Here is a 72089-nt window from a genome sequence, read left to right as displayed (position 1 = left end):
TCGGATGCAATTTCTGTGCTTCATCGTCAATAAGAAGGACCAAGGTTTACAGTAAACCTGAAGTGAGGCATCGGAATCTAAAACTGGACTCACAGGAGAGGTTGAAACCATAGAAAGTAGGAGTGTCGGTCCTCTTGTACTTAAGACGGCATTGTGCCTCTTGTATTAAATTCGGATACAATTTCTGTGTTTCATCGTCAATAAGAAGGTTAAAGGGATACAGTAAACCTGAAGTGAGGCATCGGAATCTAAAACTGGACTCACAGGAGAGGTTCAAATCATAGAAAGTTAGAGTGTCAGTCCTGTTGTACTTAAGTCGGCATTGTGCCTTTTGTATTAAATTCGGATGCAATTTCTGATTTTCATCGTCAATAAGAAGGTCCAAGGGATACAGTAAACCTGAAGTGAAGCATCGGAATCTAAAACTGGACTCACAGGAGAGGTTCAAATCATAAAAAGTTAGAGTGTCAGTTCTCTTGTTCATAAGTCGGCATTGTGCCTTTTGTATTAAATTGGGCTGCAATTTCTGTGTTTCATCGTCAATTAGAAGCTCCAAGGGATACAGTAAACCTGAAGTGAAGCATCGGAATCTAAAACGGGACTCACACGAGAGGTTCAAATGATAGAAAGTTAGAGTGTCTGTCTTCTTGTAATTAAGTCGGTATTGTGCATTTTGTATTAAATTCGGATGCAAAATCTGTGCTTCATCGTCTATAAGAAGGTCCAAGGGATACAGTAAACCTGAAGTGAGGCATCGGAATCTAAAACTGGACTCACAGGAGAGGTTCAAATCATAGAAAGTTAGAGTGTCAGTCCTCTTGTACTTAAGTCGGCATTGTGCCTTTTGTATTAAATTGGGCTGCAATTTCTGTGTTTCATCGTCAATTAGAAGCTCCAAGGGATACAGTAAACCTGAAGTGAAGCATCGGAATCTAAAACGGGACTCACAGGAGAGGTTCAAATCATAGAAAGTTAGAGTGTCAGTCTTCTTGTACTTAAGACGGCATTGTGCCTTTTGTATTAAATTCGGATCAATTTCCGTGTTTCGTCGTCAATTAGAGATTCCAAGGGATACAGTAAAACTGAAGTGAAGCATCGGAATCTTAAACTGGACTCACAGGAGAGGTTCATATCACAGAAATTTAGAGTGTCAGTCCTCTTGTACTTAAGTCAGCATTGTGCCCTTTGTATTATATTCGGATGCAATTTCTGTGCTTCATCGTCAATAAGAAGATCCAAGAGATACAGTAAACCTGAAGTCAAGCAACGAAATCTAAAACTGGACTCACAGGAGAGGTTCAAATCATAGAAAGTGGGTGTGTCAGTCCTCTTGTACATTAGTCGGCATTGTGCCTATTGTATTAAATTCAGATGCAATTTCTGTGTTTCATTGTCAATAAGAGGGTCCAAGGGATACAGTAAACCAGAAGAGAAGCATCGGAATCTAAAACTGGACCTACTAGAGAGGTTTAAATAATTGAAAGTCAGAGTGTCAGTAATCTTGTACTTAAGTCGGCATTTTGAATTTTGTATTAAATTCGGATGCAAAATCTGTGCTTCACCGTCAATAAGAGGGTCCAAGGGATACAGTAATCCTGAAGAGAAGCATCGGAATCTAAAACTGGACTCACAGGAGAGGTTCAAATCATAGAAAGTTCGAGTAACAGTCCTCTTGTACTTAAGTCGGCATTGTGCTTTTTGTATTAAATTCGGATGCAGTTTTTGTAATTTCATCGTCAATAAGAAGGTCGAAGGGTTACAGTAAATCTGAAGTGAAGCATCGGAATATAAAACTGGACTCACAGAAGAGGTTCAAATAATAGAAAGTAGGAGTGTCAGTCCTCTTGTGCTTAAGTCGGCACTGTGCCTTTTGTATTAAATTCGGATGCAATTTCCGTGTTTCATTGTCAATAAGAGGGTCCAAGGGATACAGTAAACCTGAAGAGAAGCATCGGAATCTAAAACTGGACTCACAGGAGAGGTTCAAATCATACAAAGTTAGAGTGTCAGTCCTCTTGTACTTATGTCGGCATTGTGCCATTTGTATTAAATTCGGATGCAATTTCTGTGCTTCATCGTCAATAAGAACTACCAAGGTATACAGTAAACCTGAAGTGTAGCATCGGAATCTAAACCTGGACTCACAGGGGAGGTTCAAATCATAGAAAGTAAGAGTGTGAGTCCTCTTGTACTTAAGACGGCATTGTGCCTCTTGTATTAAATTCGGATGAAGTTTCTGTGTTTCATCGTCAATTAGAAGCTCCAAGGGATACAGTGAACCAGAATTAAGCATCGGAATCTAAAACTGGACTCACAGGAGAGGTTCAAATCATAGAAAGTTCGAGTAACAGTCCTCGTGTACTTAAGTCGGCAATGTGCTTTTTGTATTAAATTCGGATGCAGTTTTTGTAATTTCATCGTCAATAAGAATGTCCAAGAGTTACAGTAAATCTGAAGTGAAGCATCGGAATCTAAAACTGGACTCACAGGAGAGGTTCTAATCATAGGAAGTAGGAGTGTCAGTCCTCTTGTACTTTAGTCGGCACTGCGCCTTTTGTATTAAATTCGGATGCAATTTCCGTGTTTCATCGTCAATAAGAGGGTCCAAGGGATACAGTAAACCTAAAGAGAAGCATCGGAATCTAAAACTGGACTCACAGGGGAGGTTCAAATCATAGAAAGTTAGAGTGTCAGTCCTCTTGTACTTAAGTCGGCATTGTGCCTTTTGTATTAAATTGGGATGCAATTTCTGTGTTTCATCGTCAATTAGAAGCTCAAGGGATACAGTAAACCTGAAGTGAAGCATCGGAATCTAAAACGGGAAACACAAGGAGAGGTTCAAATCATAGAAAGTTAGAGTGTCAGTCTTCTTGTACTTAAGTCGGTATTGTGCATTTTGTATTAAATTCGGACGCAAAATCTGTGCTTCATCGTCTATAAGAAGGTCCAAGGGATACAGTAAACCTGAAGTGAGGCATCGGAATCTAAAACTGGACTTACAGAAGAGGTTCAAATCATAGAAAGTTAGAGTGTCAGTCCTCTTGTACTTAAGTCGGCATTGTGCCTTTTGTATTAAATTCGGATGCAATTCTTGCGTTTCATCGTCAATAAGAAGGTCCATGGGATACAGTTAACCGGAAGTGAAGCATCGGAATCTAAAACTGGACTCACAGGAGAGGTTCAAATCATAGAAAGTAGGTGTGTCAGTCCTCTTGTACTTAAGACGGCATTGTGCCTTTTGTATTAAATTCGGATCAATTTCCGTGTTTCGTCGTCAATTAGAGGGTCCAAGGGATACAGTAAACCTGAAGTGAAGTATCGGAATCTTAAACTGGACTCACAGGAGAGGGTCAAATCATAGAAAGTTAGAGTGTCAGACCTCTTGTACTTAAGTCAGCATTGTGCCTTTTGTATTAAATTCGGATGTAATTTCTGTGCTTCATCGTCAATAAGAAGGACCAAGGTATACAGTAAACCTGAAGTGTAGCACCGGAATCTAAAACTGGACTCACAGGAGAGGTGCAAATCATAGAAAGTTAGAGTGTGAGTCCTCTTGTACTTAAGACGGCATTGTGCATTTTGTATTAAATTCGGATGCAATTCTTGCGTTTCATCGTCAATAAGAAGGTCCATGGGATACAGTTAACCGGAAGTGAAGCATCGGAATCTAAAACTGGACTCACAGGAGAGGTTCAAATCATAGAAAGTAGGTGTGTCAGTCCTCTTGTACTTATGACGGAATTGTGCCTTTTGTATTAAATTCGGATCAATTTCCGTGTTTCGTCGTCAATTAGAGGGTCCAAGGGATACAGTAAACCTGAAGTGAAGTATCGGAATCTTAAACTGGACTCACAGGAGAGGGTCAAATCATAGAAAGTTAGAGTGTCAGACCTCTTGTACTTAAGTCAGCATTGTGCCTTTTGTATTAAATTCGGATGTAATTTCTGTGCTTCATCGTCAATAAGAAGGACCAAGGTATACAGTAAACCTGAAGTGTAGCACCGGAATCTAAAACTGGACTCACAGGAGAGGTTCAAATCATAGAAAGTTAGAGTGTGAGTCCTCTTGTACTTAAGACGGCATTGTGCATTTTGTATTAAATTCAGATGCAATTTCTGTGTTTCATCGTCAATAAGAAGGTAAAAGGGATACAGTAAACCTGAAGTGAAGCTTTGGAATCTAAAACTGGACCCACAGGTGAGGATCAAATCGTAGGAAGTTAGAGTGTCAGTCCTCTTGTACTTAAGTCGGCATTGTGCGTTTTGTATTAAATTCGGATGCAATTTCCGTGTTTCATTGTCAATAAGAGGGTCCAAGGGATACAGTAAACCTGAAGAGAAGCATCGGAATCTAAAACTGGACTCACAGGAGAGGTTCAAATCATACAAAGTTAGAGTGTCAGTCCTCTTGTACTTATGTCGGCATTGTGCCATTTGTATTAAATTCGGATGCAATTTCTGTGCTTCATCGTCAATAAGAACTACCAAGGTATACAGTAAACCTGAAGTGTAGCATCGGAATCTAAACCTGGACTCACAGGGGAGGTTCAAATCATAGAAAGTAAGAGTGTGAGTCCTCTTGTACTTAAGACGGCATTGTGCCTCTTGTATTAAATTCGGATGAAGTTTCTGTGTTTCATCGTCAATTAGAAGCTCCAAGGGATACAGTGAACCAGAATTAAGCATCGGAATCTAAAACTGGACTCACAGGAGAGGTTCAAATCATAGAAAGTTCGAGTAACAGTCCTCGTGTACTTAAGTCGGCAATGTGCTTTTTGTATTAAATTCGGATGCAGTTTTTGTAATTTCATCGTCAATAAGAATGTCCAAGAGTTACAGTAAATCTGAAGTGAAGCATCGGAATCTAAAACTGGACTCACAGGAGAGGTTCTAATCATAGGAAGTAGGAGTGTCAGTCCTCTTGTACTTTAGTCGGCACTGCGCCTTTTGTATTAAATTCGGATGCAATTTCCGTGTTTCATCGTCAATAAGAGGGTCCAAGGGATACAGTAAACCTAAAGAGAAGCATCGGAATCTAAAACTGGACTCACAGGGGAGGTTCAAATCATAGAAAGTTAGAGTGTCAGTCCTCTTGTACTTAAGTCGGCATTGTGCCTTTTGTATTAAATTGGGATGCAATTTCTGTGTTTCATCGTCAATTAGAAGCTCAAGGGATACAGTAAACCTGAAGTGAAGCATCGGAATCTAAAACGGGAAACACAAGGAGAGGTTCAAATCATAGAAAGTTAGAGTGTCAGTCTTCTTGTACTTAAGTCGGTATTGTGCATTTTGTATTAAATTCGGACGCAAAATCTGTGCTTCATCGTCTATAAGAAGGTCCAAGGGATACAGTAAACCTGAAGTGAGGCATCGGAATCTAAAACTGGACTTACAGAAGAGGTTCAAATCATAGAAAGTTAGAGTGTCAGTCCTCTTGTACTTAAGTCGGCATTGTGCCTTTTGTATTAAATTCGGATGCAATTCTTGCGTTTCATCGTCAATAAGAAGGTCCATGGGATACAGTTAACCGGAAGTGAAGCATCGGAATCTAAAACTGGACTCACAGGAGAGGTTCAAATCATAGAAAGTAGGTGTGTCAGTCCTCTTGTACTTAAGACGGCATTGTGCCTTTTGTATTAAATTCGGATCAATTTCCGTGTTTCGTCGTCAATTAGAGGGTCCAAGGGATACAGTAAACCTGAAGTGAAGTATCGGAATCTTAAACTGGACTCACAGGAGAGGGTCAAATCATAGAAAGTTAGAGTGTCAGACCTCTTGTACTTAAGTCAGCATTGTGCCTTTTGTATTAAATTCGGATGTAATTTCTGTGCTTCATCGTCAATAAGAAGGACCAAGGTATACAGTAAACCTGAAGTGTAGCACCGGAATCTAAAACTGGACTCACAGGAGAGGTTCAAATCATAGAAAGTTAGAGTGTGAGTCCTCTTGTACTTAAGACGGCATTGTGCATTTTGTATTAAATTCAGATGCAATTTCTGTGTTTCATCGTCAATAAGAAGGTAAAAGGGATAGAGTAAACCTGAAGTGAAGCTTTGGAATCTAAAACTGGACCCACAGGTGAGGATCAAATCGTAGGAAGTTAGAGTGTCAGTCCTCTTGTACTTAAGTCGGCATTGTGCGTTTTGTATTAAATTCGGATGCAATTTCTGTGTTTCATCGTCAATAAGAAGGTCCAAGGGATACAGTGAACCTGAAGTGAAGCATCGGAATCTAAAACTGGACCCACAGGATTGGTTTAAATCATTGAAAGTTAGAGTGTCAGTAATCTTGTACTTAAGTCGGCATTTTGAATTTTGTATTAAATGCGGATGCAAAATCTGTGCTTCACCGTCAATAAGAAGGTCCAAGGGATACAGTAAACCTGACGTGAAGCATCGGAATCTAAAACTGGACTCACAGGAGGAGTTCAAATCATAGGAAGTAGGAGTGTCAGTCCTCTTGTACTTATGTCGGCATTGTGCCATTTGTATTAAATTCGGATGCAATTTCTGTGCTTCATCGTCAATAAGAAGGACCAAGGTATACAGTAAACCTGAAGTGTAGCACCGGAATCTAAATCTGGACTCACAGGAGAGGTTCAAATCATAGAAAGTTAGAGTGTGAGTCCTCTTGTACTTAAGACGGCATTGTGCCTCTTGTATTAAATTCGGATGCAATTTCTGTGTTTCATCGTCAATAAGAAGGTTAAAGGGATACAGTAAACCTGAAGTGAGGCATCGGAATCTAAAACGGGACTCACAGGAGAGGTTCAAATCATACAAAGTTAGAGTGTCAGTCCTCTTGTACTTATGTCGGCATTGTGCCATTTGTATTAAATTCGGATGCAGTTTTTGTAATTTCATCGTCAATAAGAAGGTCCTAGGGTTACAGTAAATCTGAAGTGAAGCATCGGAATCTAAAACGGGACTCACAGGAGGGGTTCAAATCATACAAAGTTAGAGTGTCAGTCCTCTTGTACTTAAGACGGCATTGTGCCTCTTGTATTAAATTCGGAAGCAATTTCTGTGTTTCATCGTCAATTAGAAGCTCCAAGGGATACAGTAAACCTGAATTAAGCATCGGAATCTAAAACTGGATTCACATTAGAGGTTCAAATCATAGAAAGTTTGAGTGTCAGTCTTCTTGTACTTAAGTCGATATTGTGCATTTTGTATTAAATTCGGATTCAAAATCTGTGCTTCATCGTCAATAAGAAGGTCCAAACCGTAAACCTGAAGTGAGGCATCGGAATCTAAAACTGGACTCACAGGGGAGGTTCAAACCATAGAAAGTAGGAGTGTCAGTCCTCTTGTACTTAAGTCGGCACTGTGCCTTTAGTATTAAATTCGGATACAATTTCCGTGTTTTATCGTCAATAAGAGGGTCCAAGGGATACAGTAAACCTGAAGAGAAGCATCGGAATCTAAAACTGGACTCACAGGAGAGGCTCAAATCATACAAATTTAAAGTGTCACTCCTCTTGTACTTATGTCGGCATTATGCCATTTGTATTAAATTCGGATGCAATTTCTGTGCTTCATCGTCAATAAGAAGGACCAAGGTTTACAGTAAACCAGAAGTGTAGCATCGGAATCTAAAACTGGACTCACAGGAGAGGTTCAAATCATAGAAAGTTAGAGTGTGAGTCCTCTTGTACTTAAGACGGCATTGTGCCTTTTGTATTAAATTCGGATCAATTTCCGTGTTTCGTCGTCAATTAGAGATTCCAAGGGATACAGTAAACCTGAAGTGAAGCATCGGAATCTTAAACTGGACTCGCAGGAGAGGTTCATATCATGGAAATTTAGAGTGTCAGTCCTCTTGTACTTAAGTCAGCATTGTGCCTTTTGTATTAAATTCGGATGCAATTTCTGTGCTTCATCGTCAATAAGAAGATCCAAGAGATACAGTAAACCTGAAGTCAAGCAACGAAATCTAAAACTGGACTCACAGGAGAGGTTCAATCCATAGAAAGTTAGAGAGTGAGTCTTCTTGTACTTAAGTCGGCATTGTGCCTTTTGTATTAAATTCGTATGCAATTTCTGTGTTTCATCGTCAATAACTAGGTCCAAGGGATACAGTAAACCTGAAGTGAAGCATCGGAATCTAAAACTGGACCCACAGGAGAGGTTTAAATAATTGAAAGTCAGAGTGTCAGTAATCTTGTACTTAAGTCGGCATTTTGAATTTTGTATTAAATTCGGATGCAAAATCTGTGCTTCACCGTCAATAAGAAGGTCCAAGAGATACAGTAAACCTGAAGAGAAACATCGGAATCTAAAATTGGACTCACAGGAGAGGTTCAAATCATAGAAAGTTCGAGTAACAGTCCTCTTGTACTTAAGTCGGCATTGTGTTATTTGTATTAAATTCGGATGCAGTTTTTGTTATTTCATCGTCAATAAGAAGGTCCAAGGGCTACAGTAAATCTGAAGTGAAGCATCGGAATCTAAAACTGGACTCACAGAAGAGTTTCAAATAATAGAAAGTAGGAGTGTAAGTCCTCTTGTGCTTAAGTCGGCACTGTGCCTTTTGTATTAAATTCGGATGCAATTTCCGTGTTTCATTGTCAATAAGAGGGTCCAAGGGATACAGTAAACCTGAAGAGAAGCATCGGAATCTAAAACTGGACTCACAGGAGAGGTTCAAATCATACAAAGTTAGAGTGTCAGTCCTCTTGTACTTATGTCGGCATTGTGCCATTTGTATTAAATTCGGATGGAATTTCTGTGCTTCATCGTCAATAGGAACTACCAAGGTATACAGTAAACCTGAAGTGTAGGATCGGAATCTAAAACTGGACTCACAGGGGAGGTTCAAATCATAGAAAGTTAGAGTGTGAGTCTTCTTGTACTTAAGTCAGCATTGTACCTTTTGTATTAAATTCGGATGAAGTTTCTGTGTTTCATCGTCAATTAGAAGCTCCAAGGGATACAGTAAACCAGAATTAAGCATCGGAATCTAAAACTGGACTCACAGGAGAGGTTCAAATCGTAGAAAGTTTGAGTGTCAGTCCTCTTGTACTTAAGTCGGTATTGTGCATTTTGTAATAAATTCGGATTCAAAATCTGTGCTTCATCGTCAATAAGAAGGTCCGAGGGATACCGTAAACCTGAAGTGAGGCATCGGAATCTAAAATTGGACTCACAGGAAAGATTCAAATCATAGAAAGTTAGAGTGTCAGTCCTCTTGTACTAAAGTCGTCATTGTGCCTTTTGTATTAAATTCGGATGCAATTTCCGAGTTTCGTCGTCAATAAGAGGGTCCAAGGGATACAGTAAACCTGAAGTGAAGCATCGGAATCTAAGACTGGACTCACAGGAGAGGTTCAAATCATAGAAAGTTAGAGTGTCAGTCCTCTTGTACTTAAGTCAGCATTGTGCCTTTTGTATTAAATTCGGATGCAATTTCTGTGCTTCATCGTCAATACGAAGGTGCAAGGGATAGAGTAAACCTGAAGTAAAGCATCGGAATCTAAAACTGGACTCACAGGAGAGGTTCAATTCATAGAAAGTTAGAGTGTGAGTCTTCTTGTACTTAAGTCAGCATTGTACCATTTGTATTAAATTCAGATGCAATTTCTGTGTTCCATCGTCAATAAGAAGGTCCAAGGGATACAGCAATTCTGAAGTGAAGCATCGGAATCTAAAACTGGACTCACTGGAGAGGTTCAAATCATAGAAAGTTCTATTGTCAGTGCTCTTGTACTTAAGTCAGCATTGTGCCTTTTGTATTAAATTCGGATGCAATTTCTGTTTTTCTCGTCAATAAGAAGGTCCACGGGATACAGTAAACCTGAAGTGAAGCATCGGAATATAAAACTGGACCCACAGGAGAGGATCAAATCTTATGAAGTTAGAGTGTCAGTCCTCTTGTACTTAAGTCGGCATTGTGCGTTTTGTATTAAATTCGGATGTAATTTCTGTGTTTCATCGTCATTAAGAAGGTCCAAGGGATACAGTAAACCTGAAGTGAAGCATCGGAATATAAAACTGGACGCACAGGAGAGGTTTAAATCATAGAATGCTTGAGTGTCAGTCCTCTTGTACTTAAGTCGGCATTTTGAATTATGTATTAAATTCGGATGCAAAATCTGTGCTTCACCGTCAATAAGAAGGTCAAAGGGATACAGTAAAGCTGAAGTGAAGCATCGGAATCTAAAACTGGACTAACAGGAGAGGTTCAAATCATAGAAAGTTAGAGTAACAGTCCTCTTGTACTTAAGTCGGCATTGTGCCTTTTGTATTAAATTCGGATGCAGTTTTTGTAATTTCATCTTCAATAAGAAGGTCCAAAGGTTACACTAAATCTGAAGTGAAGCATCGGAATCTAAAACTGGACTCACAGGAGAGGTTCAAATCATAGAAAGTTAGAGTGTCAGTCCGCTTGTACTTAAGTCGGCATTGTGCGTTTTGTATTAAATTCGGATACAATTTCTGTGTTTCATCGTCAATAAGAAGGTCCAAGGTATACTGTAAACCTGAAGTGAAGCATCGGAATCTGAAACTGGACTCACCGGAGAGGTTCGAATCATAGAAAGATAGAGTGTCAGTCCTCTTGTACTTAAGTCGGCATTGTGCCTATTGTATTACATTCGGATGCAATTTCGGTGTTTCATCGTCAATAAGAAGGTCCAAGGGATACAGTAAACCTAAAGTGAAGCATCGGAATCAAAAACTGGACTCAAAGGAGTGGTTCAAATCATAGAAAGTGGGAGTGTCAATCCTCTTATACTTAAGACGGCATTGTGCCTTTTGAATTGAATGCGAATGCAATTTCTGTGTTTCACCGTCAATAAGTTGGTCCAAGGGATACAGTGAGCCTGAAGTGAAGCATCGGAATCTAAAACTGGACTCACAGGAAAGGTTCAAATCGTAGAAAGTTAGAGTGTCAGTCCTCTTGTACTTAAGTCAGCATTGTGAATTTTGTATTAAATTCGGATGCAATTACTGTGTTTCATCGTCAATAAGAAGGCCCAAGGGATACAGTAAACCTGAAGTGAAGCATCGGAATCTAAAACTGGACCCACAGGAAAGGTTCAAATCATAGAAAGTTAGAGTGTCAGTCCTCTTGTACTTAAGTCGGCATTGTGCCTTTTGTATTAAATTCGGATGCAATTTCTGTGTTTCATCGTCAATAAGAAGGTTAAAGGGATACAATAAACCTGAAGTGAGGCATCGGAATCTAAAAATGGACTCACAGGAGCGGTTCAAATCATAGAAAGTTAGAGTGTCAGTCCTGTTGTACTTAAGTCGGCATTGTACCTTTTGTATTAAATTCGGATGCAATTTCTGATTTTCATCGTCAATAAGAAGGTCCAAGGGATACAGTTAACCAGAAGTAAAGCATCGGAATCTAAAACTGGACCCACAGGAGAGGTTCAAATCATAGAATGTAGGTGTGTCAGTCCTCTTGTACTTAAGACGGCATTGTGCCTTTTGTATTAAATTCGGATCAATTTCCGTGTTTCGTTGTCAATTAGAGGGTCCAAGGGATACAGTAAACCTGAAGTGAAGCATCGGAATGTTAAACTGGACTCACAGGAGAGGTTCAAATCATAGAAAGTTAGAGTGTCAGTCCTCTTGTACTTAAGTCAGCATTGTGCCTTTTGTATTAAATTCGGATGCAATTTCTGTGCTTCATCGTCAATAAGAAGGTATAAGGGATACAGTAAACCTGAAGTCAAGCAACGAAATCTAAAACTGGACTCACAGGAGAGTTTCAATCCATAGAAAGTTAGAGAGTGAGTCTTCTTGTACTTATGTCGGCATTGTGCCTTTTGTATTAAATTCGGATGCAATTTCTGTGTTTCATCGTCAATAAGGATGTAAAAGGGATACAGTAAACCTAAAGTGAAGCATCGGAATCTAAAACTGGACTCACAGGAGAGGTTCAAATCATAGAAAGTGGGGGTGTCAGTCCTCTTGTACATTAGTCGGCATTGTGCCTTTTGTATTAAATTCGGATGCAATTTCTGTGTTTCATCGTCAATAACAAGGTCCAAGGGATACAGTAAACCTGAAGTGAAGCATCGGAATCTAAAACTGGACCCACAGGAGAGGATTAAATCATTGAAAGTTAGAGTGTCAGTAATCTTGTACTTAAGTCGGTATTTTGAATTTTGTATTAAATTCGGATGCAAAATCTGTGACTCACCGTCAATAAGAAGGTACAAGGGATACAGTAAACCTGAAGAGAAGCACCGGAATCTAAAACTGGACTCACAGGGGAGGTTCAAATCATAGAAAATTAGAGTGTGAGTCCTCTTGTACTTAAGACGGCATTGTGCCTCTTGTATTAAATTTGGATGAAGTTTCTGTGTTTCATCGTCAATTAGAAGCTCCAAGGGATACAGTAAACCTGAATTAAGCATCGGAATCTAAAACTGGACTCACAGGAGAGGTTCAAATCATAGAATGTTTGAGTGTCAGTCCTCTTGTACTTAAGTCGGTATTGTGCATTTTGTATTAAATTCGGATTCAAAATCTGTGCTTCATCGTCAATAAGAAGGTCCAAGGGATACCGTAAACCTGAAGTGAGGCATCGGAATCTAAAACTGGACTCGCAGGAAAGATTCAAATCATAGAAAGTTAGAGTGCCAGTCCTCTTGTACTTAAGTCAGCATTGTGCCTTTTGTATTAAATTCGGATGCAATTTCTGTGCTTCATCGTCATTAAGAAGGTCCAAGGGATACAGTAAACCTGAAGTGAAGCATCGGAATATAAAACTGGACGCACAGGAGAGGTTTAAATCATAGAAAGCTTGAGTGTGAGTCCTCTTGTACTTAAGTCGGCATTTTGAATTTTGTATTAAATTCGGATGCAAAATCTGTGCTGCACCGTCAATAAGAAGGTCAAAGGGATACAGTAAAGCTGAAGTGAAGCATCGGAATCTAAAACTGGACTAACAGGAAAGGTTCAAATCATAGAAAGTTAGAGTAACAGTCCTCTTGTACTTAAGTCGGCATTGTGCCTTTTGTATTAAATTCGGATGCAGTTTTTGTAATTTCATCGTCAATAAGAAGGTCCAAGGGTTACACTAAATCTGAAGTGAAGCATCGGTATCTAAAACTGGACTCACAGGAGAGGTTCAAATCATAGGAAGTTAGAGTGAGAGTACTCTTGTGCTTATGTCGGCATTGTGCCTCTTGTACTAAATGCGGATGCAATTTCTGTGTTTCATTGTCAATAAGATGGTCCAAAGGATACAGTAAGCCTGAAGTGATGCATCGGAATCTAAGACTGGACTCACAGGAGAGGTTCAAATCATAGAAAGTTAGAGTGTCAGTCCTCTTGTACTTAAGTCGGCATTGTGCCTTTTGTATTAAATTCGGATGCAATTTCTGTGTTTCATCGTCAATAAGAAGGTCCAAGGTATACAGAAACCTGAAGTGAAGCATCGGAATCTAAAACTGGACTCACAGGAGAGGTTCGAATCATAGAAAGGTAGAGTGTCAGTCCTCTTGTACTTAAGTCGGCATTGTGACTTTTGTATTACATTCGGATGCAATTTCGGTGTTTCATCGTCAATAAGAAGTTCCAAGGTATACAGTAAACCTAAAGTGAAGCATCGGAATCTAAAACTGGACTCACAGGAGAGGTTCAAATCATAGAAAGTGGGAGTGTCAATCCTCTTATACTTAAAACGGCATTGTGCCTTTTGTATTGAATGCGAATGCAATTTCTGTGTTTCATCGTAAATAAGTTGGTCCAAGGGATACAGTAAGCCTGAAGTGAGGCATCGGAATCTAAAACTGGACTCACAGGAAAGGTTCAAATCATAGAAAGTTAGAGTGTCAGTCCTCTTGTACTTAAGTCGGCACTGTGCCTTTTGTATTAAATTCGGATGCAATTGCTGTGTTTCATCGTCAATAAGAAGGTCCAAGGGATACAGTAAACCTTAAGTGAAGCATCGGAATCTAAAACTGGACCCACAGGAGAGGTTCAAATCATAGAAAGTTAGAGTGTCAGTCCTCTTGTACTTAAGTCGGCATTGTGCCTTTTGTATTAAATTCGGATGCAATTTCTGTGTTTCATCGTCAATAAGAAGGTCCAAGGGATACAGTAAACCTGAAGTGAAGCATCGGAATCTAAAACTGGACTCACAGGAGAGATTCAAATCACAGAAAGTAGGAGTGTCAATCCTCTTGTACTTAAGTCGGCATTGTGCCTTTTGTATTAAATTCGGATGCAATTTCCGTGTTTGGTCGTCAATAAGAGGATCCAAGGGATACAGTAAACCTGACGTGAAGCATCGGAATCTAAGACTGGACTCACAGGATAGGTTCAAATCATAGAAAGTTAGAGTGTCAGTCCTCTTGTACTTAAGTCAGCATTGTGCCTTTTGTATTAAATTCGGATGCAATTTCTGTGCTTCATCGTCAATACGAAGGTCCAAGGGATACAGTAAACCTGAAGTGAAGCATCGGAATCTAAGACTGGACTCACAGGATAGGTTCAAATCATAGAATGTGGGAGTGTCAGTCCTCTTGTACTTAAGTCGGCATTTTGAATTTTGTATTAAATTCGGATGCAAAATCTGTGCTTCACCATCAATAAGAAGGTCAAAGGGATACAGTAAACCTGATGTGAAGCATCGGAATCTAAAACTGGACTAACAGGAGAGGTTCAAATCATAGACAGTTAGAGTAACAGTCCTCTTGTACTTAAGTGGGCATTGAGCCTTTTGTATTAAATTCGGATGCAGTTTTTGTAATTTCATCGTCAATAAGAAGGTCCAAGGGTTACACTAAATCTGAAGTGAAGCATCGAAATCTAAGACTGGACTCACAGGAGAGGTTCAAATAATAGAAAGTTAGAGTGTGAGTCATCTTGCACTTAAGTCGGCATTGTGCCTCTTGTATTAAATTCGGATGCAAAATCTGTGCTTCATCATCAATAAGAGGGTCCAAGGGATACAGTAAACCTAAAGTGAAGCATCGGAATCTAAAACGGGACTCACAGGAGAGGTTCAAATCATAGAAAGTGGGAGTGTCAGTCCTCTTATACTTAAGTCCTCCCTGTGCCTTTTGTTATGAATGCGAATGCAATTTCTGTGTTTCATCGTCAATAACTTGGTCCAAGGGATACAGTAAACCTGAAGTGAAGCATCGGAATCCAAAGCTGGACTCACAGGAGAGGTTCAAATCTTAGAAAGTTAGAGTAACAGTACTCTTGTACTTAAGTCGGCATTGTGCCTTTTGTATTAAATTCGCATGCAGTTTTTGTGATTTCATCGTCAATAAGAAGGTCCTAGGGTTACAGTAAATCTAAAGTGAAGCATCGGAATCTAAAACTGGACTCACAGGAGAGGTTCAAATCATAGATTGTAGGAGTGTCAGTCCTCTTGTACTTAAGTCGGCACTGTGCCTTTTGTATTAAATTCGGATGCAATTTCCGTGTTTCATCGTCAATAAGAGGGTCCAAGGGATACAGTAAACCTGAAGTGAAGCATCGGAATCTAAAACTGGACTCACAGGAGAGGTTCAAATCATAGAAAGTTAGAGTGTCAGTCCTCTTGTACTTAAGTCGGAATTTTGAATTTTGTAATACATTCGGATGCAAAATCTGTGCTTCACCGTCAATAAGAAGGTCCAAGGGATACAGTAAACCTGAAGTGAAGCATCGGAATCTAAAACTGGACTTACAGGAGAGGTTCAAATCATAGAAATTTACAGTAACAGTCCTCTTGTACTTAATTCGCATTGTGCCTTTTGTATTAAATTCGGATGCAGTTTTTCTAATTTCATCGTCAATAAGAAGGTCCAAGGGTTACACTAAATCTGAAGTGAAGCATCGGAATCTAAAACTGGACTCACAGGAGAGGTTCAAATCATAGAAAGTTAGAGTGTGAGTCCTCTTGTACTTAAGTCGGCATTGTGCCTCCTGTATTAAAATCGGATGCAAAATCTGTGCTTCATCGTCAATAAGAAGGTCCAAGGGATACAGTTAACCTGAAGTGAAGCATGGGAATCTAAAACTGGACTCACAATAGAGGTTCAAATCATAGAAAGTTAGAGTGTCAGTCCTCTTGTAATTAAGCCGTCATTGTGCCTTTTGTATTACATTCGGATGCAATTTCATTGTTTCATCGTCAATAAGAAGGTCCAAGGTATACAGTAAACCTGAAGTGAAGCATCGGAATCTAAAACTGGACTCACAGGAGAGGTTCGAATCATAGAAAGGTAGAGTGTCAGTCCTCTTGTACTTAAGTCGGCATTGTGCCTTTTGTATTAAATCCGGATGCAATTTCTGTGCTTCATCGTCAATAAGAAGGTCCAAGGGAATCACTAAACCTGAAGTGAAGCATCGGAATCTAAAACTGGACTCACAGGAGAGGTTAAAATCTTAGAAAGTTAGAGTGTCAATCCTCTTGTACTTAAGTCGGCATTGTGCCTTTTGTATTAAATTCGGATGCCAATTTTGAGTTTCATCGTCAATAAGAAGGTCCATGGGATACAGTAAACCAGAAGTGAAGCATCAGAATCTAAAACTGAACTCACAGGAGAGGTTCAAATCACAGAAAGTTAGAGTGTCAGTCCTCTTGTACTTAAGTCGGCATTGTGCCTTTTGTATTAAATTGGGGTGCAATTTCTGTGTTTCATCGTCAATAAGAAAGTCCAAGGGATACAGTAAACCTGAAGTGAAGCATCGGAATCTAAAACTGGACTCACAGGAGAGGTTCAGATCATAGAAAGTTAGAGTGTCAGTCCTCTTGTACTTAAGTCGGCATTGTGCATTTTGTATTATATTGGGATGCAATTTCTGTGTTTCATCGTCAATAAGAAGCTCCAAGGGATACAGTAAACCTGAAGTCAAGCATCGGAATCTAAAACTGGACTCACAGGAGACGATCAAATCATAGAAAGTTAGAGTGTGAGTCCTCTAGTACTTACGTCGGCATTGTGCATTTGGTATTACATTCGGATGCAAAATCTGTGCTTAATCGTCAATAAGAAGGTCCAAGGGATACAGTAAACCTGAAGTGAAGCATCGGAATCTAAAACTGGACTTACAGGAGAGGTTCAAATCATAGACAGTTAGAGTGTCAGTCCCCTTGTACTTAAGTCGGCATTGTACCTTTTTTAATAAATTCGGACGCAATTTCTGTGTTTCATCGTCATTAAGAAGGTCCAAGGGATACAGTTAACCTGAAGTGAAGCATCGGAATATAAAACTGGACTCACAGGAGAGGTTGAAATCATAGAAAGTTAGAGTGTCAGTCCTCTTGTACTTAAGTCGGCATTTTGAATTTTGTATTAAATTCGGATGCAAAATCTGTGCTTCACCGTCAATAAGAAGGTCCAAGGGATACAGTAAACCTGAAGTGAAGCATCGGAATCTAAAACTGGACTCACAGGAGAGGTTCAAATCATAGAAAGTTAGAGTAACAGTCCTCTCGTACTTAAGTCGGTATTGTGCCTTTTGTATTAATTTCGGATGCAGTTTTTGTAATTTCATCGTCAATAAGAAGGTCCAAGAGTTACACTAAATCTGAAGTGAAGCATCGGAATTTAAAACTGGACTCACAGGAGAGGTTCAAATCATAGAGAGTTAGAGTGTGAGTTCTCTTGTACTTAAGTCGGCATTGTGCCTCTTGTATTAATTTCGGATGCAAAATCTGTGCTTCATCGTCAATAAGATGGTCCAAGGGATACAGTTAACCTGAAGTGAAGCATGGGAATCTAAAACTGGACTCACAATAGTTGTTAAAATCATAGAAAGTTAGAGTGTCAGTCCTCTTGTAATTATGCCGTCATTGTGCCTTTTGTATTAAATTCGGATGCAATTTCTGTGTTTCATCGTCAATAAGAAGGTCCAAGGTATACAGTAAACCTGTAGGGAAGCATCGGAATCTAAAACTGGACTCACAGGAGAGGTTCGAATCATAGAAAGGTAGAGTGTCAGTCCTCTTGTACTTAAGTCGGCATTGAGCCTATTGTATTAAATCCGGATGCAATTTCTGTGCTTCATCGTCAATAAGAAGGTCCAAGGGAATCAGTAAACCTGAAGTGAAGCATCGGAATCTAAAACTGGACTCACAGGAGAGGTTCTAATCTTAGAAAGTTAGAGTGTCAATCCCCTTGTACTTATGTCGGCATTGTGCCTTTCGTATTAAATTCGGATGCCATTTTTGAGTTTCATCGTCAATAAGAAGGTCCATGGGATACAGTAAACCAGAAGTGAAGCATCGGAATCTAAAACTGAACTCACAGGAGAGGTTCAAATCACAGAAAATTAGAGTGTCAGTCCTTTTGTACTTAAGTCGGCATTGTGCCTTTTGTATTAAATTGGGATGCAATTTCTGTGTTTCATCGTCAATAAGAAAGTCCAAGGGATACAGTAAACCTGAAGTGAAGCATCGGAATCCAAAACTGGACTCACAGGAGAGGTTCAAATCATAGAAAGTTAGGGTGTCAGTCCTCTTGTACTTAAGTCGGCATTGTGCCTTTTGTATTAAATTCGGATGCAATTTCTGTGTTTCATCGTCAATAAGAAGGTCCAAGGGATACAGTAAACCTGAAGTGAAGTATCGGAATCTAAAACTGGACTCACACGAGAGGTTCAAATCGTAGAAAGTTAGAGTGTCAGTTCTCTTGTACTTGAGTCGGCATTGAGCTTTTGTATTAAATTCGGATGCAATTTCTGAGTTTATTCATCAATAAGAGGGTCCAAGGGATACAGTTAACCTGAAGTGAATCATCGGAATCTAAAACTGGACTCAAAGGAGAGGTTCAAATCAAAGAAAGTTAGAGTGTCAGTCCTCTTGTACTTAAGTCGGCATTGTGCCTTTTGTATTACATTCGGATGCAATTTCTGTGTTTCATCGTCAATAAGAAGGTCCAAGGGATACAGTAAACCCGAAGTGAAGCATCGGAGTCTAAAACTGGACTCACAGGAGAGGTTCAAATCATAGAAAGTAGGAGTGTCAGTCCTCTTGTACTTAAGTCGGCTTTGTGCCTTTTGTATTAAATTCGGATGCAATTTTTGTGCTTCATCGTCAATAAGAAGGTCCAAGGTATACAGTAAACCTGAAGTGAAGCATCGGAATCTAAAACTGGACTCACAGGAGAGGTTCAAATCATAGAAAGTAGGATTGTCAGTCCTCTTGTACTTAAGTAGGCAATGTGCCTTTTGTATTAAATTCGGATGGAATTTCTGTGTTTCATCGTATGTAAGAATGTCCAAGGGATACAGTAAATCTGAAGTGAAGCATTGCAATCTAAAACTGGACTCACAGGAGAGGAACATATCGTAGTAATTTAGAGTGTCAGTCCTCTTGTACTTAAGTCGGCATTGTGCCTTTTGTATTAAATTCGGATGCAATTTCGGTGTTTCATCATCAATAAGAAGGTCCAGGGGATACAGTAAACCTGAAGTGAAGCATCGGAATCTAAAACTGGACTCACAGGAGAGGTTTAAATCATAGAAAGTTAGAGTGTCAGTCCTCTTGTACTTAAGTCGGCATTTTGAATTTTGTATCAAATTCGGATGCAAAATCTGTGCTTCACCGTCAATAAGAAGGTCCAAGGGATACAGTAAACCTGAAGTGAAGCATCGGAATCTAAAACTGGACTTACAGGAGAGGTTCAAATCACAGAAAGTTACAGTAACAGTCCTCTTGTACTTAAGTCGGCATTGTGCCTTTTGTATTAAATTCGGATGCAGTTTTTGTAATTTCATCGTCAATAAGAAGGTCCAAGGGTTACACTAAATCTGAAGTGAAGCATCGGAATCTAAAACTGGACTCGCAGGAGAGGCTCAAATCATAGAAAGTTAGAGTGTGAGTCCTCTTGTACTTAAGTCGGCATTGTGCCTCTTGTATTAAAATCGGATGCAAAATCTGTGCTTCATCGTCAATAAGAAGGTCCAAGGGATACAGTTAACCTGAAGTGAAGCATGGGAATCTAAAACTGGACTCACAATAGAGGTTCAAATCAAAGAAAGTTAGAGTGCCAGTCCTCTTGTAATTAAACCGTCATTGTGCCTTTTGTATTAAATTCGGATGCAATTTTTTTTGTTTCATCGTCAATAAGAAGGTCCAAGGTATACAGTAAACCTGAAGTGAAGCATCGGAATCTAAAACCTGACTCACAGGAGAGGTTCGAATCATAGAAAGGTAGAGTGTCAGTCCTCTTGTACTTAAGTCGGCATTGTGCCTTTTGTATTAAATTGGGATGCAATTTCTGTGTTTCATCGTCAACAAGAAAGTCCAAGGGATACAGTAAACCTGAAGTGAAGCATCGGAATCTAAAACTGGACTCACAGGAGTGGTTACAATCATAGAGAGTGGGAGTGTCACTCCTCTTGCACTTAAGTCGGCATTGTGCCTTTTGTATTAAATGCGGATGCAATTTCTGTGTTTCATCGTCAATAAGAAGGTCCAAAGGATACAGTAAGCCTGAAGTGAAGCATCGGAATCTAAAACTGGACTCACAATAGAGGTTCAAATCATAGAAAGTTGGAGTGTCAGTCCTCTTGTAATTAAGCCGTCATTGTGCCTTTTGTATTAAATCCGGATGCAATTTCTGTGCTTCGTCGTCAATAAGAAGGTCCAAGGGAATCACTAAACCTGAAGTGAAGCATCGGAATCTAAAACTGGACTCACAGGAGAGGTTCAGATCATAGAAAGTTAGAGTGTCAGTACCCTTGTACTTAAGTCAGCATTGTGCCTTTTGTATTAAATTTGCATGCAGTTTTTGTAATTTCATCGTCAATAAGAAGGTCCTAGGGTTACAGTAAATCTAAAGTGAAGCATCGGAATCTAAAACTGGACTCACAGGAGAGTTTCAAATCATAGAATGTAGGAGTGTCAGTCCTCTTGTACTTAAGTCGGCACTGTGCCTTTTGTATTAATTTCGGATGCAATTTCCGTGTTTCATCGACAATGAGAGGGTCCAAGGGATACAGTAAACCTGAAGAGAAGCATCGGAATCTAAAACTGGACTCACAGGAGAGGTTCAAATCATAGAAAGTCAGAGCGTCAGTCCTCTTGTACTTAAGTCAGCATTGTGCCTTTTGTATTAAATTTGGATGCAATTTCTGTGCTTCATCGTCAATAAGAAGGTCCGAAGGATACAGTAAGCCTGAAGTGAAGCATCGGAATCTAAAACTAGACTGACAGGAGAGGTTCAGTTCATAGAAAGTTAGAGTAACAGTCCTCTCGTACTTAAGTCGGCATTGTGCCTGTTGCATTAAATTCGGATGCAATTTCTGTGTTTCATCGTCAATAAGAAGGTCCAAGGGATACAGCAATTCTGAAGTAAAGCATCGGAATCTAAAACTGGACTCACAGGTGAGCTTCAAATCGTAGAAAGTAGGATTGTCGGTCCTCTTGTACTTAAGTCAGCATTGTGCCTGTTGCATTAAATTCGGATGCAATTTCTGTTTTTCATCGTCAATAAGAAGGTCCTAGGGATACAGTAAACCTGAAGTGAAGCATCGAGTTCTAAAACTGGACTCACAGGAGAGGTTCAAATCATAGAAAGTTAGAGTAACAGTCCTCTCGTACTTAAGTCGGCATTGTGCCTTTGGTATCAAATTCGGATGCAGGTTTTGTAAATTCATCATCAATAATAAGGTCCAAGGGTTACACTAAATCTGAAGTGAACATCGGAATCTAAAACTGGACTCACAGATGAGGTTCAAATCATAGAGAGTTAGAGTGTGAGTTCTCTTGTACTTAAGTCGGCATTGTGCCTTTTGTAATAAATTCGGATGCCATTTTTGAGTTTCATCGTCAATAAGAAGGTCCATGGGATACAGTAAACCAGAAGTGAAGCATCGGAATCTAAAACTGAACTCACAGGAGAGGTTCAAATCACAGAAAATTAGAGTGTCAGTCCTCTTGTACTTCAGTCGGCATTGTGCCGTTTGTATTAAATTGGGATGCAATTTCTGTGTTTCATCGTCAATAAGAAAGTCCAAGGGATATAGTAAACCTGAAGTGAAGCATCGGAATCTAAAACTGGACTCACAGGATAGGTTCAAATCATAGAAAGTTAGAGTGTCAGTCCTCTTGTACTTAAGTCGGCATTGTGCCTTTTGTATTAAATTCGGATGCAATTTCTGTGTTTCATCGTCAATAAGAAGGTCCAAGGGATACAGTAAACTTGAAGTGAAGTATCGGAATCTAAAACTGGACTCACAGGAGAGGTTCAAATCGTAGAAAGTTAGAGTGTCAGTCCTCTTGTACTTGAGTCGGCATTGAGCTTTTGTATTAAATTCGGATGCAATTTCTGAGATTATTCGTCAATATGAAGGTCCAAGGGATACAGTTAACCTGAAGTGAATCATCGGAATCTAAAACTGGACTCACAGGAGAGGTTCAAATCAAAGAAAGTTAGAGTGTCAGTCCTCTTGTACTTAATTCGGCATTGTGCCTTTTGTATTACATTCGGAAGCAATTTCTGTGTTTCATCGTCAATAAGAAGGTCCAAGGGATACAGTAAACCCGAAGTGAAGCATCGGAGTCTAAAACTGGACTCACAGGAGAGGTTCAAATCATAGAAGGTAGGAGTGTCAGTCCTCTTGTACTTAAGTCGGCTTTGTGCCTTTTGTATTAAATTCGGATGCAATTTCTGTGCTTCATCGTCAATACGAAGGTCCAAGGTATACAGTAAACCTGAAAAGAAGCATCGGAATCTAAAACTGGACTCACAGGAGAGGTTCAAATCATAGAAAGTAGGATTGTCAGTCCTCTTGTACTTAAGTAGGCATTGTGCCTTTTGTATTAAATTCGGATGCAATTTCTGTGTTTCATCGTCTGTAAGAATGTCCAAGGGATTCAGTAAACCTGAAGTGAAGCATTGGAATCTAAAACTGGACTCACAGGAGAGGATCATATCGTAGTAATTTAGAGTGTCAGTCCTCTTGTACTTAGTCGGCATTGTGCCTTTTGTATTAAATTCGGATGCAATTTCGGTGTTTCATCGTCATTAAGAAGGTCCAAGGGATACAGTTAACCTGAAGTGAAGCATCGGAGAATAAAACTGGACTCACAGGAGAGGTTCAAATCATAGAAAGTAGGAGTGTCTGTCCTCTTGTACTTAAGTCGGTTTTGGGCCTTTTGTATTAAATTCGGATGCAATTTCTGTGTTTCATCGTCTGTAAGAAGGTCCAAGGTATACAGTAAACCTGAAGTGAAGCATCGGAATCTAAAACTGGACTCACAGGAGAGGTTCAAATCATAGAAAGTTAGAATGTCAGTCCTCTTGTACTTAAGTCGGCATTGTGCCTTTTGTATTAAATTCGGATGCAATTTCTGTGTTTCATCGTCATTAAGAAGGTCCAAGGGATACAGTTAACCTGAAGTGAAGCATCGGAGAATAAAACTGGACTCACAGGATAGGTTTAAATCATAGAAAGTTAGAGTGTGAGTCCTCTTGTACTTAAGTCGGCATTGTGCCTCTTGTATTAAAATCGGATGCAAAATCTGTGCTTCATCGTCAATAAGAAGGTCCAAGGGATTCAGTAAACCTGAAGTGAAGCATTGGAATCTAAAACTGGACTCACAGGAGAGGATCATATCGTAGTAATTTAGAGTGTCAGTCCTCTTGTACTTGAGTCGGCATTGTGCCTTTTGTATTAAATTCGGATGCCATTTTTGAGTTTCATCGTCAATAAGAAGGTTAATGGGATACAGTAAACCAGAAGTGAAGCATCAGAATCTAAAACTGAACTCACAGGAGTGGTTCAAATCACAGAAAGTTAGAGTGTCAGTCCTCTTGTACTTATGTCGGCATTGTGCCTTTTGTATTAAATTGGGATGCAATTTCTGTGTTTCATCGTCAATAAGAAAGTCCAAGGGATACAGTAAACCTGAAGTGAAGCATCGGAATCTTAAACTGGACTCACAGGAGAGGATCAGATCATAGAAAGTTAGAGTGTCAGTCCTCTTGTACTTAAGTCAGCATTGTGCCTTTTGTATTAAATTTGCATCCAGTTTTTGTAAATTCATCGTCAATAAGAAGGTCCTAGGGTTACAGTAAATCTAAAGTGAAGCCTCGGAATCTAAAACTGGACTCACAGGAGAGATTCAAATCATAGAATGTAGGAGTGTCAGTCCTCTTGTACTTAAGTCGGCACTGTGCCTTTTGTATTAATTTCGGATGCAATTTCCGTGTTTCATCGTCAATAAGAGGGTCCAAGGGATACAGTAAACCTGAAGAGAAGCAACCGAATCTAAAACTGGACTCACAAGAGAGGTTCAAATCATAGAAAGTTAGAGCGTCAGTCCTCTTGTACTTAAGTCAGCATTGTGCCTTTTGTATTAAATTCGGATGCAATTTCTGTGCTTCATCGTCAATAAGAAGGTCCAAAGGATACAGTAAACCTGAAGTGAAGCATCGGAATCTAAAACTAGACTGACAGGAGAGGTTCAATTCATAGAAAGTTAGAGTGTGAGTCTTCTTGTACTTAAGTCTGCATTGTACCTCTTGTATTAAATTCAGATGCAATTTCTGTGTTTCATCGTCAATAAGAAGGTCCAAGAGATACAGCAATTCTGAAGTGAAGCATCGGATTCTAAAACTGGACTCACAGGTGAGGTTCAAATCGTAGAAAGTAGGATTGTCAGTCCTCTTGTACTTAAGTCAGCATTGTGCCTTTTGTATTAAATTTTATGCAATTTCTGTTTTTCATCGTCAATAAGAAGGTCCAAGGGATACAGTAAACCAGAAGTGAAGCATCGGAATCTAAAACTGGACTCACAGGAGAGGATCAAATCATAGGAAGTTAGAGTGTAAGTCCTCTTGCACTTAAGTCGGCATTGTGCGTTTTGTATTAAATGCGGATGCAATTTCTGTGTTTCATCGTCAATAAGAAGGTCCAAAGGATACAGTAAGCCTGAAGTGAAGCAACGGAATCTAAAACTGGACTCACAGGAGAGGTTCCAATCATAGAAAGTTAGAGTGTCAGTCCTCTTGTACTTAAGTCGGCATTGTGCTTTTGTATTAAATTTGGATGCAATTTCTGAGTTTCATCGTCAATAAGAAGGTCCAAGGAATCCAGTAAACCTGAAGTGAAGCATCGGAATCTAAAACTGGACTCACAGGAGAGGTTTAAATCATAGAAAGTTAGAGTGTCAGTCCTCTTGTACTTAAGTCGGCATTGTGCATTTTGTATTAAATTTGGATGCAATTTCTGAGTTCATCGTCAATAAGAAGGTCCAAGGGATACAGTAAACCTGAAGTGAAGCATCGGAATCTAAAACTGGACTCACAGGAGAGGTTCAAATCATTGAGAGTTAGAGTGTGAGTTCTCTTGTACTTAAGTCGGCATTGTGCCTCTTGTATTAATTTCGGATGCAAAATCTGTGCTTCATCGTCAATAAGAAGGTCCAAGGGATACAGTTAAACTGAAGTGAAGCATGGGAATCTAAAACTGGACTCACAATAATTGTTCAAATCATAGAAAGTTAGAGTGTCAGTAATCTTGTGATTATGCCGTCATTGTGCCTTTTGTATTAAATTCGGATGCAATTTCTGTGTTTCATCGTCAATAAGAAGGTCCAAGGTATACAGTAAACCTGAAGTGAAGCATCGGAATCTAAAACTGGACTCACAGGAGAGGTTCGAATCATAGAAAGGTAGAGTGTCAGTCCTCTTGTACTTAAGTCGGCATTGTGCTTTTTGTATTAAATGCGGATGCAATTTCTGTGCTCCATCGTCAATAAGAAGGTCCAAGGGAATCAGTAAACCTAAAGTGAAGCATCGGAATCTAAAACTGGACTCACAGGAGAGGTTCAAATCTTAGAAAGTTAGAGTGTCAATTCCCTTGTACTTAAGTCGGCATTGTGCCTTTTGTATTAAATTCGGATGCCATTTTTGAGTTTCATCGTCAATAAGAAGGTCCATGGGATACAGTAAACCAGAAGTAAAGCATCGGAATCCAAAACTGAACTCACAGGAGAGGTTCAAATCACAGAAAATTAGAGTGTCAGTCGTCTTGTACTTAAGTCGGCATTGTGCCTTTTGTATTAAATTCGTATGCAATTTCTGTGTTTCATCGTCAATAAGAAGGTCCAAGGGGTACAGTAAACCTGAAGTGAAGTATCGGAATCTAAAACTCTACTCACAGGAGAGGTTCAAATCGTAGAAAGTGAGAGTGTCAGTCCTCTTGTACTTAAGTCGGCATTGGGCTTTTGTATTAAATTCGGATGCAATTTCTGAGTTTCTTTGTCAATAAGAAGGTCCAAGGGATACAGTTAACCTGAAGTGAATCATCGGAATCTAAAACTGGACTCACAGGAGAGGTTCAAATCAAAGAAAGTTAGGGTGTCAGACCTCTTGTACTTAAGTCGGCATTGTGCCTTTTGTATTAAATTCGGATGCAATATCTGTGTTTCATCGTCAATAAGAAGGTCCAAGGGATACAGTAAACCTGAAGTGAAGCATTGGAATCTAAAACTGGACTCACAGGAGAGGATCATATCGTAGTAATTTAGAGTGTCAGTCCTCTTGTACTTAAGTCAGCATTGTGCCATTTGTATTAAATTCGGATGCCATTTTTGAGTTTCATCGTCAATAAGAAGGTCCATGGGATACAGTAAACCAGAAGTGAAGCATCGGAATCTAAAACTGGACTCACAGGAGAGGTTCAAATCACAGAAAATTAGAGTGTCAGTCCTCTTGTACTTAATTGGGCATTGTGCCTTTTGTATTAAATTGGGATGCAATTTCTGTGTTTCATCGTCAATCAGAAAGTCCAAGGGATACAGTAAACCTGAAGTGAAGCATCGGAATCCAAAACTGGACTCACAGGACAGTTTCAAAACATAGAAAGTAGGAGTGTCAGTCCTCTTGTACTTAAGTCGGCATTGTGCCTTTTGTATTAAATTCGGATGCAATTTCGATGTTTCATCGACAATAAGAAGGTCCAAGGGATACAGTAAACCTGAAGTAAAGCATCGGAATCTAAAACTGGACTCACAGGAGAGGTTCAAATCTTAGAAAGTTAGAGTGTCAATCCCCTTGTACTTATGTCGGCATTGTGCCTTTTGTATTAAATTCGGATGCCATTTTTGAGTTTCATCGTCAATAAGAAGGTCCATGGGATACAGTAAACCAGAAGTGAAGCATCGGAATCTAAAACTGAACTCACAGGAGAGGTTCAAATCACAGAAAATTAGAGTGACAGTCCTCTTGTACTTAAGTCGGCCTGTGCCTTTTGTATTAATTTGGGATGCAATTTCTGTGTTTCATCGTCAATAAGAAAGTCCGAGGGATACAGTAAACCTGAAGTGAAGCATCGGATTCTAAAACTGGACTCACAGGAGGGGTTCAAATCAAAGAAAGTTAGAGTGTCAGTCCTCTTGTACTTAAGTCGGCATTGAGCTTTTGTATTAAATTCAGATGCAATTTCTGAGTTTCTTCGTCAATAAGAAGGTCCAAGGGATACAGTTAACCTGAAGTGAATCATCGGAATCTAAAACTGGACTCACAGGAGAGGTTCAAATCAAAGAAAGTTAGAGTGTCAGTCCTCTTGTACTGAAGTCGGCATTGTGCCTTTTGTATTACATTCGGATGCAATTTCTGTGTTTCGTCGTCAATAAGAAGGTCCAAGGGATACAGTAAACCCGCAGTGAAGCATCGGAGTCTAAAACTGGACTCACAGGAGAGGTTCAAATCATAGAAAGTAGGAGTGTCAGTCCGCTTGTACTTAAGTCGGCTTTGTGCCTTTTGTATTACATTCGGATGCAATTTCTGTGCTTCATCGTCAATAAGAAGGTCCAAGGTATACAGTAAACCTGACGTGAAGCATCGGAATCTAAAACTGGACTCACAGGAGAGGTTCAAATCTTAGAAAGTAGGATTGTCAGTCCTCTTGTACTTAAGTAGGCATTGTGCCTTTTGTATTAAATTCGGATGCAATTTCTGTGTTTCATCGTCTGTAAGAATGTCCAAGGGATACAGTAAACCTGAAGTGAAGCATTGGAATCTAAAACTGGACTCACAGGAGAGAATCATATCGTAGTAATTTAGAGTGTCAGTCCTCTTGTACTTAAGTCGGCATTGTGCCTTTTGTATTAAATTCGGATGCAATTTCGGTGTTTCATCATCAATAAGAAGGTGCAAGGGATACAGTAAACCTGAAGTGAAGCATCGGAATCTAAAACTGGACTCACAGGAGAGGTTCAAATCATAGAAAGTAGGAGTGTCTGTCCTCTTGTACTTAAGTCGGTTTTGGGCCTTTTGTATTATATTCGAATGCAATTTCTGTGCTTCATCGTCAATAAGAAGGTCCAAGGTATACAGTAAACTTGAAGTGAAGCGTTGGAATCTAAAACTGGACTCACAGGAGAGGTTCAAATCATTGAAAGTAGGATTGTCAGTCCTTTTGTACTTAAGCCAGCATTGTGCCTTTTGTATTAAATTCGGATGCAATTTCTGTGTTTCATCGTCTGTAAGAAGGTCCAAGGTATACTGTAAACCTGAAGTGAAGCATCGGAATCTAAAACTGGACTCACAGGGGAGGTTCAAATCATACAAAGTTAGAGTGTCAGTCCTCGTGTACTTATGTCGGCATTGTGCCTTTTGTATTAAATTCGGATGCAATTTCGGTGTTTAATCGTCAATAAGAAGGTCCAAGGGATACAGTAAACCTGAAGTGAAGCATCGGAATCGAAAACTGGACTCACCGGAGAGGTTCAAATCTTAGAAAGATAGATTGTCAGTCCTTTTGTACTTATGTCGGCATTGTGCCTTTTGTATTAAATTCAGATGCAATTTCTGTGCTTCTTCGTCAATAAGAAGGTCCAAGGTATACAGTAAACCTAAAGTGAAGCATCGGAATCTAAAACTGGACTCACAGAAGAGGTTCAAATCATAGAAAGTTAGAGTGTCAGTCCTCTTGTACTTAAGTCGGCATTGTGCATTTTGTATTAGATTCGGATGCAATTTCCGTGTTTCATCGTCAATAAGAGGGTCTAAGAGATACAGTAAACCTGAAGTGAGGCATCGAAATCTGAAACTGGACACACAGGGGAGGTTCAAATCATAGAAAGTTGGAGTGTCAGTCCGCTTGTACTGAAGTCGGCATTGTGCCTTTTGTATTACATTCGGATGCAATTTCTGTGCTTCATCGTCAATAAGAAGCCCCAAGGTATACAGTAAACCTGAAGTGAAGCATCGGAATCTAAAACTGGACTCACAGGAGAAGTTCAAATCATAGAAAGTAAGAGTGTGAGTCCTCTAGTACTTAAGTCGGCATTGTGCCTTTGTATTAAATTCGGATGCAATTTCTGTGCTTCATCGTCAATAAGAAGGTCCTAGGGAATCAGTAAACCTGAAGTGAAGCATCGGAATCTAAAACTGTACTCACATGAGAGGCTCAAATCATAGAAAATTAGAGTGTCAGTCCACTTGTACTTAAGTCAGCATTGTGCCTTTTGTATTAAATTCGGATGCAATTTCTGTGCTTCTTCGTCAATATGAAGGTCCAAGGTATACAGTAAACCTGAAGTGAAACATCGGAATCTAAAACTGGACTCACATGAGAGGTTCATGTCATAGAAAATTAGAGTGTCAGTCCTCTTGTACTTAAGTCGGCATTGTGCATTTTGTATTAAATTCGGATGCAATTTCTGTGTTTCATCGTCAATAAGAAGGTCCAAGGGATAAAGTAAACCCTAAGTGAAGCATCGGTATCTAAAACTGGACTCACAGGAGAGGTTGAAATCATAGAAGGTTAGAATGTCAGTCCTCTTGTGCTTAAGTCGGCATTGTGAATTTTGTACTAAATTCGGATGCAAAATCTGTGCTTCATCGTCAGTAAGAAGGTCCACGGGATACAGTGAACTTGAAGTGAAGCATCGGAATCAACAACTGGACTCACAGGAGAGGTTAAAATCATGGAAAGTTAGAGTCTCAGTCCTCTTGTACTTAAGTCGGCACTGTGCTTTTTGTATTAAATTCGGATGCAATTTCTGTGCTTCATCGTCAGTAAGGAGATCCAAGATATACCGTAAATCTGAAGTGAAGCATCGGAATCTAAAACTGGACTCACTGGAGAGGTTCAAATCATAGAAAGTAGGATTGTCAGTCCTCTTGTACTTAAGTCAACATTGTGCCTTTTGTATTAAATTCGGATGCAATTTTTGTGTTTCATCGTCTGTAAGAAGGTCCAAGGGATACAGTAAACCTGAAGTGAAGCATCGGAATCTAAAACTGGACTCACAGGAGAGGTTCAAATCATAGAAAATTTGAGTGTCAGGCCTCTTGTACTTAAGTCCTCATTGTGCCATTTGAATTATATTCCGATGCAAATTCTGTGTTTCATTGACAATAAGAAGCTCCAAGGTATACAGTAAACCTTAAGTGAAGCATCGGAATCTAAAACTGGACTCACAGGAGAGGTTAACATCATAGTAAGTTAGAGTGTCAGTCCTCTTGTACTTAAATCGGCATTGTGCCTTTTTTATTAAATTCGGATGCATTTTTTGTGTTTCATCGTCAATAAGAAGGTCCAACGTATACAGTAAATCTGAAGTGAAGCATCGGAATCCAAATCTGGACTCACAGGAGAGGTTCAAATCATAGAAAGTAGGATTGACAGTCCTTTTGTACTTAAGTCAGCATTGTGCCTTTTGTATTAAATTCGGATGCAATTTTTGTGTTTCATCGTCTGTAAGAAGGTCCAAGGGATAGAGTAAACCTGAAGTGAAGCATCGGAATGTAAAACTGGACTCACAGGAGAGGATCAAATCATAGTAATTTAGAGTGTCAGTTCTCTTGTACTTAAATCGGCATTGTACTTTTGTATTAAATTCGGATGCATTTTTTGTGTTTCATCGTCAATAAGAAGGTCCAAGGGATACAGCAAACCTGAAGTTAAGCATCGGAATCTAAAACTGGACTCACAGGAGAGGATCAAATCATAGAAAGTTAGAGTGTCAGTCCTCTTGTACTTAAGTCGGCATTGTGCCTTTTGTATTACATTCGGATTCAATTTCTGTGTTTCATCGTCAATAAGACGGTCCAAGGTATACAGTAAACCTGAAGTGAAGCATCGGAATTTAAAACTGGACTCACAGGATATGTTCAAATCATTGAAAGTTAGAGTGTCAGTACTTAAGTCGGCATTGTGCTTTTTGTATTAAATCCGGATTCAATTTCTGTGCCTCATCGTCAATACGAAGGTCCTAGGGAATCAGTAAATCTGAAGTGAAGCATCGGAATCTAATACTGGACTCACAGGAGAGGATCATCTCACAGTAATTTTGAGAGTCAGTCCTCTTGTACTTAAGTCGGCATTGTGCCTCTTGTATTAAATTGGGATGCAATTTCGGTGTTTCATCGTCAATAAGAAGGTCCAAGGTATACAGTAAACCTAAAGTGAAGCATCGGAATCCAAAACTGGCCTCACAGGACAGGTTCAAAACATAGAAAGTATGAGTGTCAGTCCTCTTGTACTTAAGTCGGCTTTGTGACTTTTGTATTAATTTCAGATGCAGTTTCGATGTTTCATCGACAATAAGAAGGTCCAAAGGATACAGTAAACCTGAAGTGAAGCATCCGAATCCAAAACTGGACTCACTGGAGAGGTTCAAATCATAGAAAGTTAGAGTGTGAGTCCTCTTGTATTTAAGTCGGCATTGTGCCTTTGTATTGAATTCGGATGCAATTTCTGTGTCTCATCGTCAATAAGATGGTCCAAGGGATACAGCAAACCTGAAGTAAAGCATCGGAATCTAAAACTGGACTCACAGGAGAGGTTCAAATCATAGAAAGTTAGAGTGTCAGTCCTCTTGTACTTAAGTCAGCATTGTGCCTTTTGTATTATGTTCGGATGCAATTTCTGTGTTTCATCGTCAATACGAAGGTCCAAGGTATACAGTAAACCTGAAGTGAAGCATCGGAATCTAAAACTGAACTCACAGGAGAGGTTCAAATCACTGAAAGTTAGAGTGTCAGTCCTCTTGTACTTCAGTCGGCAATGTGTTTTTTGTATTAAATCCGGATATAATTTCTGTGCTTCATCGTCAATAAGAAGGTCCTAGGGAATCAGTAAACCTGAAGTGAAGCATCGGAATCTAAAACTGTACTCACATGAGAGGTTCAAATCATAGAAAATTAGAGTGTCAGTCCACTTGTACTTAAGTCAGCATTGTGCCTTTTGTATTAAGTTCGGATGCAATTTCTGTGCTTCTTCGTCAATATGAAGGTCCAAGGTATACAGTAAACCTGAAGTGAAACATCGGAATCTAAAACTGGACTCACATGAGAGGTTCATGTCATAGAAATTTATAGTGTCAGTCCTCTTGTACTTAAGTCGGCATTGTGCATTTTGTATTAAATTCGGATGCAATTTCTGTGTTTCATCGTCAATAAGAAGGTCCAAGGGATAAAGTAAACCCTAAGTGAAGCATCGGTATCTAAAACTGGACTCACAGGAGAGGTTGAAATCATAGAAGGTTAGAATGTCAGTCCTCTTGTGCTTAAGTCGGCATTGTGAATTTTGTACTAAATTCGGATGCAAAATCTGTGCTTCATCGTCAATAAGAAGGTCCACGGGATACAGTGAACTTGAAGTGAAGCATCGGAATCAACAACTGGACTCACAGGAGAGGTTAAAATCATAGGTAGTTAGAGTCTCAGTCCTCTTGTACTTAAGTCGGCATTGTGCTTTTTGTATTAAATTCGGATGCAATTTCTGTGCTTCATCGTCAGTAAGGAGATCCAAGATATACCGTAAATCTGAAGTGAAGCATCGGAATCTAAAACTGGACTCACTGGAGAGGTTCAAATCATAGAAAGTAGGATTGTCAGTCCTCTTGTACTTAAGTCAACATTGTGCCTTTTGTATTAAATTCGGATGCAATTTTTGTGTTTCATCGTCTGTAAGAAGGTCCAAGGGATACAGTAAACCTGAAGTGAAGCATCGGAATCTAAAACTGGACTCACAGGAGAGGTTCAAATCATAGAAAGTTTGAGTGTCAGGCCTCTTGTACTTAAGTCCTCATTGTGCCATTTGAATTATATTCCGATGCAAATTCTGTGTTTCATTGACAATAAGAAGCTCCAAGGTATACAGTAAACCTGAAGTGAAGCATCGGAATCTAAAACTGGACTCACAGAAAAGGTTAACATCATAGTAAGTTAGAGTGTCGGTCGTCTTGTACTTTAGTCGGCATTGTGCCTTTTGTATTAAATTCGGATGCAATTTTTGTGTTTCATCGTCAATAATAAGGTCCAAGGGATACAGTAAACCTGAAGTGCAGCATCGGAATCTAGAACTGGACTTACAGGAGATGTTCAAATCATTGAAAGTTAGAGTGTCAGTCCTCTTGTACTTAAGTCGGCATTGTGCTTTTTGTATTAAATCCGGATGCAATTTCTGTGCTTCATCGTCAATACGAAGGTCCTAGGGAATCAGTAAACCTGAAGTGAAGCATCGGAATCTAAATCTGGACTCACAGGAGCGGTTCAAATCATAGAAAATTAGAGTGTCAGTCCTCTTGTACTTAAGTCGGCATTGTGCCTTTTGTATTAAAATCGGATGAAATTTCTGTGCTTCTTCGTCAATAAGAATGTCTAAGGTATACAGTAAACTTGAAATGAAGCAACGGAATCTAAAACTGGACTCACAGGAGAGGTTCAAATCATAGAAAGTTAGAGTGACAGTCCTCTTGTACTTAAGTCGGCATTATGAATTTTGTATTAAATTCGGATGCAAAATCTATGATACAACGTCAATAAGAATGTCCAAGGGATACAGTAAACCTGAAGTGAAGCATCGGAATCTAAAACTGGACTCACAGGAGAGGATCATATCATAGTAATTTAGAGTGTCAGTCCTCTTGTACTTAAATCGGCATTGTGCCTTTTTTATTAAATTCGGATGCATTTTTTGTGTTTCATCGTCAATAAGAAGGTCCAACGTATACAGTAAATCTGAAGTGAAGCATCGGAATCCAAATCTGGACTCACAGGAGAGGTTCAAATCATAGAAAGTAGGATTGACAGTCCTTTGGTACTTAAGTCAGCATTGTGCCTTTTGTATTACATTCGGATGCAATTTTTGTGTTTCATCGTCTGTAAGAAGGTCCAAGGGATAGAGTAAATCTGAAGTGAAGCATCGGAATGTAAAACTGGACTCACAGGAGAGGATCAAATCATAGTAATTTAGAGTGTCAGTTCTCTTGTACTTAAATCGGCATTGTACTTTTGTATTAAATTCGGATGCATTTTTTGTGTTTCATCGTCAATAAGAAGGTCCAAGGGATACAGCAAACCTGAAGTTAAGCATCGGATTCTAAAACTGGACTCACAGGAGAGGATCAAATCATAGAAAGTTAGAGTGTCAGTCCTCTTGTACTTAAGTCGGCATTGTGCCTTTTGTATTACATTCGGATTCAATTTCTGTGTTTCATCGTCAATAAGACGGTCCAAGGTATACAGTACACCTGAAGTGAAGCATCGGAATTTAAAACTGGACTCACAGGATATGTTCAAATCATTGAAAGTTAGAGTGTCAGTACTCTTGTACTTAAGTCGGCATTGTGCTTTTTGTATTATATCCGGATGCAATTTCTATGCTTCATCGTCAATACGAAGGTCCTAGGGAATCAGTAAACCTGAAGTGAAGCATCAGAGTCTAAAACTGGACTCACAGGAGAGATTCAAATCATAGAAAAATAGAGTGTCAGTCCTCTTGTACTTAAGTCGGCATTGTGCCTTTTGTATTAAATTCGGATGCAATTTCTGTGTTTCATGAACCGTAAGAAGGTCGAAGGGATACAGTAAACCTGAAGTGAAGCATCGGAATCTAAAACTGGACTCACAGGAGAGGTTCAAATCATAGAAAGTTAGAGTGAAAGTCCTCTTGTACTTACGTTGGCATTGTGAATTTTTTATTACATTCGGATTCAATTTCTGTGTTTCATCGTCAATAAGAAGGTCCAAGGTATACAGTAAACCTGAAGTGAAGCATCGGAATCTAAAACTGGACTCACAGGAGATGTTCAAATCATTGAAAGTTAGAGTGTCAGTACTTAAGTCGGCATTGTGCTTTTTGTATTAAATCCGGATGCAATTTCTGTGCCTCATCGTCAATACGAAGGTCCTAGGGAATCAGTAAACCTGAAGTGAAGCATCGGAATCTAATACTGGACTCACAGGAGAGGATCATCTCACAGTAATTTTGAGAGTCAGTCCTCTTGTACTTAAGTCGGCATTGTGCCTCTTGTATTAAATTGGGATGCAATTTCGGTGTTTCATCGTCAATAAGAAGGTCCAAGGGATACAGTAAACCTAAAGTGAAGCATCGGAATCCAAAACTGGCCTCACAGGACAGGTTCAAAACATAGAAAGTAGGAGTGTCAGTCCTCTTGTACTTAAGTCGGCATTGTGACTTTTGTATTAATTTCAGATGCAATTTCGATGTTTCATCGACAATAAGAAGGTCCAAAGGATACAGTAAACCTGAAGTGAAGCATCCGAATCCAAAACTGGACTCACTGGAGAGGTTCAAATCATAGAAAGTTAGAGTGTGAGTCCTCTTGTATTTAAGTCGGCATTGTGCCTTTGTATTGAATTCGGATGCAATTTCTGTGTCTCATCGTCAATAAGATGGTCCAAGGGATACAGCAAACCTGAAGTAAAGCATCGGAATCTAAAACTGGACTCACAGGAGAGGTTCAAATCATAGAAAGTTAGAGTGTCAGTCCTCTTGTACTTAAGTCAGCATTGTGCCTTTTGTATTATGTTCGGATGCAATTTCTGTGTTTCATCGTCAATACGAAGGTCCAAGGTATACAGTAAACCTGAAGTGAAGCATCGGAATCTAAAACTGAACTCACAGGAGAGGTTCAAATCACTGAAAGTTAGAGTGTCAGTCCTCTTGTACTTCAGTCGGCATTGTGCTTTTTGTATTAAATCCGGATGTAATTTCTGTGCTTCATCGTCAATAAGAAGGTCCTAGGGAATCAGTAAACCTGAAGTGAAGCATCGGAATCTAAAACTGTACTCACATGAGAGGTTCAAATCATAGAAAATTAGAGTGTCAGTCCACTTGTACTTAAGTCAGCATTGTGCCTTTTGTATTAAGTTCGGATGCAATTTCTGTGCTTCTTCGTCAATATGAAGGTCCAAGGTATACAGTAAACCTGAAGTGAAACATCGGAATCTAAAACTGGACTCACATTAGAGGTTCATGTCATAGAAATTTAGAGTGTCAGTCCTCTTGTACTTAAGTCGGCATTGTGCATTTTGTATTAAATTCGGATGCAATTTCTGTGTTTCATCGTCAATAAGAAGGTCCAAGGGGTAAAGTAAACCCTAAGTGAAGCATCGGTATCTAAAACTGGACTCACAGGAGAGGTTGAAATCATAGAAGGTTAGAATGTCAGTCCTCTTGTGCTTAAGTCGGCATTGTGAATATTGTACTAAATTCGGATGCAAAATCTGTGCTTCATCGTCAATAAGAAGGTCCACGGGATACAGTGAACTTGAAGTGAAGCATCGGAATCAACAACTGGACTCACAGGAGAGGATAAAATCATAGGTAGTTAGAGTCTCAGTCCTCTTGTACTTAAGTCGGCATTGTGCTTTTTGTATTAAATTCGGATGCAATTTCTGTGCTTCATCGTCAGTAAGGAGATCCAAGATATACCGTAAATCTGAAGTGAACCATCGGAATCTAAAACTGGACTCACTGGAGAGGTTCAAATCATAGAAAGTAGGATTGTCAGTCCTCTTGTACTTAAGTCAACATTGTGCCTTTTGTATTAAATTCGGATGCAATTTTTGTGTTTCATCGTCTGTAAGAAGGTCCAAGGAATACAGTAAACCTGAAGTGAAGCATCGGAATCTAAAACTGGACTCACAGGAGAGGTTCAAATCATAGAAAGTTTGAGTGTCAGGCCTCTTGTACTTAAGTCCTCATTGTGCCATTTGAATTATATTCCGATGCAAATTCTGTGTTTCATTGACAATAAGAAGCTCCAAGGTATACAGTAAACCTGAAGTGAAGCATCGGAATCTAAAACTGGACTCACAGAAGAGGTTAACATCATAGTAAGTTAGAGTGTCGGTCGTCTTGTACTTTAGTCGGCATTGTGCCTTTTGTATTAAATTCGGATGCAATTTTTGTGTTTCATCGTCAATAATAAGGTCCAAGGGATACAGTAAACCTGAAGTGAAGCATCGGAATCTAAAACTGTACTCACTGGAGAGGTTCAAATCATAGAAAGTTAGAGTGTGAGTCCTCTTGTACTTAAGTCGGCATTGTGCCTTTGTATTGAATTCAGATGCAATTTCTGTGTCTCATCGTCAATAAGGAGGTTCAAGGTATACAGTAAACCTGAAGTGAAGCATCGGAATCTAGTACTGGACTTACAGGAGATGTTCAAATCATTGAAAGTTAGAGTGTCAGTCCTCTTGTACTTAAGTCGGCATTGTGCTTTTTGTATTAAATCCGGATGCAATTTCTGTGCTTCATCGTCAATACGAAGGTCCTAGGGAATCAGTAAACCTGAAGTGAAGCATCGGAATCTAAATCTGGACTCACAGGAGCGGTTCAAATCATAGAAAATTAGAGAGTCAGTCCTCTTGTACTTAAGTCGGCATTGTGCCTTTTGTATTAAAATCGGATGCAATTTCTGTGCTTCTTCGTCAATAAGAATGTCTAAGGTATACAGTAAACTTGAAATGAGGCAACGGAATCTAAAACTGGACTCACAGGAGAGGTTCAAATCATAGAAAGTTAGAGTGACAGTCCTCTTGTACTTAAGTCGGCATTATGAATTTTGTATTAAATTCGGATGCAAAATTTATGATACAACGTCAATAAGAATGTCCAAGGGATACAGTAAACCTGAAGTGAAGCATCGGAATCTAAAACTGGACTCACAGGAGAGGATCAAATCATAGTAATTTAGAGTGTCAGTTCTCTTGTACTTAAATCGGCATTGTACTTTTGTATTAAATTCGGATGCATTTTTTGTGTTTCATCGTCAATAAGAAGGTCCAAGGGATACAGCAAACCTGAAGTTAAGCATCGGAATCTAAAACTGGACTCACAGGAGAGGATCAAATCATAGAAAGTTAGAGTGTCAGTCCTCTTGTACTTAAGTCGGCATTGTGCCTTTTGTATTACATTCGGATTCAATTTCTGTGTTTCATCGTCAATAAGAAGGTCCAATGTATACAGTAAACCTGAAGTGAAGCATCGGAATTTAAAACTGGACTCACAGGATATGTTCAAATCATTGAAAGTTAGAGTGTCAGTACTCTTGTACTTAAGTCGGCATTGTGCTTTTTGTATTATATCCGGATGCAATTTCTATGCTTCATCGTCAATACGAAGGTCCTAGGGAATCAGTAAACCTGAAGTGAAGCATCGGAGTCTAAAACTGGACTCACAGGAGAGGTTCAAATCATAGAAAAATAGAGTGTCAGTCCTCTTGTACTTAAGTCGGCATTGTGCCTTTTGTATTAAATTCGGATGCAATTTCTGTGTTTCATGAACCGTAAGAAGGTCCAAGGGATACAGTAAACCTGAAGGGTAGCATCGGAATCTAAAACTGGACTCACAGGAGAGGTTAAATTATAGAAAGTTAGAGTGAAAGTCCTCTTGTACTTAAGTTGGCATTGTGAATTTTTTATTACATTCGGATTCAATTTCTGTGTTTCATCGTCAATACGAAGGTCCAAGGTATACATAAAACCTCAAGTAAAGCATCGGAAAATAAAACTGGACTCACAGGAAAGGTTCAAATCATTAAAAGTTAGAGTGTCAGTCCTCTTGTACATAAGTCGGCATTGTGCCTTTTGTATTAAATCCTGATGCAATTTCTGTGCTTCATCGTCAATAAGAAGGTCCTAGGGAATCAGTAAACCTGAAGTGAAGAATCGGAATCTAAAACTGGACTCACAGGAGAGGTTCAAATCATAGAAAGTTAGAGTGTCAGTCCTCTTGTACTTAAGTCAGCATTGTGCCTTTTGTATTAAATTCGGATGCAATTTCCGTGCTTCTTCGTCAATAAGAAGGTCCAAGCTATACAGTAAACCTAAAGTGAAGCATCGGAATCTAAAACTGGACTCACAGGAGAGGTTCAAATCATAGAAAGTTAGAGTGTCAGTCCTCTTGTACTTAAGTCGGCATTGTGAATTTTGCATTTAATTGGGATGCAATTTTTGTGTTTCATCGTCAATAAGAAGGTCCAAGGGCTACAGTAAACCTGAAGTGAAGCATCGGAATCTAAAACTGGACTCACAGGAGAATTTCTAATCATAGAAAGAAGGAGTGTCAGTCCTCTTGTACTTAAGTCGGCATTGTGCCTTTTGTATTAAATTCGGATGCAATTATCGTGTTTCATCGTCAATAAGAGGGTCTAAGAGATACAGTAAACCTGAAGTGAAGCATCGGAATCTAAAACTGGACTCACAGAGGAGGTTCAAATCATAGAAAGTTAGCGTGTCAGTCCTCTTGTACTTAAGTCGGCATTGTGCCAATTGTATTAAATTCGGATGCAATTTCTGTGTTTCATCGTCAATAAGATGGTCCAAGGGATAAAGTAAACCTGAAATGAAGCATCGGAATCTAAAACTGGACTCTCAGGAGCGGTTCAAGTCATAGAAAGTTAGAGTGTGAGTCCTCTAGTACTTATGTCGGCATTGTGCCTTTGTGTTAAATTCGGATGCAATTTCTGTGATTCATCGTTAATAAGAAGGTCCAAGGTATACAGCAAACCTGAAGTGAAGCATCGGAATATAAAACTGGACTCACTGGAGAGTTTCAAATCATAGAAAGTTAGAGTGTCAGTCCCCTGGTACTCAAGTCGGCGTGGTACCATTTGTATTATTTTCCGATTAAATTTATGTGTTTCATCGTCAATAAGAAGGTCCAAGGGATACAGCAAACCTGACGTGAAGCATTGGAATCTAAAACTAGACTCACAGGGAGGTTCAAATCATAGAAAGTTAGAGTGTCAGTCCTCATGTACTTAAGTCGGCATTGTGCCTTTTGTATTAAATTCGGATGCAATTTCTGTGTTTCATCGACAATACGAAGGTCCAAGGTATACAGTAAACCTGAAGTGAAGCATCGGAAGCTAAAACTGGACTCACAGGAAAGGTTCAAATCATTGAAAGTTAGAGTGTCAGTCCTCTTGTACTTAAGTCGGTATTGTGCCTTTTGTATTAAATCCTGATGCAATTTCTGTTATTCATCGTCAATAAGTTGGTCCTAGGGAATCAGTAAACCTGAAGTGAAGAATCGGAATCTAAAACTGGACTCACAGGAGAGGTTCAAATCATAGAAAGTTAGAGTGTCAGTCCTCTTGTACTTAAGTAGGCATTGTGCCTTTTGTATTAAATTCGGATGCAATTTCCGTGCTTCTTCGTCAATAAGAAGGTCCAAGGTATACAGTAAACCTAAAGTGTAGCATCGGAATCTAAAACTGGACTCACAGGAGAGGTTCAAATCATAGGAAGTTAGAGTGTCAGTCCTCTTGTACTTATGTCGGCATCGTGAATTTTGTATTAAATTCGGATGCAAAATCTGTGCTTCATCGTCAATAAGAAGGTCCAAGGTATACAGTAAACCTGAAGTTAAACGTCGGAAGCTAACTCTGGACTCACAGGAGAGGTTCAAATCATAGAAAGTTAGAGTCTCAGTCCTCTCGTACTTAAGTCGGCATTGTCCCTTTTGTGTTACATTCGGATGCAATTTTTGTGTTTCATCGTCAATAAGAAGGTCCAAGGGCTACAGTAAGCCTGAAGTGAAGCATCGGAATCTAAAACTGGACTCACAGGAGAGGTTCTAATCATAGAAAGAAGGAGTGTCAGTCCTCTTGTACTTAAGTCGGCTTTGTGCCTTTGTATTAAATTCGGATGCAATTATCGTGTTTCATCGTCAATAAGAGGGTCTAAGAGATACAGTAAACCTGAAGTGAAGCATCGGAATCTAAAACTGGACTCACAGAGGACGTTCAAATCATAGAAAGTTAGAGTGCCAGTCCTCTTGTACTTAAGTCGGCATTGTGCCAATTGTATTACATTCGGATGCAATTTCTGTGCTTCATCGTCAATAAGAAGCTCCAAGGTATACAGTAAACCTGAAATGATGCATCGGAATCTAAAACTGGACTCACAGGAGAGGTTCAAGTCATAGAAAGTTAGAGTGTGAGTCCTCTAGTACTTAAGTCGGTATTGTGCCTTTGTGCTAAATTCGGATGCAATTTCTGTGATTCATCGTCAATAAGAAGGTCCAAGGGATACAGCAAACCTGAAGTGAAGCATCGGAAACTAAGACTGGACTCACAGGAGAGGTCAAATCATACAAAGTTAGAGTGTCAGTCCTCTTGTACCTATGTCGTAATTGTGCCTTTTGTATTAATTTCGGATGCAATTTCTGTGCTTCTTCGTCAATAAGAAGGTCCAAGGTATACAGTAGACCTGAAGTGAAGCATCGGAATCTAAAACTGGACTCACAGGAGAGGTTCAAATCATAGAAAGTTAGAGTGTCAGTCCGTTTGAACTTAAGTCTGCATTGTGCCTTTTGTATTAAATTCGGATGCAATTTCTGTGCTTCATCGTCAATAAGAAGGTCCAAGGGATACAGTAAACCTGAAGTGAAACATCGGAATCTACAACCGGTCTCACAGGAGAGATTCAAATCATAGAAAGTTAGCGTGTCAGTCCTCTTGTACTTAAGTCGGCATTGTGCCAATTGTATTAAATTAGGATGCAATTTCTGTGTTTCATCGTCAATAAGATGGTAAAAGGGATAAAGTAAACCTGAAATGAAGCATCGGAATCTAAAACTGGACTCTCAGAAGAGGTTCAAGTCATAGAAAGTTAGAGTGTGAGTCCTCTAGTACTTATGTCGGCATTGTGCCTTTGTGTTAAATTCGGATGCAATTTCTGTGATTCATCGTTAATAAGAAGGTCTAAGGTATACAGCAAACCTGAAGTGAAGCATCGGAATATAAAACAGGACTCACTGGAGAGTTTCAAATCATAGAAAGTTAGAGTGTCAGTCCCCTGGTACTTAAGTCGGCATGGTACCATTTGTATTATTTTCCGATGCAATTTATGTGTTTCATCGTCAATAAGAAGGTCCAAAGGATACAGCAAACCTGACGTGAAGCATCGGAATCTAAAACTAGACTCACAGGGAGGTTCAAATCATAGAAAGTTAGAGTGTCAGTCCTCATGTACTTAAGTCGGCATTGTGCCTTTTGTATTAAATTCGGATGCAATTTCTGTGTTTCATCGTCAATACGAAGGTCCAAGGTATACAGTAAACCTGAAGTGAAGCATCGGAATCTAAAACTGAACTCACAGGAGAGGTTCAAATCACTGAAAGTTAGAGTGTCAGTCCTCTTGTACTTCAGTCGGCATTGTGCTTTTTGTATTAAATCCGGATGTAATTTCTGTGCTTCATCGTCAATAAGAAGGTCCTAGCGAATCAGTAAACCTGAAGTGAAGCATCGGAATCTAAAACTGTACTCACATGAGAGGTTCTAATCATAGAAAATTAGAGTGTCAGTCCACTTGTACTTAAGTCAGCATTGTGCCTTTTGTATTAAATTCGGATGCAATTTCTGTGCTTCTTCGTCAATATGAAGGTCCAAGGTATACAGTAAACCTGAAGTGAAACATCGGAATCTAAAACTGGACTCACATGAGAGGTTCATGTCATAGAAAATTAGAGTGTCAGTCCTCTTGTACTTAAGTAGGCATTGTGCCTTTTGTATTAAATCCTGATGCAATTTCTGTTATTCATCGTCAATAAGTTGGTCCTAGGGAATCAGTAAACCTGAAGTGAAGAATCGGAATCTAAAACTGGACTCACAGGAGAGGTTCAAATCATAGAAAGTTAGAGTGTCAGTCCTCTTGTACTTAAGTAGGCATTGTGCCTTTTGTATTAAATTCGGATGCAATTTCCGTGCTTCTTCGTCAATAAGAAGGTCCAAGGTATACAGTAAACCTAAAGTGAAGCATCGGAATCTAAAACTGGACTCACAGGAGAGGTTCAAATCATAGGAAGTTAGAGTGTCAGTCCTCTTGTACTTATGTCGGCATCGTGAATTTTGTATTAAATTCGGATGCAAAATCTGTGCTTCATCGTCAATAAGAAGGTCCAAGGTACACAGTAAACCTGAAGTTAAACGTCGGAAGCTAACTCTGGACTCACAGGAGAGGTTCAAATCATAGAAAGTTAGAGTCTCAGTCCTCTCGTACTTAAGTCGGCATTGTCCCTTTTGTGTTACATTCGGATGCAATTTTTGTGTTTCATCGTCAATAAGAAGGTCCAAGGGCTACAGTAAGCCTGAAGTGAAGCATCGGAATCTAAAACTGGACTCACAGGAGTGGTTCTAATCATAGAAAGAAGGAGTGTCAGTCCTCTTGTACTTAAGTCGGCTTTGTGCCTTTGTATTAAATTCGGATGCAATTATCGTGTTTCATCGTCAATAAGAGGGTCTAAGAGATACAGTAAACCTGAAGTGAAGCATCGGAATCTAAAACTGGACTCACAGAGGACGTTCAAATCATAGAAAGTTAGAGTGCCAGTCCTCTTGTACTTAAGTCGGCATTGTGCCAATTGTATTACATTCGGATGCAATTTCTGTGCTTCATCGTCAATAAGAAGCTCCAAGGTATACAGTAAACCTGAAATGATGCATCGGAATCTAAAACTGGACTAACAGGAGAGGTTCAAGTCATAGAAAGTTAGAGTGTGAGTCCTCTAGTACTTAAGTCGGTATTGTGCCTTTGTGTTAAATTCGGATGCAATTTCTGTGATTCATCGTCAATAAGAAGGTCCAAGGGATACAGCAAACCTGAAGTGAAGCATCGGAAACTAAGACTGGACTCACAGGAGAGGTCAAATCATACAAAGTTAGAGTGTCAGTCCTCTTGTACCTATGTCGTAATTGTGCCTTTTGTATTAATTTCGGATGCAATTTCTGTGCTTCTTCGTCAATAAGAAGGTCCAAGGTATACAGTAGACCTGAAGTGAAGCATCGGAATCTAAAACTGGACTCACAGGAGAGGTTCAAATCATAGAAAGTTAGAGTGTCAGTCCGTTTGAACTTAAGTCTGCATTGTGCCTTTTGTATTAAATTCGGATGCAATTTCTGTGCTTCATCGTCAATAAGAAGGTCCAAGGGATACAGTAAACCTGAAGTGAAACATCGGAATCTACAACCGGTCTCACAGGAGAGATTCAAATCATAGAAAGTTAGCGTGTCAGTCCTCTTGTACTTAAGTCGGCATTGTGCCAATTGTATTAAATTAGGATGCAATTTCTGTGTTTCATCGTCAATAAGATGGCCCAAGGGATAAAGTAAACCTGAAATGAAGCATCGGAATCTAAAACTGGACTCTCAGAAGAGGTTCAAGTCATAGAAAGTTAGAGTGTGAGTCCTCTAGTACTTATGTCGGCATTGTGCCTTTGTGTTAAATTCGGATGCAATTTCTGTGATTCATCGTTAATAAGAAGGTCTAAGGTATACAGCAAACCTGAAGTGAAGCATCGGAATATAAAACAGGACTCACTGGAGAGTTTCAAATCATAGAAAGTTAGAGTGTCAGTCCCCTGGTACTTAAGTCGGCATGGTACCATTTGTATTATTTTCCGATGCAATTTATGTGTTTCATCGTCAATAAGAAGGTCCAAAGGATACAGCAAACCTGACGTGAAGCATCGGAATCTAAAACTAGACTCACAGGGAGGTTCAAATCATAGAAAGTTAGAGTGTCAGTCCTCATGTACTTAAGTCGGCATTGTGCCTTTTGTATTAAATTCGGATGCAATTTCTGTGTTTCATCGTCAATACGAAGGTCCAAGGTATACAGTAAACCTGAAGTGAAGCATCGGAATCTAAAACTGAACTCACAGGAGAGGTTCAAATCACTGAAAGTTAGAGTGTCAGTCCTCTTGTACTTCAGTCGGCATTGTGCTTTTTGTATTAAATCCGGATGTAATTTCTGTGCTTCATCGTCAATAAGAAGGTCCTAGGGAATCAGTAAACCTGAAGTGAAGCATCGGAATCTAAAACTGTACTCACATGAGAGGTTCAAATCATAGAAAATTAGAGTGTCAGTCCACTTGTACTTAAGTCAGCATTGTGCCTTTTGTATTAAATTCGGATGCAATTTCTGTGCTTCTTCGTCAATATGAAGGTCCAAGGTATACAGTAAACCTGAAGTGAAACATCGGAATCTAAAACTGGACTCACATGAGAGTTTCATGTCATAGAAAATTAGAGTGTCAGTCCTCTTGTACTTAAGTCGGCATTGTGCCTTTTGTATTAAATTCGGATGCAATTTCTGTGTTTCATGAACCGTAAGAAGGTCCAAGGGATACAGTAAACCTGAAGGGTAGCATCGGAATCTAAAACTGGACTCACAGGAGAGGTTAAATTATAGAAAGTTAGAGTGAAAGTCCTCTTGTACTTAAGTTGGCATTGTGAATTTTTTATTACATTCGGATTCAATTTCTGTGTTTCATCGTCAATAAGAAGGTCCAAGGTATACAGTAAACCTTAAGTGAAGCATCGGAATCTAAAACTGGACTCACAGGAGATGTTCAAATCATTGAAAGTTAGAGTGTCAGTACTCTTGTACTTAAGTCGGCATTGTGCTTTTTGTATTAAATCCGGATGCAATTTCTGTGCTTCATCGTCAATACGAAGGTCCTAGGGAATCAGTAAACCTGAAGTGAAGCATCGGAATCTAATACTGGACTCACAGGAGAGGATCATCTCACAGTAATTTTGAGAGTCAGTCCTCTTGTACTTAAGTCGGCATTGTGCCTCTTGTATTAAATTGGGATGCAATTTCGGTGTTTCATCGTCAATAACAAGGTCCAAGGGATACAGTAAACCTGAAGTGAAGCATCGGAATCTACAACTGGACTCACAGGAGAGGTTCAAATCATAGAAAGTAGGATTGTCAGTCTTTTTGTACTTAAGTCAACATTGTGCCTTTTGTATTAAATTCGGATGCAATTTCTGTGTTTCATGAACTGTAAGAAGGTCCAAGGGGTACAGTAAACCTGAAGTGAAGCATCGAAATCTAAAACTGGACTCACAGGAGAGGTTCAAATCATAGAAAGTTAGAGTGTGAGTCCTCTTGTACTTAAGACGGCATTGTGCCTTGGTATTGAATTCGTATGCAATTTATGTGTTTCATCGTCGATAAGAAGGTCCAAGGGATACAGCAAACCTGAAGTGAAGCATCGGAATCTAAAACTGGACTCACAGGAGAGGTTCAAATCATAGAAAGTTAGAGTGTCAGTCCTCATGTACTTATGTCTGCATTGTCCCTTTTGTATTAAATTCGGATGCAATTTCTGTGTTTCATCGTCAATACGAAGGTCCAAGGTATACATAAAACCTGAAGTAAAGCATCGGAAAATAAAACTGGACTCACAGGAAATGTTCAAATCATAAAAGTTAGAGTGTCAGTCCTCTTGTACATAAGTCGGCATTGTGCCTTTTGTATTAAATCCTGATGCAATTTCTGTGCTTCATCGTCAATAAGAAGGTCCTAGGGAATCAGTAAACCTGAAGTGAAGAATCGGAATCTAAAACTGGACTCACAGGAGAGGTTCAAATCATAGAAAGTTAGAGTGTCAGTCCTCTTGTACTTAAGTCAGCATTGTGCCTTTTGTATTAAATTCGGATGCAATTTCCGTGCTTCTTCGTCAATAAGAAGGTCCAAGCTATACAGTAAACCTAAAGTGAAGCATCGGAATCTAAAACTGGACTCACAGGAGAGGTTCAAATCATAGAAAGTTAGAGTGTCAGTCCTCTTGTACTTAAGTCGGCATTGTGAATTTTGCATTTAATTGGGATGCAATTTTTGTGTTTCATCGTCAATAAGAAGGTCCAAGGGCTACAGTAAACCTGAAGTGAAGCATCGGAATCTAAAACTGGACTCACAGGAGAATTTCTAATCATAGAAAGAAGGAGTGTCAGTCCTCTTGTACTTAAGTCGGCATTGTGCCTTTTGTATTAAATTCGGATGCAATTATCGTGTTTCATCGTCAATAAGAGGGTCTAAGAGATACAGTAAACCTGAAGTGAAGCATCGGAATCTAAAACTGGACTCACAGAGGAGGTTCAAATCATAGAAAGTTAGCGTGTCAGTCCTCTTGTACTTAAGTCGGCATTGTGCCAATTGTATTAAATTCGGATGCAATTTCTGTGTTTCATCGTCAATAAGATGGTCCAAGGGATAAAGTAAACCTGAAATGAAGCATCGGAATCTAAAACTGGACTCTCAGGAGCGGTTCAAGTCATAGAAAGTTAGAGTGTGAGTCCTCTAGTACTTATGTCGGCATTGTGCCTTTGTGTTAAATTCGGATGCAATTTCTGTGATTCATCGTTAATAAGAAGGTCCAAGGTATACAGCAAACCTGAAGTGAAGCATCGGAATATAAAACTGGACTCACTGGAGAGTTTCAAATCATAGAAAGTTAGAGTGTCAGTCCCCTGGTACTCAAGTCTGCGTGGTACCATTTGTATTATTTTCCGATTAAATTTATGTGTTTCATCGTCAATAAGAAGGTCCAAGGGATACAGCAAACCTGACGTGAAGCATCGGAATCTAAAACTAGACTCACAGGGAGGTTCAAATCATAGAAAGTTAGAGTGTCAGTCCTCATGTACTTAAGTCGGCATTGTGCCTTTTGTATTAAATTCGGATGCAATTTCTGTGTTTCATCGACAATACGAAGGTCCAAGGTATACAGTAAACCTGAAGTGAAGCATCGGAAGCTAAAACTGGACTCACAGGAAAGGTTCAAATCATTGAAAGTTAGAGTGTCAGTCCTCTTGTACTTAAGTCGGTATTGTGCCTTTTGTATTAAATCCTGATGCAATTTCTGTTATTCATCGTCAATAAGTTGGTCCTAGGGAATCAGTAAACCTGAAGTGAAGAATCGGAATCTAAAACTGGACTCACAGGAGAGGTTCAAATCATAGAAAGTTAGAGCGTCAGTCCTCTTGTACTTAAGTAGGCATTGTGCCTTTTGTATTAAATTCGGATGCAATTTCCGTGCTTCTTCGTCAATAAGAAGGTCCAAGGGATACAGTAAACCTGAAGTGAAACATCGGAATCTACAACCGGTCTCACAGGAGAGATTCAAATCATAGAAAGTTAGCGTGTCAGTCCTCTTGTACTTAAGTCGGCATTGTGCCAATTGTATTAAATTAGGATGCAATTTCTGTGTTTCATCGTCAATAAGATGGCCCAAGGGATAAAGTAAACCTGAAATGAAGCATCGGAATCTAAAACTGGACTCTCAGAAGAGGTTCAAGTCATAGAAAGTTAGAGTGTGAGTCCTCTAGTACTTATGTCGGCATTGTGCCTTTGTGTTAAATTCGGATGCAATTTCTGTGATTCATCGTTAATAAGAAGGTCTAAGGTATACAGCAAACCTGAAGTGAAGCATCGGAATATAAAACAGGACTCACTGGAGAGTTTCAAATCATAGAAAGTTAGAGTGTCAGTCCCCTGGTACTTAAGTCGGCATGGTACCATTTGTATTATTTTCCGATGCAATTTATGTGTTTCATCGTCAATAAGAAGGTCCAAAGGATACAGCAAACCTGACGTGAAGCATCGGAATCTAAAACTAGACTCACAGGGAGGTTCAAATCATAGAAAGTTAGAGTGTCAGTCCTCATGTACTTAAGTCGGCATTGTGCCTTTTGTATTAAATTCGGATGCAATTTCTGTGTTTCATCGTCAATACGAAGGTCCAAGGTATACAGTAAACCTGAAGTGAAGCATCGGAATCTAAAACTGAACTCACAGGAGAGGTTCAAATCACTGAAAGTTAGAGTGTCAGTCCTCTTGTACTTCAGTCGGCATTGTGCTTTTTGTATTAAATCCGGATGTAATTTCTGTGCTTCATCGTCAATAAGAAGGTCCTAGGGAATCAGTAAACCTGAAGTGAAGCATCGGAATCTAAAACTGTACTCACATGAGAGGTTCAAATCATAGAAAATTAGAGTGTCAGTCCACTTGTACTTAAGTCAGCATTGTGCCTTTTGTATTAAATTCGGATGCAATTTCTGTGCTTCTTCGTCAATATGAAGGTCCAAGGTATACAGTAAACCTGAAGTGAAACATCGGAATCTAAAACTGGACTCACATGAGAGTTTCATGTCATAGAAAATTAGAGTGTCAGTCCTCTTGTACTTAAGTCGGCATTGTGCCTTTTGTATTAAATTCGGATGCAATTTCTGTGTTTCATGAACCGTAAGAAGGTCCAAGGGATACAGTAAACCTGAAGGGTAGCATCGGAATCTAAAACTGGACTCACAGGAGAGGTTAAATTATAGAAAGTTAGAGTGAAAGTCCTCTTGTACTTAAGTTGGCATTGTGAATTTTTTATTACATTCGGATTCAATTTCTGTGTTTCATCGTCAATAAGAAGGTCCAAGGTATACAGTAAACCTTAAGTGAAGCATCGGAATCTAAAACTGGACTCACAGGAGATGTTCAAATCATTGAAAGTTAGAGTGTCAGTACTCTTGTACTTAAGTCGGCATTGTGCTTTTTGTATTAAATCCGGATGCAATTTCTGTGCTTCATCGTCAATACGAAGGTCCTAGGGAATCAGTAAACCTGAAGTGAAGCATCGGAATCTAATACTGGACTCACAGGAGAGGATCATCTCACAGTAATTTTGAGAGTCAGTCCTCTTGTACTTAAGTCGGCATTGTGCCTCTTGTATTAAATTGGGATGCAATTTCGGTGTTTCATCGTCAATAACAAGGTCCAAGGGATACAGTAAACCTGAAGTGAAGCATCGGAATCTACAACTGGACTCACAGGAGAGGTTCAAATCATAGAAAGTAGGATTGTCAGTCTTTTTGTACTTAAGTCAACATTGTGCCTTTTGTATTAAATTCGGATGCAATTTCTGTGTTTCATGAACTGTAAGAAGGTCCAAGGGGTACAGTAAACCTGAAGTGAAGCATCGAAATCTAAAACTGGACTCACAGGAGAGGTTCAAATCATAGAAAGTTAGAGTGTGAGTCCTCTTGTACTTAAGACGGCATTGTGCCTTGGTATTGAATTCGTATGCAATTTATGTGTTTCATCGTCGATAAGAAGGTCCAAGGGATACAGCAAACCTGAAGTGAAGCATCGGAATCTAAAACTGGACTCACAGGAGAGGTTCAAATCATAGAAAGTTAGAGTGTCAGTCCTCATGTACTTATGTCTGCATTGTCCCTTTTGTATTAAATTCGGATGCAATTTCTGTGTTTCATCGTCAATACGAAGGTCCAAGGTATACATAAAACCTGAAGTAAAGCATCGGAAAATAAAACTGGACTCACAGGAAATGTTCAAATCACTAAAAGTTAGAGTGTCAGTCCTCTTGTACATAAGTCGGCATTGTGCCTTTTGTATTAAATCCTGATGCAATTTCTGTGCTTCATCGTCAATAAGAAGGTCCTAGGGAATCAGTAAACCTGAAGTGAAGAATCGGAATCTAAAACTGGACTCACAGGAGAGGTTCAAATCATAGAAAGTTAGAGTGTCAGTCCTCTTGTACTTAAGTCAGCATTGTGCCTTTTGTATTAAATTCGGATGCAATTTCCGTGCTTCTTCGTCAATAAGAAGGTCCAAGCTATACAGTAAACCTAAAGTGAAGCATCGGAATCTAAAACTGGACTCACAGGAGAGGTTCAAATCATAGAAAGTTAGAGTGTCAGTCCTCTTGTACTTAAGTCGGCATTGTGAATTTTGCATTTAATTGGGATGCAATTTTTGTGTTTCATCGTCAATAAGAAGGTCCAAGGGCTACAGTAAACCTGAAGTGAAGCATCGGAATCTAAAACTGGACTCACAGGAGAATTTCTAATCATAGAAAGAAGGAGTGTCAGTCCTCTTGTACTTAAGTCGGCATTGTGCCTTTTGTATTAAATTCGGATGCAATTATCGTGTTTCATCGTCAATAAGAGGGTCTAAGAGATACAGTAAACCTGAAGTGAAGCATCGGAATCTAAAACTGGACTCACAGAGGAGGTTCAAATCATAGAAAGTTAGCGTGTCAGTCCTCTTGTACTTAAGTCGGCATTGTGCCAATTGTATTAAATTCGGATGCAATTTCTGTGTTTCATCGTCAATAAGATGGTCCAAGGGATAAAGTAAACCTGAAATGAAGCATCGGAATCTAAAACTGGACTCTCAGGAGCGGTTCAAGTCATAGAAAGTTAGAGTGTGAGTCCTCTAGTACTTATGTCGGCATTGTGCCTTTGTGTTAAATTCGGATGCAATTTCTGTGATTCATCGTTAATAAGAAGGTCCAAGGTATACAGCAAACCTGAAGTGAAGCATCGGAATATAAAACTGGACTCACTGGAGAGTTTCAAATCATAGAAAGTTAGAGTGTCAGTCCCCTGGTACTCAAGTCTGCGTGGTACCATTTGTATTATTTTCCGATTAAATTTATGTGTTTCATCGTCAATAAGAAGGTCCAAGGGATACAGCAAACCTGACGTGAAGCATCGGAATCTAAAACTAGACTCACAGGGAGGTTCAAATCATAGAAAGTTAGAGTGTCAGTCCTCATGTACTTAAGTCGGCATTGTGCCTTTTGTATTAAATTCGGATGCAATTTCTGTGTTTCATCGACAATACGAAGGTCCAAGGTATACAGTAAACCTGAAGTGAAGCATCGGAAGCTAAAACTGGACTCACAGGAAAGGTTCAAATCATTGAAAGTTAGAGTGTCAGTCCTCTTGTACTTAAGTCGGTATTGTGCCTTTTGTATTAAATCCTGATGCAATTTCTGTTATTCATCGTCAATAAGTTGGTCCTAGGGAATCAGTAAACCTGAAGTGAAGAATCGGAATCTAAAACTGGACTCACAGGAGAGGTTCAAATCATAGAAAGTTAGAGCGTCAGTCCTCTTGTACTTAAGTAGGCATTGTGCCTTTTGTATTAAATTCGGATGCAATTTCCGTGCTTCTTCGTCAATAAGAAGGTCCAAGGTATACAGTAAACCTAAAGTGAAGCATCGGAATCTAAAACTGGACTCACAGGAGAGGTTCAAATCATAGGAAGTTAGAGTGTCAGTCCTCTTGTACTTATGTCTTCATCGTGAATTTTGTATTAAATTCGGATGCAAAATCTGTGCTTCATCGTCAATAAGAAGGTCCAAGGTATACAGTAAACCTGAAGTTAAACGTCGGAAGCTAACTCTGGACTCACAGGAGAGGTTCAAATCGTAGAAAGTTAGAGTCTCAGTCCTCTCGTACTTAAGTCGGCATTGTCCCTTTTGTGTTACATTCGGATGCAATTTTTGTGTTTCATCGTCAATAAGAAGGTCCAAGGGCTACAGTAAGCCTGAAGTGAAGCATCGGAATCTAAAACTGGACTCACAGGAGAGGTTCTAATCATAGAAAGAAGGAGTGTCAGTCCTCTTGTACTTAAGTCGGCTTTGTGCCTTTGTATTAAATTCGGATGCAATTATCGTGTTTCATCGTCAATAAGAGGGTCTAAGAGATACAGTAAACCTGAAGTGAAGCATCGGAATCTAAAACTGGACTCACAGAGGACGTTCAAATCATAGAAAGTTAGAGTGCCAGTCCTCTTGTACTTAAGTCGGCATTGTGCCAATTGTATTACATTCGGATGCAATTTCTGTGCTTCATCGTCAATAAGAAGCTCCAAGGTATACAGTAAACCTGAAATGATGCATCGGAATCAAAAACTGGACTCACAGGAGAGGTTCAAGTCATAGAAAGTTAGAGTGTGAGTCCTCTAGTACTTAAGTCGGTATTGTGCCTTTGTGTTAAATTCGGATGCAATTTCTGTGATTCATCGTCAATAAGAAGGTCCAAGGGATACAGCAAAACTGAAGTGAAGCATCGGAAACTAAGACTGGACTCACAGGAGAGGTCAAATCATACAAAGTTAGAGTGTCAGTCCTCTTGTACCTATGTCGGAATTGTGCCTTTTGTATTAATTTCGGATGCAATTTCTGTGCTTCTTCGTCAATAAGAAGGTCCAAGGTATACAGTAGACCTGAAGTGAAGCATCGGAATCTAAAACTGGACTCACAGGAGAGGTTCAAATCATAGAAAGTTAGAGTGTCAGTCCGTTTGAACTTAAGTCTGCATTGTGCCTTTTGTATTAAATTCGGATGCAATTTCTGTGCTTCATCGTCAATAAGAAGGTCCAAGGGATACAGTAAACCTGAAGTGAAACATCGGAATCTACAACCGGTCTCACAGGAGAGATTCAAATCATAGAAAGTTAGCGTGTCAGTCCTCTTGTACTTAAGTCGGCATTGTGCCAATTGTATTAAATTAGGATGCAATTTCTGTGTTTCATCGTCAATAAGATGGTCCAAGGGATAAAGTAAACCTGAAATGAAGCATCGGAATCTAAAACTGGACTCTCAGAAGAGGTTCAAGTCATAGAAAGTTAGAGTGTGAGTCCTCTAGTACTTATGTCGGCATTGTGCCTTTGTGTTAAATTCGGATGCAATTTCTGTGATTCATCGTTAATAAGAAGGTCTAAGGTATACAGCAAACCTGAAGTGAAGCATCGGAATATAAAACAGGACTCACTGGAGAGTTTCAAATCATAGAAAGTTAGAGTGTCAGTCCCCTGGTACTTAAGTCGGCATGGTACCATTTGTATTATTTTCCGATGCAATTTATGTGTTTCATCGTCAATAAGAAGGTCCAAAGGATACAGCAAACCTGACGTGAAGCATCGGAATCTAAAACTAGACTCACAGGGAGGTTCAAATCATAGAAAGTTAGAGTGTCAGTCCTCATGTACTTAAGTCGGCATTGTGCCTTTTGTATTAAATTCGGATGCAATTTCTGTGTTTCATCGTCAATACGAAGGTCCAAGGTATACAGTAAACCTGAAGTGAAGCATCGGAATCTAAAACTGAACTCACAGGAGAGGTTCAAATCACTGAAAGTTAGAGTGTCAGTCCTCTTGTACTTCAGTCGGCATTGTGCTTTTTGTATTAAATCCGGATGTAATTTCTGTGCTTCATCGTCAATAAGAAGGTCCTAGGGAATCAGTAAACCTGAAGTGAAGCATCGGAATCTAAAACTGTACTCACATGAGAGGTTCAAGTCATAGAAAATTAGAGTGTCAGTCCACTTGTACTTAAGTCAGCATTGTGCCTTTTGTATTAAATTCGGATGCAATTTCTGTGCTTCTTCGTCAATATGAAGGTCCAAGGTATACAGTAAACCTGAAGTGAAACATCGGAATCTAAAACTGGACTCACATGAGAGGTTCATGTCATAGAAAATTAGAGTGTCAGTCCTCTTGTACTTAAGTCGGCATTGTGCATTTTGTATTAAATTCGGATGCAATTTCTGTGTTTCATCGTCAATAAGAAGGTCCAAGGGATAAAGTAAACCCTAAGTGAAGCATCGGTATCTAAAACTGGACTCACAGGAGAGGTTGAAATCATAGAAGGTTAGAATGTCAGTCCTCTTGTGCTTAAGTCGGCATTGTGAATTTTGTACTAAATTCGGATGCAAAATCTGTGCTTCATCGTCAATAAGAAGGTCCACGGGATACAGTGAACTTGAAGTGAAGCATCGGAATCAACAACTGGACTCACAGGAGAGGTTAAAATCATAGGTAGTTAGAGTCTCAGTCCTCTTGTACTTAAGTCGGCATTGTGCTTTTTGTATTAAATTCGGATGCAATTTCTGTGCTTCATCGTCAGTAAGGAGATCCAAGATATACCGTAAATCTGAAGTGAAGCATCGGAATCTAAAACTGGACTCACTGGAGAGGTTCAAATCATAGAAAGTAGGATTGTCAGTCCTCTTGTACTTAAGTCAACATTGTGCCTTTTGTATTAAATTCGGATGCAATTTTTGTGTTTCATCGTCTGTAAGAAGGTCCAAGGGATACAGTAAACCTGAAGTGAAGCATCGGAATCTAAAACTGGACTCACAGGAGAGGTTCAAATCATAGAAAGTTTGAGTGTCAGGCCTCTTGTACTTAAGTCCTCATTGTGCCATTTGAAGTATATTCCGATGCAAATTCTGTGTTTCATTGACAATAAGAAGCTCCAAGGTATACAGTAAACCTGAAGTGAAGCATCGGAATCTAAAACTGGACTCACAGAAGAGGTTAACATCATAGTAAGTTAGAGTCTCGGTCGTCTTGTACTTTAGTCGGCACTGTGCCTTTTGTATTAAATTCGGATGCAATTTTTGTGTTTCATCGTCAATAATAAGGTCCAAGGGATACAGTAAACCTGAAGTGAAGCATCGGAATCTAATACTGGACTCACTGGAGAGGTTCAAATCATAGAAAATTAGAGTGTGAGTCCTCTTGTACTTAAGTCGGCATTGTGCCTTTGTATTGAATTCGGATGCAATTTCTGTGTCTCATCGTCAATAAGGAGGTTCAAGGTATACAGTAAACCTGAAGTGAAGCATCGGAATCTAGTACTGGACTTACAGGAGATGTTCAAATCATTGAAAGTTAGAGTGTCAGTCCTCTTGTACTTAAGTCGGCATTGTGCTTTTTGTATTAAATCCGGATGCAATTTCTGTGCCTCATCGTCAATACGAAGGTCCTAGGGAATCAGTAAACCTGAAGTGAAGCATCGGAATCTAAATCTGGACTCACAGGAGCGGTTCAAATCATAGAAAATTAGAGTGTCAGTCCTCTTGTACTTAAGTCGGCATTGTGCCTTTTGTATTAAAATCGGATGCAATTTCTGTGCTTCTTCGTCAATAAGAATGTCTAAGGTATACAGTAAACTTGAAATGAAGCAACGGAATCTAAAACTGGACTCACAGGAGAGGTTCAAATCATAGAAAGTTAGAGTGACAGTCCTCTTGTACTTAAGTCGGCATTATGAATTTTGTATTAGATTCGGATGCAAAATTTATGATACAACGTCAATAAGAATGTCCAAGGGATACAGTAAACCTGAAGTGAAGCATCGGAATCTAAAACTGGACTCACAGGAGAGGATCATATCATAGTAATTTAGAGTGTCAGTCCTCTTGTACTTAAATCGGCATTGTGCCTTTTTTATTAAATTCGGATGCATTTTTTGTGTTTCATCGTCAATAAGAAGGTCCAAGGTATACAGTAAATCTGAAGTGAAGCATCGGAATCCAAATCTGGACTCACAGGAGAGGTTCAAATCATAGAAAGTAGGATTGACAGTCCTTTTGTACTTAAGTCAGCATTGTGCCTTTTGTATTAAATTCGGATGCAATTTTTGTGTTTCATCGTCTGTAAGAAGGTCCAAGGGATAGAGTAAACCTGAAGTGAAGCATCGGAATGTAAAACTGGACTCACAGGAGAGGATCAAATCATAGTAATTTAGAGTGTCAGTTCTCTTGTACTTAAATCGGCATTGTACTTTTGTATTAAATTCGGATGCATTTTTTGTGTTTCATCGTCAATAAGAAGGTCCAAGGGATACAGCAAACCTGAAGTTAAGCATCGGAATCTAAAACTGGACTCACAGGAGAGGATCAAATCATAGAAAGTTAGAGTGTCAGTCCTCTTGTACTTAAGTCGGTATTGTGCCTTTTGTATTATATCCGGATGCAATTTCTATGCTTCATCGTCAATACGAAGGTCCTAGGGAATCAGTAAACCTGAAGTGAAGCATCGGAGTCTAAAACTGGACTCACAGGAGAGGTTCAAATCATAGAAAAATAGAGTGTCAGTCCTCTTGTACTTAAGTCGGCATTGTGCCTTTTGTATTAAATTCGGATGCAATTTCTGTGTTTCATGAACCGTAAGAAGGTCCAAGGGATACAGTAAACCTGAAGGGTAGCATCGGAATCTAAAACTGGACTCACAGGAGAGGTTAAATCATAGAAAGTTAGAGTGAAAGTCCTCTTGTACTTAAGTTGGCATTGTGAATTTTTTATTACATTCGGATTCAATTTCTGTGTTTCATCGTCAATAAGAAGGTCCAAGGTATACAGTAAACCTGAAGTGAAGCATCGGAATCTAAAACTGGACTCACAGGAGATGTTCAAATCATTGAAAGTTAGAGTGTCAGTACTCTTGTACTTAAGTCGGCATTGTGCTTTTTGTATTAAATCCGGATGCAATTTCTGTGCTTCATCGTCAATACGAAGGTCCTAGGGAATCAGTAAACCTGAAGTGAAGCATCGGAATCTAATACTGGACTCACAGGAGAGGATCATCTCACAGTAATTTTGAGAGTCAGTCCTCTTGTACTTAAGTCGGCATTGTGCCTCTTGTATTAAATTGGGATGCAATTTCGGTGTTTCATCGTCAATAACAAGGTCCGAGGGATACAGTAAACCTGAAGTGAAGCATCGGAATCTACAACTGGACTCACAGGAGAGGTTCAAATCATAGAAAGTAGGATTGTCAGTCTTTTTGTACTTAAGTCAACATTGTGCCTTTTGTATTAAATTCGGATGCAATTTCTGTGTTTCATGAACTGTAAGAAGGTCCAAGGGGTACAGTAAACCTGAAGTGAAGCATCGAAATCTAAAACTGGACTCACAGGAGAGGTTCAAATCATAGAAAGTTAGAGTGTGAGTCCTCTTGTACTTAAGACGGCATTGTGCCTTGGTATTGAATTTGTATGCAATTTATGTGTTTCATCGTCGATAAGAAGGTCCAAGGGATACAGCAAACCTGAAGTGAAGCATCGGAATCTAAAACTGGACTCACAGGAGAGGTTCAAATCATAGAAAGTTAGAGTGTCAGTTCTCATGTACTTATGTCGGCATTGTCCCTTTTGTATTAAATTCGGATGCTATTTCTGAGTTTCATCGTCAATACGAAGGTCCAAGGTATACATAAAACCTGAAGTAAAGCATCGGAAAATAAAACTGGACTCACAGGAAAGGTTCAAATCATTAAAAGTTAGAGTGTCAGTCCTCTTGTACATAAGTCGGCATTGTGCCTTTTGTATTAAATCCTGATGCAATTTCTGTGCTTCATCGTCAATAAGAAGGTCCTAGGGAATCAGTAAACCTGAAGTGAAGAATCGGAATCTAAAACTGGACTCACAGGAGAGGTTCAAATCATAGAAAGTTAGAGTGTCAGTCCTCTTGTACTTAAGTCAGCATTGTGCCTTTTGTATTAAATTCGGATGCAATTTCCGTGCTTCTTCGTCAATAAGAAGTTCCAAGCTATACAGTAAACCTAAAGTGAAGCATCGGAATCTAAAACTGGACTCACAGGAGAGGTTCAAATCATAGAAAGTTAGAGTGTCAGTCCTCTTGAACTTAAGTCGGCATTGTGAATTTTGCATTTAATTGGGATGCAATTTTTGTGTTTCATCGTCAATAAGAAGGTCCAAGGGCTACAGTAAACCTGAAGTGAAGCATCGGAATCTAAAACTGGACTCACAGGAGAATTTCTAATCAATGAAAGAAGGAGTGTCAGTCCTCTTGTACTTAAGTCGGCATTGTGCCTTTTGTATTAAATTCGGATGCAATTATCGTGTTTCATCGTCAATAAGAGGGTCTAAGAGATACAGTAAACCTGAAGTGAAGCATCGGAATCTAAAACTGGACTCACAGAGGAGGTTCAAATCATAGAAAGTTAGCGTGTCAGTCCTCTTGCACTTAAGTCGGCATTGTGCCAATTGTATTACATTCGGATGCAATTTCTGTGTTTCATCGTCAATAAGATGGTCCAAGGGATAACGTAAACCTGAAATGAAGCATCGGAATCTAAAACTGGACTCTCAGGAGAGGTTCAAGTCATAGAAAGTTAGAGTGTGAGTCCTCTAGTACTTATGTCGGCATTGTGCCTTTGTGTTAAATTCGGATGCAATTTCTGTGATTCATCGTTAATAAGAAGGTCCAAGGTATACAGCAAACCTGAAGTGAAGCATCGGAATATAAACTGGACTCACTGGAGAGTTTCAAATCATAGAAAGTTAGAGTGTCAGTCCCCTGGTACTCAAGTCGGCGTGGTACCATTTGTATTATTTTCCGATTAAATTTATGTGTTTCATCGTCAATAATAAGGTCCAAGGGATACAGCAAACCTGACGTGAAGCATCGGAATCTAAAACTAGACTCACAGGGAGGTTCAAATCATAGAAAGTTAGAGTGTCAGTCCTCATGTACTTAAGTCGGCATTGTGCCTTTTGTATTAAATTCGGATGCAATTTCTGTGTTTCATCGACAATACGAAGGTCCAAGGTATACAGTAAACCTGAAGTGAAGCATCGGAAGCTAAAACTGGACTCACAGGAAAGGTTCAAATCATTGAAAGTTAGAGTGTCAGTCCTCTTGTACTTAAGTCGGTATTGTGCCTTTTGTATTAAATCCTGATGCAATTTCTGTGATTCATCGTCAATAAGTTGGTCCTAGGGAATCAGTAAACCTGAAGTGAAGAATCGGAATCTAAAACTGGACTCACAGGAGAGGTTCAAATCATAGAAAGTTAGAGTGTCAGTCCTCTTGTACTTAAGTAGGCATTGTGCCTTTTGTATTAAGTTCGGATGCAATTTCCGTGCTTCTTCGTCAATAAGAAGGTCCAAGGTATACAGTAAACCTAAAGTGAAGCATCGGAATCTAAAACTGGACTCACAGGAGAGGTTCAAATCATAGGAAGTTAGAGTGTCAGTCCTCTTGTACTTATGTCGGCATTGTGAATTTTGTATTAAATTCGGATGCAAAATCTGTGCTTCATCGTCATTAAGAAGGTCCAAGGTATACAGTAAACCTGAAGTTAAACGTCGGAAGCTAACTCTGGACTCACAGGAGAGGTTCAAATCATAGAAAGTTAGAGTATCAGTCCTCTCGTACTTAAGTCGGCATTGTATCTTTTGTGTTACATTCGGATGCAATTTTTGTGATTCATCGTCAATAAGAAGGTCCAAGGGCTACAGTAAGCCTGAAGTGAAGCATCGGAATCTAAAACTGGACTCACAGGAGAGGTTCTAATCATAGAAAGAAGGAGTGTCAGTCCTCTTGTACTTAAGTCGGCATTGTGCCTTTGTATTAAATTCGGATGCAATTATCGTGTTTCATCGTCAATAAGAGGGTCTAAGAGATACAGTAAACCTGAAGTGAAGCATCGGAATCTAAAACTGGACTCACAGAGGACGTTCAAATCATAGAAAGTTAGAGTGCCAGTCCTCTTGTACTTAAGTCGGCATTGTGCCAATTGTATTACATTCGGATGCAATTTCTGTGCTTCATCGTCAATAAGAAGCTCCAAGGTATACAGTAAACCTGAAATAAAGCATCGGAATCTAAAACTGGACTCACAGGAGAGGTTCAAGTCATAGAAAGTTAGAGTGTGAGTCCTCTAGTACTTAAGTCGGCATTGTGCCTTTGTGTTAAATTCGGATGCAATTTCTGTGATTCATCGTCAATAAGAAGGTCCAAGGGATACAGCAAACCTGAAGTGAAGCATCGGAAACTAAGACTGGACTCACAGGAGAGGTCAAATCATACAAAGTTAGAGTGTCAGTCCTCTTGTACCTATGTCGGAATTGTGCCTTTTGTATTAATTTCGGATGCAATTTCTGTGCTTCTTCGTCAATAAGAAGGTCCAAGGTATACAGTAGACCTGAAGTGAAGCATCGGAATCTAAAACTGGACTCACAGGAGAGGTTCAAATCATAGAAAGTTAGAGTTTCAGTCCGTTTGAACTTAAGTCTGCATTGTGCCTTTTGTATTAAATTCGGATGCAATTTCTGTGCTTCATCGTCAATAAGAAGGTCCAAGGGATACAGTAAACCTGAAGTGAAACATCGGAATCTACAACCGGTCTCACAGGAGAGATTCAAATCATAGAAAGTTAGCGTGTCAGTCCTCTTGTACTTAAGTCGGCATTGTGCCAATTGTATTAAATTAGGATGCAATTTCTGTGTTTCATCGTCATTAAGATGGTCCAAGGGATAAAGTAAACCTGAAATGAAGCATCGGAATCTAAAACTGGACTCTCAGAAGAGGTTCAAGTCATAGAAAGTTAGAGTGTGAGTCCTCTAGTACTTATGTCGGCATTGTGCCTTTGTGTTAAATTCGGATGCAATTTCTGTGATTCATCGTTAATAAGAAGGTCCAAGGTATACAACAAACCTGAAGTGAAGCATCGGAATATAAAACAGGACTCACTGGAGAGTTTCAAATCATAGAAAGTTAGAGTGTCAGTCCCCTGGTACTTAAGTCGGCATGGTACCATTTGTATTATTTTCCGATGCAATTTATGTGTTTCATCGTCAATAAGAAGGTCCAAGGGATACAGCAAACCTGACGTGAAGCATCGGAATCTAAAACTAGACTCACAGGGAGGTACAAATCATAGAAAGTTAGAGTGTCAGTCCTCATGTACTTAAGTCGGCATTGTGCCTTTTGTATTAAATTCGGATGCAATTTCTGTGTTTCATCGACAATACGAAGGTCCAAGGTATACAGTAAACCTGAAGTGAAGCACCGGAATCTAAAACTGGACTCACAGGAAAGGTTCAAATCATTGTAAGTTAGGGTGTCAGTCCTCTTGTACTTAAGTCGGTATTGTGCCTTTTGTATTAAATCCTGATGCAATTTCTGTGATTCATCGTCAATAAGTTGGTCCTAGGGAATCAGTAAACCTGAAGTCAAGAATCGGAATCTAAAACTGGACTCACAGGAGAGGTTCAAATCATAGAAAGTTACAGTGTCAGTCCTCTTGTACTTAAGTCGGCATTGTGCCTTTTGTATTAAATTCGGATGCAATTTCCGTGCTTCTTCGAAAATAAGAAGGTCCAAGGTATACAGTAAACCTAAAGTGAAGCATCGGAATCTAAAACTGGACTCACAGGAGAGGTTCAAATCATAGGAAGTTAGAGTGTCAGTCCTCTTGTACTTATGTCGGCATTGTGAATTTTGTATTAAATTCGGATGCAAAATCTGTGCTTCATCGTCAATAAGAAGGTCCAAGGTATACAGTAAACCTGAAGTTAAACGTCGGAAGCTACAACTGGACTCACAGGAGAGGTTCAAATCATAGAAAGTTAGAGTCTCAGTCCTCTCGTACTTAAGTCGGCATTGTCCCTTTTGTGTTACATTCGGATGCAATTTTTGTGTTTCATCGTCAATAAGAAGGTCCAAGGGCTACAGTAAGCCTGAAGTGAAGCATCGGAATCTAAAACTGGACTCACAGGAGAGGTTCTAATCATAGAAAGAAGGAGTGTCAGTCCTCTTGTACTTAAGTCGGCATTGTGCCTTTGTATTAAATTCGGATGCAATTATCGTGTTTCATCGTCAATAAGAGGGTCTAAGAGATACAGTAAACCTGAAGTGAAGCATCGGAATCTAAAAGTGGACTCACAGAGGACGTTCAAATCATAGAAAGTTAGAGTGCCAGTCCTCTTGTACTTAAGTCGGCATTGTGCCAATTGTATTACATTCGGATGCAATTTCTGTGCTTCATCGTCAATAAGAAGCTCCAAGGTATACAGTAAACCTGAAATAAAGCATCGGAATCTAAAACTGGACTCACAGGAGAGGTTCAAGTCATAGAAAGTTAGAGTGTGAGTCCTCTAGTACTTAAGTCGGCATTGTGCCTTTGTGTTAAATTCGGATGCAATTTCTGTGATTCATCGTCAATAAGAAGGTCCAAGGGATACAGCAAACCTGAAGTGAAGCATCGGAAACTAAGACTGGACTCACAGGAGAGGTCAAATCATACAAAGTTAGAGTGTCAGTCCTCTTGTACCTATGTCGGAATTGTGCCTTTTGTATTAATTTCGGATGCAATTTCTGTGCTTCTTCGTCAATAAGAAGGTCCAAGGTATACAGTAGACCTGAAGTGAAGCATCGGAATCTAAAACTGGACTCACAGGAGAGGTTCAAATCATAGAAAGTTAGAGTTTCAGTCCGTTTGAACTTAAGTCTGCATTGTGCCTTTTGTATTAAATTCGGATGCAATTTCTGTGCTTCATCGTCAATAAGAAGGTCCAAGGGATACAGTAAACCTGAAGTGAAACATCGGAATCTACAACCGGTCTCACAGGAGAGATTCAAATCATAGAAAGTTAGCGTGTCAGTCCTCTTGTACTTAAGTCGGCATTGTGCCAATTGTATTAAATTAGGATGCAATTTCTGTGTTTCATCGTCATTAAGATGGTCCAAGGGATAAAGTAAACCTGAAATGAAGCATCGGAATCTAAAACTGGACTCTCAGAAGAGGTTCAAGTCATAGAAAGTTAGAGTGTGAGTCCTCTAGTACTTATGTCGGCATTGTGCCTTTGTGTTAAATTCGGATGCAATTTCTGTGATTCATCGTTAATAAGAAGGTCCAAGGTATACAACAAACCTGAAGTGAAGCATCGGAATATAAAACAGGACTCACTGGAGAGTTTCAAATCATAGAAAGTTAGAGTGTCAGTCCCCTGGTACTTAAGTCGGCATGGTACCATTTGTATTATTTTCCGATGCAATTTATGTGTTTCATCGTCAATAAGAAGGTCCAAGGGATACAGCAAACCTGACGTGAAGCATCGGAATCTAAAACTAGACTCACAGGGAGGTACAAATCATAGAAAGTTAGAGTGTCAGTCCTCATGTACTTAAGTCGGCATTGTGCCTTTTGTATTAAATTCGGATGCAATTTCTGTGTTTCATCGACAATACGAAGGTCCAAGGTATACAGTAAACCTGAAGTGAAGCACCGGAATCTAAAACTGGACTCACAGGAAAGGTTCAAATCATTGTAAGTTAGGGTGTCAGTCCTCTTGTACTTAAGTCGGTATTGTGCCTTTTGTATTAAATCCTGATGCAATTTCTGTGATTCATCGTCAATAAGTTGGTCCTAGGGAATCAGTAAACCTGAAGTCAAGAATCGGAATCTAAAACTGGACTCACAGGAGAGGTTCAAATCATAGAAAGTTACAGTGTCAGTCCTCTTGTACTTAAGTCGGCATTGTGCCTTTTGTATTAAATTCGGATGCAATTTCCGTGCTTCTTCGAAAATAAGAAGGTCCAAGGTATACAGTAAACCTAAAGTGAAGCATCGGAATCTAAAACTGGACTCACAGGAGAGGTTCAAATCATAGGAAGTTAGAGTGTCAGTCCTCTTGTACTTATGTCGGCATTGTGAATTTTGTATTAAATTCGGATGCAAAATCTGTGCTTCATCGTCAATAAGAAGGTCCAAGGTATACAGTAAACCTGAAGTTAAACGTCGGAAGCTACAACTGGACTCACAGGAGAGGTTCAAATCATAGAAAGTTAGAGTCTCAGTCCTCTCGTACTTAAGTCGGCATTGTCCCTTTTGTGTTACATTCGGATGCAATTTTTGTGTTTCATCGTCAATAAGAAGGTCCAAGGGCTACAGTAAGCCTGAAGTGAAGCATCGGAATCTAAAACTGGACTCACAGGAGAGGTTCTAATCATAGAAAGAAGGAGTGTCAGTCCTCTTGTACTTAAGTCGGCATTGTGCCTTTGTATTAAATTCGGATGCAATTATCGTGTTTCATCGTCAATAAGAGGGTCTAAGAGATACAGTAAACCTGAAGTGAAGCATCGGAATCTAAAAGTGGACTCACAGAGGACGTTCAAATCATAGAAAGTTAGAGTGCCAGTCCTCTTGTACTTAAGTCGGCAATGTGCCAATTGTATTACATTCGGATGCAATTTCTGTGCTTCATCGTCAATAAGAAGCTCTAAGGTATACAGTAAACCTGAAATGAAGCATCGGAATCTAAAACTGGACTCACAGGAGAGGTTCAAGTCATAGAAAGTTAGAGTGTGAGTCCTCTAGTACTTAAGTCGGCATTGTGCCTTTGTGTTAAATTCGGATGCAATTTCTGAGATTCATCGTCAATAAGAAGGTCCAAGGGATACAGCAAACCTGAAGTGAAGCATCGGAAAGTAAAACTGGACTCACAGGAGAGGTCAAATCATACAAAGTTAGAGTGTCAGTCCTCTTGTACCTATGTCGGAATTGTGCCTTTTGTATTAATTTCGGATGCAATTTCTGTGCTTCTTCGTCAATAAGAAGGTCCAAGGTATACAGTAGACCTGAAGTGAAGCATCTGAATCTAAAACTGGACTCACAGGAGAGGTTCAAATCAAAGAAAGTTAGAGTGTCAGTCCGTTTGAACTTAAGTCTGCATTGTGCCTTTTGTATTAAATTCGGATGCAATTTCTGTGCTTCATCGTCAATAAGAAGGTCCAAGGGATACAGTAAACCTGAAGTGAAACATCGGAATCTACAACCGGTCTCACAGGAGAGATTCAAATCATAGAAAGTTAGAGTCTCAGTCCTCTTGTACTTAAGACGGCATTGTGCCTTTTGTATTACATTCGGATGCAATTTTTGTCTTTCATCGTCAATAAGAAGGTCCAAGGGATACAGTAAACCTGAAGTGAAGCATCGAAATCTAAAACTGGACTCACAGGCGAAGTTAAAATCATAGTAATTTAGAGTCTCGTTCCTCTTGTACTTTAGTCGGCATTGTGCCTTTTGCATTAAATTCGGATGCCATTTCTGTGCCTCATCGTCAATAAGAAGCTCCAAGGGATACAGTAAACCTGAAGTGAAGCATCGGAATCAGTAACTGGACTCACTGGAGAGGTTCAAATCATTGAAAGTTAAAGTGTGAGTCCTCTTGTACTTAAGTCGGCATTGTGCCTTTGTATTGAATTCGGGTGCAATTTCTGTGTCTCATCGTCAAAAAGAAGGTCCAAGGGATACAGCAAACCTGAAGTGAAGCACCGGAATCTAAAACTGGACTCACAGGAGAGGTTCAGATCAAAGAAAGTTAGAGTGTCAGTCCTCTTGTACTTAGGTCGGCATTGTGCCTTTAGTATTAAATTCGGATGCAATTTCTGTGTTTCATCGTCAATACGACGGTCCAAGGTTTACAGTAAACCTGAAGTGAAGCATCGGAACCTAAAACTGGACTCACAGGAGGGGTTCAAATCATTGAAAGTTGGAGTGTCAGTCCTCTTGTACTTAAGTCGGCATTGTGCCTTTTGTATTAAATTCGGATGCAATTTTTGTGTTTCATCGTGAATAAGAGGGTCCAAGGGATACAGTAAACCTGATGTGAAGCATCGGAATCTAAAACTGGACTCACAGGAGAGGTTCAAGTCATAGATAATTAGAGTGTCAGTCCTCCTGTACTTAAGTCGGCATTGTGCCATTTGTATTAAATTCGGATGCAGTTTCTGTGTTTCATCATCAATAAGAATGTCCAAGGGATAGGGTAAATCCTAAGTAAAGCATCGGTATTTATAACTGGACTCACAGGAGAGGTTCAAATCATAGAAAGTTAGAGTGACAGTCCTCTTGTGCTCAAGTCGGCATTGTGAATTATGTATTAAATTCGGATGCAAAATCTGTGCTTCATCGTCAATAAGAAGGTCCAAGGGATACAGTAAACCTGAAGTGAAGCATTGGAATCTAAAACTAGGCTCACAGGAGAGGTTCTAATCATAGATAGTAGGAGTGTCAGTCCTCTTGTACTTAAGTCGGCATTGTGCCTTTTGTATTAAATTCGGATGCAATTTCCGTTTTTCATCGTCAAAAAGAGGGTCCAAGAGATACAGTAAATGTGAAGTGAAGCATCGGAATCTAAAACTGGACTCACAGGAGAGGTTCAAATCATAGAAAGTAAGAGTGTCAGTCCACTTGTACTTACGTCGGCATTGTGCCAATTGTATTAAATTCGGATGCCACTTCTGTGCCTCATCGTCAATAAGAAGCTCCAAGGTATACAGTAAACCTGAAGTGAAGCATCGGAACCTAAAACTGGACTCACAGGAGAGGATCAAATCATAGTAATTTAGAGTGTCAGTCCTCTTGTACTTAAGTCGGCATTGTGCCTTTAGTATTAAATTCGGATGCAATTTTTGTGTTTCATCGTGAATAAGAAGGTCCAAGGGATACAGTAAACCTGATGTGAAGCATCGGAATATAAAACTGGACTCACGGGAGAGGTTCAAGTCAAGGAAATTAGAGTGTCAGTTCTCTTGTACTTAAGTCGGCATTGTCCCATTTGTATTAAATTCGGATGCAAAATCTATGATTCAACGTCAATAAGAATGTCCAAGGGATACAGTAAACCTGAAGTGAAGCATCGGAATCTAAAACTGGACTCACAGGAGAGGATCATATCATAGTAATTTAGAGTGTCAGTCCTCTTGTACTTAAATCGGCATCGTGCCTTTTGTATTAAATTCGAATGCAATTTCGGTGTTTCATCGTCAATAAGAAGGTCCAAGGGATACAGTAAACCTAAACTGAAGCATCGGAATCCAAATCTGGGCTCACAGGAGAGGTTCAAATCATAGAAAGTGGGATTGACAGTCCTTTTGTACTTAAGTCAGCATTGTGCCTTTTGTATTAAACTCGGATGCAATTTTTGTGTTTCATCGTCTGTAAGAAGGTCCAAGGGATACAGTAAACTTTAAGTGAAGCATCGGAATCTAAAAGTGGACTCACTGGAGAGGTTCAAATCATAGAAAGTTAGAGTGTAAGTCCTCTTTTACTTAAGTCGGCACTGTGCCTTTGTATTGAATTCGGATGCAATTTCTGTGTCTCATCGTTAATAAGAAGGTCCAAGGGATACAGCAAACCTGAAGTTAAGCATCGGAATCTGAAACTGGACTCACAGGAGATGTTCAAATCATTGAAAGTTAGAGTGTCAGTACTCTTGTACTTAAGTCAGCATTGTGCTTTTTGTATTAAATCCGGATGCAATTTCTGTGCTTCATCATCAATACGAAGGTCCTAGGGAATCAGTAAGCCTGAAGTGAAGCATCGGAATCTAAAACTGGACTCACAGGAGAGGTTCAAATCATAGAAAAATAGAGTGTCAGTCCTCTTGTACTTAATTCGGCATTGTGCCTTTTGTATTAAATTCGGATGCAATTTCTGTTTTTCATGAACTGTAAGAAGGTCCAAGGGATACAGTAAACCTGATTTGAAGCATCGGAATCTAAAACTGGACCCACAGGAGAGGTTCAAATCATAGAAAGTTAGAGTGTCAGTCCTCTTGTACTTAAATTGGCATTGTGCCTTTTGTATTACATTCGGATTCAATTTCTGTGTTTCATCGTCAATAAGAAGGTCCAATGTATACAGTAAACCTGAAGTGAAGCATCGGAATCTAAAACTGGACTCACAGGAGATGTTCAAATCATTGAAAGTTAGAGTGTCAGTACTCTTGTACTTAAGTCGGCATTGTGCTTTTTGTTTTAAATCCGGATGCAATTTCTGTGCTTCATCGTCAATACGAAGGTCCTAGGGAGTCAGTAAACCTGAAGTGAAGCATCGGAATCTAATACTGGACTCACAGGAGAGGATCATCTCACAGTAATTTAGAGAGTCAGTCCTCTTGTACTTAAGTCGGCATTGTGCCTCTTGTATTAAATTCGAATGCAATTTCGGTGTTTCATCGTCAATAAGAAGGTCCAAGGGATACAGTAAACCTGAAGTGAAGCATCGGAATCTAAAACTGGAATCACAGGAGAGGTTCAAATCATAGAAAGTAGGATTGTCAGTCTTTTTGTACTTAAGTCAGCATTGTGCCTTTTGTATTAAATTCGGATGCAATTTCTGTGTTTCATGAACTTTAAGAAGGTCCAAGGGGTACGGTAAACCTGAAGTGAAGCATCGGAATCTAAAACTGGACTCACAGGAGAGGATCAAATCATAGTAATTTAGAGTGTCAGTCCTCTTGTACCTAAGTCGGCATTGTGCCTTTTGTATTAAATTCGGATGCAATTTCGATGTTTCATCGTCAATAAGAAGGTCAAAGAGATACAGTAAGCCTGAAGTGAAGCATCGTAATCGAAAACTGGACTCACAGGCGAGGTTCAAATCATAGAAAGATAGATTGTCAGTCCTCTTGTACTTAAGTCGGCATTGTGCCATTTGTATTATATTCCGATGCAATTTCTGTGTTTCATCGTCATCAAGAAGCTCCAAGGTATCAGTATACCTGAAGTAAAGCATCGGTATCTAAAACTGGACTCACAGGAGAGGTTAAAATCATTGTAAGTTAGAGTGTCAGACCTCTTGTACTTTAGTCGGCATGTGCCTTTTGCATTTAATTCGGATGCAATTTTTGTGTTTCATCGTCAATAAGAAGGTCCAAGGGATACAGTAAATCTGAAGTGAAGCATCGGAATCTAAATCGGACTCACCGGAGAGGTACAAATCATAGAAAGTTAGAGTGTGTGTCCTCTTGTACATAAGACGGCATTGTGCCTTGGTATTGAATTCGTATGCAATTTATGTGTTTCATCGTCAATAAGAAGGTCCAAGGGATACAGCAAACCTGAAGTGAAGCATCGGAATCTAAAAGTGGACTCACAGGAGAGGTTCAAATCATAGAAAGTTAGAGTGTCAGTCCTCATGTACTTAAGTCGGCATTGTGCCTTTTGTATTAAATTCGGATGCAATTTCTGTGTTTCATCGTCAATACGAAGGTCCAAGGTATACATAAAACCCGAAGTGAAGCATCGGAAACTAAAACTGGACTCACAGGAAAGGTTCAAATCATTAAAAGTTAGAGTGTCAGACCTTTTGTACATAAGTCGGCATTGTGCCTTTTGTATTAAATCCTGATGCAATTTCTGTGCTTCATCGTCAATAAGAAGGTCCTAGGGAATCAGTAAACCTGAAGTGAAGATTCGGAATCTAAAACTGGACTCACAGGAGAGGTTCAAATCATAGAAAGTTAGAGTGTCAGTCCTCTTGTACTTAAGTCAGCAATGTGCCTTTTGTATTAAATTCGGAAGCAATTTCCCTGCTTCTTCGTCAATAAGAAGGTCCAAGGTATACAGTAAACCTAAAGTGAAGCATCGGAATCAAAAACTGGACTAACAGGAGAGGTTCAAATCATAGAAAGTTAGAGTGTCAGTCCTCTTGTACTTAAGTCGGCATTGTGAATTTTGCATTTAATTGGGATGCAATTTTTGTGTTTCATCGTCAATAAGAAGGTCCAAGGGCTACAGTAAACCTGAAGTGAAGCATCGGAATCTAAAACTGGACTCACAGGAGAATTTCTAATCATAGAAAGAAGGATTGTCAGTCCTCTTGTACTTAAGTCGGCATTGTGCCTTTTGTATTAAATTCGGATGCAATTATCGTGTTTCATCGTCAATAAGAGGGTCTAAGAGATACAGTAAACCAGAAGTGAAGCATCGGAATCTAAAACTGGACTCACAAAGGAGGTTCGAATCATAGAAAGTTAGCGTGTCAGTCCTCTTGTACTTAAGTCGGCATTGTGCCAATTGTATTACATTCGGATGCAATTTCTGTGTTTCATCGTCAATAAGATGGTCCAAGGGATAAAGTAAACCTGAAATGAAGCATCGGAATCTAAAACTGGACTCACAGGAGAGGTTCAAGTCATAGAAAGTTAGAGTGTGAGTCCTCTAGTACTTATGTCGGCATTGTGCCTTTGTGTTAAATTCGGATGCAATTTCTGTGATTCATCGTCAATAAGAAGGTCCAAGGGATACAGCAAACCTGAAGTGAAGCATCGGAATCTAAAACTGGACTCACAGGAGATGTTCAAATCATACAATGTTAGAGTGTCAGTCCTCTTGTACCTATGTTGGCATTGTGCCTTTTCTATTAATTTCGGATGCAATTTCTGTGCTTCATCGTCAATAAGAAGGTCCAAAGTATACAGTAAACCTGAAGTGAACATCGGAATCTAAAACTGGACGCACAGGAGAGTTTCAAAACATAGAAAGTTACAGTGTCAGTCCTTTTGAACTTAAGTCTGCATTGTGCCTTTTGTATTAATTTCGGATGCAAATTCTGTGCTTCATCGTCAATATGAAGGTCCAAGGTATACAGTAAACCTGAATTGAAGCATCGGAATATAAAACTGGACTCACTGGAGAGTTTCAAATCATAGAAAGTTAGAGTGTCTGTCCCCTTGTACTTAAGTCGGCATGGTGCCATTTGTATTATTTTACGATGCAATTTATGTGTTTCATTGTCAATAAGAAGGTCCAAGGGATACAGTTAACCTGTCGTGAAGCATCGGAATCTAAAACTAGACTCACAGGGAGATTCTAATCATAGAAAGTTAGAGTGTCAGTCCTCATGTACTTAAGTCGGCATTGTGCCTTTTGTATTAAATTCGGATGCAATTTCCGTGCTTCTTCGTCAATAAAGAGGTCCAAGGTATACAGTAAACCTAAAGTGAAGCATCGGAATCTAAAACTGGACTCACAGGAGAGGTTCAAATCATAGAATGTTAGAGTGTCAGTCCTCTTGTACTTAAGTCGGCATTGTGAATTTTGTATTACATTCGGATGCAAAATCTGTGCTTCATCGTCAATAAGAAGGTCCAAGGTATACAGTAAACCTGAAGTGAAACGTCGGAAGCTACAACTGGACTCACAGGAGAGGTTCAAATCATAGAAAGTTAGAGTCTCAGTCCTTTCGTACTTAAGTCGGCATTGTGCCTTTTGTGTTACATTCGGATGCAATTTTTGTGTTTCATCGTCAATAAGAAGGTCCAAGGGCTACAGTAAGCCTGAAGTGAAGCATCGGAATCTGAAACTGGACTCACAGGAGAGGTTCTAATCTTAGAAAGAAGGAGTGTCAGTGCTTTTGTACTTAAGTCGGCATTGTGCCTTTGTATTAAATTCGGATGCAATTATCGTGTTTCATCGTCAATAAGAGGGTCTAAGAGATACAGTAAACCTGAAGTGAAGCATCGGAATCTAAAACTGGACTCACAGAGGAGGTTCAAATCATAGAAAGTTAGAGTGTCAGTCCTCTTGTACTTAAGTCGGCATTGTGCCAATTGTATTACATTCAGATACAATTTCTGTGCTTCATCGTCAATAAGAAGCTCCAAGGTATACAGTAAACCTGAAATGAAGCATCGGAATCTAAAACTGGACTCACAGGAGAGGTTCAAGTCATAGAAAGTTAGAGTGTGAGTCCTCTAGTACTTAAGTCGGCATTGTGCCTTTGTGTTAAATTCGGATGCAATTTCTGTGATTCATCGTCAATAAGAAGGTCCAAGGGATACAGCAAACCTGAAGTGAAGCATCGGAATCTAAAACTGGACTCACAGGAGAGGTTCAAATCATACAAAGTTAGAGTGTCAGTCCTCTTGTACCTATGTCGGCATTGTGCCTTTTGTATTAATTTCGGATGCAATTTCCGTGCTTCTT

Source organism: Schistocerca americana, chromosome 3, assembly GCF_021461395.2.
Source record: "Schistocerca americana isolate TAMUIC-IGC-003095 chromosome 3, iqSchAmer2.1, whole genome shotgun sequence".
In the NCBI taxonomy this organism is placed as follows: domain Eukaryota; kingdom Metazoa; phylum Arthropoda; class Insecta; order Orthoptera; family Acrididae; genus Schistocerca; species Schistocerca americana.
The sequence above is the reverse complement of the archived record's forward strand: the minus strand, read 5'-3'. Positions refer to the sequence as shown.